We start from the raw sequence: 72,089 nt of genomic DNA, 5'->3' as shown, positions 1-72,089 counted from the left end.
TCCAGTTTCCTCTCTCAAATCCATTCTCTAGACCACAGACAGTGTTATCCTTCTAAACAAAATCTGATCAGGGTTAGCATTAGAGTGAGAGTTAGGGTTAATGTTTGGACTAGGGTTTAACAATCTTCAGTGGATTCTCACTGCTGCTAAGACAAATTCCTTAAGATGCCTTTCAAGGCCCTCCCTGATTGTCCTCTGGATAACCTGGAATATCCTTCTATGAACTCAACCCCTACCTCACCCATCTCCCTTCCTTTGGCTACGTGGCACCCATTGTTTATGGACTGAATGTTTGTGTTTCCCGCCCCCCACCCCCAGCCCTGCAAAAAAATTCAAACGTTGAAACCCTAATCCCCAGTGTGATGGTATTTGGAGGTGAGACTTTGTGGTGGTAATTCGGTTTAGATGAGGTCATGAGGGTGAGGCTTTCATGAGGGGATTAGTGTCCTTTTAAGAAGAGGAAGAGAGACCAGAGCTCTCTCTTTCTTTCTCTTCCATGTGAGGACACAGCAAGAAGGCAGCCATCTGTGAGCCAGAAGAGGGTTCTCATCAGGAACCAAATCTGCAGAAACCTTGACTTCGGACTTCCTAGCCTCCTGAACTGTAAGAAATAAATGTCTTTTTTTTAAGTCCCCAGTCACGGTATTTTGTTATGGCAGCCCAAGCTGACCAAGACACCATTCTAGTTCTGAGTCTGTCATTTCCTCAGAGTTCTTCCCTGTGTCCCATGGCCAGGTCAGGGTCCCTGTCATGTACTCCCATAGCACCCCACATATTTCCTGTCAGAGGATTCATTAGTTTATTATGCAGACATGCTTAATGCCTGTCTTTTCTGCTGGTCTATAAGATTATGAAGCAGGAACTCTCTCACCTTAGATTATCAATGCCTGTCACAGTGCCTGAGACAGAGTAGGCATAAAATTAGTATTTAATAAATGAATAAATAACTCGATTGAACCATGGTGCTATATTTTATATATTCCTGTTTATTTCATGCAGTGCCAACCTAACAAACTCTAACCCATCAGGACTCATCATCTCCTCTTGGGGATTCACCTTAATATTCTCAAGCAAAGTTAGATACCTCATTTCTGTTTTCCCACAAAAAGATCTCTATCACATTGTTTTGTTTCTCTCTCACACATCCCCGCTAAATTATGAGCAACTTGAAGGCAATTTTCTTCTTAAGCATCCTTCTCTTCTCAGTGCCTCTGATTCAATACATGTTTGCTGAATGAATGGACAAATGATTCCCTTGAGAAGGAGGTAGGTCAAGTAATATTTCTTCCAATGTTGAGGATGGAGCTATCCTAACTATTAAGTGATGCCAGTTCTTCATTACCATATTTGGAAGGTATTGTAAACATGTACAAAACAACATTCTATCTTTTAAAAGATATGTAGAAAATAAGGGGGTAAATATGGTAATTTTACATTAGGAAAACACCTTCAGTTACTTGTGACACCACTCTGCCAATTCCTTATTGGTCACTACAGTGCATCTTTTGGCCCACTCTTTACTTCCAAAAGCAACTTAAGTAGTGGAGATTCCTTAATGTTCTTTGGGAAATTTGTCTAAAACATTAAAGGCCATTCGATTTTAAGTTGTGTCATGAGTTTCCACTATTCTTTCTCAATTATTTTTCTATTTGTAATCCTTCAACTTATCACTATCATTCTCTGACTTTACTTTCTACAAATATTTTGGAGATGAAGTCGACAGAAAGAAAAGATTAAAGTTCCGAGAATTGATGAACTGTACTATTTCAGACCTTTGCCACTGACTGGTCACAAGACATTGATGGAACCACTTTAGGTCTCTGGAATAACTCCATTACGCCTTACATGAAGTGCAGCAATTAGGACTATAAAAATAGAGCAAATGGTCTCTTCAATCCCTTCTTTCTCCCTGCTCCTGCCATGGGCTTTCATAGCCACTGAGGCTTTTTCTGGACAGTTTCTTCAGTTTGAAGAACATTTTGTATTATTTGAGACAATTATAGATGGCTCACATTGATTTGCCATATTTTTTACTAGTCTTTCTCATGACTGCGCGCTTCCTTTTAAAAAAAATTATTGAGGTGAAATTCACATAACATAAAATTAACCATCTTAAAGTATAAAATACAGTTAGTACATCCACAGTGTTATGCAATTATAACTACTATATAGTTCCAGAACATTTTCATCATCATCAAAGGAAACCCCATACCCATTAAGAAGTCATTCTCCATTGCCACCACTAGTATGTTTTCTGTCTCTATAGATTTACCTATTCTGGATATCTCAAATAAATGTGATCATACATTATACAACCTTTGATGTCTGGCTTCCTTCACTTAGCATAATATTTTTGATGTTCATCTGTGTTAAAGCATGTATCATTACTTCGTTCTTTCTATGGCTGAACAAAATTCCATTGTATGGATACACCACATTTTGTTAATCCACTCATCTGTCGATGGACATTTGGTTGTTCCCACCTTTTGGCTATTGTGAACAGTGCTGCTATGAACATGTTAGCTTCTTAAAAACTGGAATTATTTACCTTGATACCCTTAGTGCCTGGGAAATTGGTTAATCAAAAGTCTGTTGAGTGTACTGATATAAGCTAATGTTTTAATGAGTATACAGAGACAAGCTCACACACACACACACAAATTCTGCTTCTCCTATCTTCCTCATCTCAAGTAATGATACCAACATCCACTTAGCAGCCCAAGGCAGAAACTTCTCCCCCACTTTCTATATTTAATTAATCACCAAGTCCTAAGAATTCTAAGTCTTAAATATCTCTCAAATCTGCCCTCTTCTCTCTAACTATCTTTACTGCTTCAGCCTTAGGTTAGGTCCTCATCATTCCGGCACTATTACAATGCCTTTCTAAGTGACTGCCCAGCCTCCAGGCTCTTTCCTCACTGCTTGGTCAGCCTACTAAAACATAAATCAGATGGCATCAGTCTCCTGCTTAAAACCCTCCATGGAGCAGTTCTCCATGGACTATACATTAAAAGAAGACTCCTTAAGATAGCACAAGATGCCCTTCCTAATTTCTCTTTACTTTATCGATAGCCTTATTATTTTCCCACTGCTCTTTAACTATACCCTAACTTCTAACTCTGAATATGTATTTTCCCTCCCCAAACATTTTCCCTCTTCTTTCATGCCTCCATTCACTCAACAAATGTTAAATGAGTACCAACTCTGCCTCAAACTATGCTAGGTTCTGTTGACACAGGGGTGAATAAGACAGGCTAGGTTCCAGGTCTCATGGGACCTACCTTATAGAGCAGAGGCCATGTTGACATTTGAGGTGGATGATCACATGTTATGGAATCTTTCCTGTGTACTGTAGGATATTTAGCAGCGTCCCTGGCCTCTATCCACTAGACAGCAGTAGCACACGACACACCTTGTTGATAATAATTGTTATAACATTAATTATTTTTGAGTACAAATTATGATAAATGTCACCTGCCTCTACACATGTGGTACCATCTCCCTAGAAAGGGTTTTCTTTTCTTTTCTGCCTGATGAATTTCCTCCAAGAGTCAATTTCAACATTCCCTTTCCCTGCTCAACCTTCCCAAGTAGAATCAGTTACTTCTTGCTCTTTGATCCTCCTTATGGACTCCCTTAAACCTTGTTAATACATTGTACACTGAATAAGTGCAAAATATCTTTGTTCTAATGAGATAATGCCTTACTTTCTCCAGTTAGGTAAAGTAATCCCTCCCCATTAGTGAACTGCCCCTACTTCAAATTTTAGTAAACAAGGGATTTCAGTATATGCAGATTTAGTTTTGTGTACTTTTTTTTAGTTCCAGTATATAAGAATTATGAGTCACTCCTGTTGGGGATAATTAGAAGAAGAAGAAATTGGGTGTTGGGAATAAAAAAGTAAAGTAAAGCAGATGGCATGGCAGTAACAGAGGTTTTTGCCTTGAGGCTTTAGGAAGTAAGGGAATCTGAGGAGACATAAACCAGGACCTTAAAATGGTACTCCTGCAGCTGCAAGGAAGGAGGAAAGTGATATTTGTGTGAGAGGGGCCTGATGGCATGTGCTTTAGAGAGTTATCTCTGGGACTGAGGATGCAGGAGTCAACAATTCGAATCACAATATCTGAAAGGCACTGCACATTTGGATGGAGAAAGAGATACAGAGATACAGAGATACAGATAATATTCACATGCATATTATCTTCAGCAAAGCAAAGCAAATTTATGGGCATTTCATTGAAATGGCAGGGGAGAAAGACCCTGAGAAATTCCTACTGAGCAAGATATGGTAAATGGAAAGCAATTGTACCATAACCATTATTAGTAATTTAAGACATGAAAAATGTCACTGATACTCTCTTCATTTAGCATGCTGTCTTGATGCTCTAGAGATGACACAAAGATTTATAAGGGCCTGCCTTTAGCCCCTCTATAACCTTATTTTCTCCCTAAAATCTTAAGTACCTCAAACTGAAATATCTCCGTCCCCTCACAACTGGGGAGGATCTACTGCATTTGTGATGTCTCCTGAGATGGTAATCTATATCTTATCCCTCTATGCCTGCATCTGCACCTGGCACAATTGGAACTCCATCACTGATTGCTGAGGATGCAATCCAAAACAAGATGTGGCTAGAGGAACTGGTAAAACCCATCGTCTTGCAGATGGAGATTCTGAGAGAAAAGTGAAGATTGGGAACAGGTGCAACAGCAATGGAATCAGCTGCGGGCAATAGCTGGAAGTCAGAAGCAGGGAAAGCACAGAGATAACTAGTATGTGCTGGGCCAAGCCAGGAGTGTCATCAGTGAGGTCCTGCAAGAAGGAATGCAGGTGTCGCAACAGGTGCTGGAATACAGATCCCTGAGGAAGCAGATACAGGCAGGTAGGTCTGCAACAGTAGCAGACATGAATGTGGAGACATGGTGCTGAAGTCTAGGGGCAGGACTCCAGTCGCCAGGGTGTCAGAAAAGGTTGGGTTGCCAAGATCGTATCTCAGGTCCAGTTTCCAACATTGTATCTTGCATAGACATTAGGTTTGTTGAGTGAATGAATGCATAAATGAGTGAATACAGTGAATAAAGCCAATTAGAGAGGAAACAAGCACATTATCAAAAGAGGAACTCAGGTGCAAGAAGACAAGATAAAGACATATGTTGTAAGAATGGGCTTAACATGTAGACTGGGTTTCGGATATATGAAGCCCAGATAAAAGAAGAGTGCCACAGAGTCAAATCCAATGAATGGTAGTTAGAAAATGCTAGAACTGGAGTTTCTTCAATTCATCATGTACGAGGACAGGGCCTATTTCCAGGCAGGACCGGGTTTGCAGTTGTGCCTAAGTGGCTACAGTTGTAACATAAGGAGCCTGTCAGAAAACCCAGTAGGGACTCACAGGCAAAAACAATGACTTCCGTGATTGTTTTAGAGCAGCATATTGCACATTCTGAAGTTCTGAACAGGAAGATCTATCCTCTTACTTACTCTCTTGGGTGCTTCAGAAGGAAAATCCATTTTTTAAGGCTGTGAAGTGCCATATTAATTCAAGTATCAAAACGTGATATGGGAACTACAGGAAATAGGAGCATATATGTCTGTGATGTCAATATAGAAATAAAATGTTTCAAAACATCACCTGGACTTTTGGGAGCATTTTCTAGAATGAGTAATGGATTTGCAGTAAACCATGAATCTTTTCTGCCTCACCTGAACTATTTAATTACCCAGGGAATTACACTCCAGGTCCACAGAGCAATGAATTCCAAGCTACTGAAACAGGGAGAAGTTAATTGGTCCAGAGGGGAACTGATGCTACAAACCAGACTTCATTAGCACCAAGTTCTAACCATTAGGCCAATCACACTCAGCTTTCTTGAAGAGTTAAGGTATATCCTTCAACACACATTTTTCCACTGTAAATGTTATGTTACCCTAATAGCCTTAAATAAAGTCTGGATCAGCAACAACAACAAAAAAAAAAGGATAAAAACAGTCTTCCTTTGATGTTAAAAAATACTGTGAGTAAAGAACAATTAATAGCCTTTCAGAATGTTCAGCTACCCATACTCTTGAACCAAGGAGAATCAAGAAAAGACATATTAAGTCAACAGATGTATTAGAGAGCAAAAATGCATGTGGAGGAGGCTCTTTGGAGTGAAGGAGAATAAAGGAATTAACATTTTCTTAACTGGACTTTCCCACTTTTCTATCCTGTTATGCTCACAGCTATTCTCCATGATACTAGATTTAGATCTATCTAATTCAAGTTTAACCTAACAGTCACAATCCTCAATACTAAATCACCTGGAGGGTTATTAAAACACAGATTGCTGCTAACCCACAGCCAGAGTTTCTGATTTAGTAGGTCTGAGATGGGGCATGCAATTTTTCTCTCTAACAAGTTCTAAGGTGATGCTAGTATTATTGGTCCAGGGACTACACTTTGAGAACTACTGATCTGGAGAATACCTTTAACTTTGTTGAGCCTCAATTTATCCTCTGTAAAATCATAACTAATCTTCAGATTGTTGTAAAGGTTAAATATTGCAAAATATTCCAGACAAATGCTAGATATTATTTTAATTTAAAGAAAAGAGCAGGAGACTGGGAATCAGGTGACCCCTGGTTACGGGTCTACCATAAGCTACCAGTCACATAACCTCTCTAGGCATGTCTTCTCATTTATAAAATGTATTATTTCATGCAACTAAAACTTATTGAATACCTGATATGTAACTGACATCTGCCAGACATTAGAAATATGGTAGGAAAACAAATCCTGATTCCACACACTATAATTACGATTATGATTTGAATGATATCTAAATTATCTTCCAACTCTAAAACTGTGTGGCTTTATCATTAATAAAATTAGCTTTTTCCTATTCTTCAATCACTTCGTCCTTCATAAATTTGACTTAATAAAATAAAATCTTTATGAGATATCAAGGAATAATTAGGTGTTATTATCAGGTGAGTTGGCTAAAATATATTCACGTATTATTCAAGTAAATTTCATATGTTGATTGCCACTCTTACCTATTAACAAAAATAAATTTTTAAGGGTGTGGGTTAAATGGTAAACCATCAGTGAAGAAAACAACCAGAATTTACATTTAGTTCCATATTCTCCACTTATGTCATGCAAATCAGTTCTCATTTGTTGAGTAAATATTTGTTGAGCATCTCTTATTCAGCAGGCACTGTACTAGGATCTAGAGTTGGAAGTGTGAATAAAATAGGCATTGTCTCTGTCATTAAAGACCTCACATTTAAATGAAGCCGGTCAATGAACAACTAGCTCCTTTAATTAATTAATCAGTTATCATGGTGATAGATACTAGATATTAGAAGTACAAGGCATTTGAAAATGTACAATAGGCAACAAATCCATGCCCAAGAATGGGCTTGACCCATTCTAGCATATCTGGGAAGCCTCAGACAAGTTACTTCATCTCTCTAAGCCTCAGTGTTTTTACTTGTAAACTTGGGAATAATAAAACATACCCCACCAAGATTTAGATAATGATTTTTGGAGGTTTGAGATAATTTATGTAAAATTCCTAGCACAGTACTTAACACACTATATAATAGGTAGTTACGATGTCACATGAACTAACTGGAAGATTATCTATGCAAGTAGAGAATTCTAAAGGTCAAAATCAAATTTAAACTCTAAAGAGTTTGTCAGTAATACCATTCACTTAATTTGCTAGTTATTTTTAAAAGATGAAATATAAATTATATAAATTCTAAATATGGTATCATATATAATTAACTCTTTATAATTCTTTTTCTATATGTAATATATCTCAATTCAACTTAATGGGTGAATCAATCAATTACCAACACCCAGAATCTTCAGTTGCAACTGAAGCAGAAGTCTCCTTATTTCTTTCAGCCACCTGAAAAGAATTGAAAAATATAAGTCTGGAAACCAAGCCAACCAAAGTCCTAAGAACCCAGAGTGGACTTTTGGAATGCATTAGCATTCTGGTGCTCTTCAATTTAAGGATGGATTTGGAACTAGCTGAAGAAATGTAATCAGCATCTTCTCAAAGAAAAAGGTGGACTTAAAAGCGGAAATTTGTGTGCCCTAATATATCCCTCTGAATTACAGGGCTTGGAATAGTCAGTAACAAGATATCACAAAACACCTATATCCATACAACCTGTACACTCTAGAATACTCAAGAGTTGTGCTTAAGTAAAGAAGTGGTTGTCTATTTCATATTTCTAGACATGAAAAATGGGGCACTGAATCCCAGAGGAATCTCCCAGATTAACTGGGATTCAAAAACCATGAAATAAATTGACTCTGTCTACACATTTTAAAGGGATCTCCTGAAAATAAATTGATCATTCACTACCAAGTTTTAAAAAAAATATCTGCAAGCACTTAAGTGCTCCTTGCTTCAGTAATAAAAAGCAAATGAGGAGAAATATAATGTAGGAAACCTAAAGAAGGAGAAGAACATTTCAATGGAAGGCTTTAAAATGGGGTTTGTATCAAGATTAAACATCTGCTTTGGATGGTCTCATTCTAACACACACAATTCTCTTCCATATTAATCCTAACATCACCCTTAAACTATATCCCAGCTTTCTCCCGACTCCTGTTACACTCCTGATGTAACTTAAATTCTACTCTAGATGTGTTTATTTCCTCACTCTTCCACTTTCTCTCAGTAGGATTTCATTCCATTGAAACCACCCTCACCAAGGTCACCAGTGATCTCCAATTTGCTAATTTACGTCATCTTTTTAGCCTTACTTGACCTCTCTTGCTCTCGTCCCCCAAACAACCTGTTTCCTTGCCTTCTGTGATGGGAACACTATGGTTTTCCTCCATCCCACGTGGCTGTTCCTTCTCAGTCACCTTTATGGATTCTCCTCTTCTACTGTCCACTGCTTACATGCTGGAGCTCTTCAGGCTTTTGTCCTAGGTTTTATTATTGTCAACTTCTTCCATTTACATGTACAACGTGGGGGATTTCATCCACTCCCATGACATCAGTACTCTGCTGACTCCCTTATTGATAAATCTAGGCCCAGTACACATTTTGGACTTTAGGCCTAAATATCTAATCATCTATGAGACCTACCCACTTGGATGGTCCACAATCACCTAAAACTGAACATGCCCAGATTTGACTTCTTTATCCTCCCCTCCCTCACCCCAAGTCTTCCCCTCCTCATATGTTTCCCTGCTTGATGGACGATACCTCCAGGCAGCCATTTGCTCAGCCAAGAAACCTCCTGATGCTCCCTGAGTCCTTCTCCCTCACTCTCCACAACCAAACGTCTGTCTTTTTCTTCTACTCCCAAAATATTTACAAAGTCTGCCAACTTCTCTCCAACTCTACCAGCACTACCCTAGGCCACCATCGTTTTCCTTCAGAATTACTTCTGCAGCCTCCTAACTGGTTTCTTTGTCTCCACTGTGTTCTCCTTCTAATCATTTCCCTACACTGCAGCCACAGTCATCTTTTTTGAAAGCACTCTCTCATTACACAAGTTTTCTGCTTAAAATCATCCAAACACTCCCCATAACATAGTCAAGAAAACACAAACACCAGAATACAGCTGAAAGGGTGCTTTTTGATCTGGTTCCTGCTAAATCCACCAATCTCATCTCCAGCTCCTTCCTCTGCTCTCCCCACTTCCCTCCACAGACCCACCATGCTGAAACGCTTCCATTCCTCAGAACTTCCAAGTTTTCTAATGCCTCTGTGCCTGGATCTCTCCCTCATCTCTTCTAATCCTATTCATGTTTAAGGCTTGCGCTTCTTGCATCCTCCAGGAAGCCCTCTTTGATTCCACCCACCTAAATCTAGATTAGGTGTCCATCTAATCGTCCCACAAACACATAAGCACCCTGTGCTCCCCCATCGCAGTACTCCCCCCACTCTTAATCTCCAACAGACTATATGGCCCCCGAGGGCAATAACCATGTTATATACCCACCAATTAGCACAATGCCTGGTACAACACTAAATAGTACTTGAGTGAATATTCATCTGGTCTTATTTAAATAATCAGCGAGAACCGAATGACCCAAAAGATGTGATGTAGGGCAGGAATCTCCATGTCTTCCAAACAAATATCACAGACAGAAGTCAGCCTTCAAACCTTCTCAGCTACCACCTTAATTATCAGCTAATACCTTCTTAGCAAAAAACCAACTCAACTAGAACTAGAATAAGATAGTGTAGTATTCGTGCTTTCCACAGACTGGATCCTCAAAAATGTTTGAAAGGAGATGTCAGTTTGATGCTTGATCAAAGAAAAGAAAGGAATAAAAGCATAAGACAGCATAGTCTTATCAGGCTGCCCCGCATTTTTTTAATCAGTGGGACTCTCGACCCTCCTCTTGCCAAACTTTAGGGTGTGGCCCAGTTTGTAATCTGTGGGTTATAGGGAGCTAAAGAGATCATCTTTTTCAGCAGAGAATGATTTAGGAATAGGAACCCAGGTGTTAACTGTGTAACAGCACAATGTAGAGGTCTTTGATGTCTACCTCCCTTTTTCCTTCACTCCTCCACTCTCAGCCTCTACCTCACTTTACTCCCTTACTCTGCTTTCCTCCTGCTCAGTCTCCAATTGCCCCCCACCCAGTCACCTAGGCTTCCCCTAAACTCACATACATCATCACAGCCATTGCCAGGACACTCAGTTTAGGCTTTGAGTCAGCTCTCTTCCCAGCCCCACCCCTATCCACTCACAAAGCTTCTCGCTTTGTTTGGAGGCACAAAATATTTAACAGAGACCTAAATGTAAGCATTACAGAACTCCTCCAATAACACAAACACTTAATTAACTATCCTCTCCAATAACTGATGAGTAAGAGAAAGAGAAGGGCAAAATAATGTGTAAAAACTGCTGGAACAAAATTTGTCTCCCGCTTAAAAAAGAAAAACTCCCCTTCAGTTTTTTCCATTTTCATTGTTTCCTCTAGATCCAGGGCCTCCCACCAAACGCTCACGACTGCCTGCTTCAAACCCTGCCACATCAGCAGGGAGGGAGCCCGGCAGCGTTTGGTATTTGCATCAGTTTCCAGGAATGCTTTTCCAGTTACCAGTTTACTCTGCAGAGATATGTTTCCTTTAGTTTATAAATGTGTGCTTGAATTTCTCGAATTCTCAAAACCTTGCTGAGCATTTTGTTACGCTAAAAGGGAAATTATAATCACATTTCAAAAAAATGTACTACAATTTCAAAAAGTCTTCTCAAGTTATCTCCCAAGTCAGTGCTCTTAATTAGAATAAAAGAAGAGGTTTTTTTTTTTTTTAATAGTTTTTGGTTGTTCTCTTTTATTTCCATTAACTTTGTTGTTTGTTTGTTTATAAGCTTAGAGTAAGCAACCAGTTTAAGAATATTCAATCCCTTTGGTTTACAGCAGCTGCTGATAGAGTTAGGCAGAAATTCTTCCTTAAAGTACGGCGGGGGGTGGGGGGGAAAGGAGGAGCGGAGAGATGCGGCAAAGAAAGGAAAAAAGATTAGCAAGGAACTACAGCCCACTCATTTCTGTTTGGTGGAGACAGAATTGACTTAAAGATGCCCCTTTTGCGCTGACTTCTGGGAGAGAATGGCTGCCTCACCGGGGGTGCTGAGCAAGCAGAGGCACAGCCCGGACCAATGGCCTTTCCTCTGGACCTGGAATGCCATCTCAGAAGGGTTGGGGAAAGGGCCATCCACTGAAGCTGACTGCACTCAGTATTCTAGATTCTCAAGAGTTCTGGCCTCTCATTTCCAATGCTTCAGGGTCCTCTTCTCTCCCTGGTGCGGAGCAGAGGGTGGGAAGGGTCCTCAAGGGGAGAAGGAGCTCTCTCCCTAACGTGGGTGTTGGGGAGAGAGCTAACACCCACGTTGGTGGGAGCTCCGCTTGAGGTGTTACCAGAGAAGCCAGCCTGTATCCCAAACTCAAATTAGAAGTCCCTCTAGATGGCCTAGGCGTTTTCTCCAAGGTGTGGAGATTAGCTGGGAGGTGCTTGGGCGTTTCCCGTGAGCGTGGGGTCGGTGAATGGGCAGAAAGGACAAAAGGGATGGCGGGCGGCGCCTCACTGGGGGCTTATCTGAGTCTAGGCTCAGGCTGTAGCTGGTAAATCCAGACAAGGAGTCTGTGGAGAAGAGGAGGGGGAGACTGGAAACCCGAAGGGGAGGGGGTGGACTTTTCCACCGCAACCTCAGAAAGAGACTGCGAAGTAAGAAAGGAGTCCGTGTTGGTCAGTTGCAGTCACTTCGCAGGGCCAGATGATCCCCAAAGCCTCGGTTTAGAATCAGCCTCAACAGAGGGAAGCAAGGAGGTCGCATGATTTCTCCCGTGGCTCGGTCTAGTCTGGTGTGCGCAAAGCATATCCTCCCTGGTGCTGGATGCCACGCTGACCCTAGCCCGTTTCCCTCCCAACCCTCCCAACGGTGGGCGTCCTCGGACTCCAAGTAAACCCTCCACCGACTGAACCCCCCTCTCACCCTTTCCCGGAGCCAGAAGAGAGAGAGCGCGTTACTGCTGAAAAAGTGGGCGCACAGACGCCCCAGAGAGGGAGAAAAGCTGGGCGGGGGTGGGGGCGGGGTGGAGGGGGCGGAGGGAGGGCGGCCTCGGGCTGCGCCACGCAGTCGGATCCTGCTCGCTGGTCCCCTGCCCCCTCCGCGCCCGCCGGCCCTCCACCCTGCCGGTGGCCCGCGGGGCACCAGGTAGGCAGAGCTGGACAGCTCCTGCTTTGATCTCTGGGCTCCAGTCCCTTCTACAGCTGCCCGGCTGCCCGGAGATCTGCGAACTCTGCCCACGTCGGTGTCAGCAGAGCTCTCCGACGTGTACAGAAGTGTTTCCAAACTTGGAAAGGGAGGGGGAGTGCCGGGGGAGATGGGGAGGGCGGAGGTATGCAGACAGCGAGTCAGAGTTTCCCCTTGAAAGCCTCAAAAGTGTCCACGTCCTCAAAAAGGATGGAACCAATTTAAGAAGCCAGCCCCGTGGCCACGTCCCTCCCCCCTCCGCTCCCTCCTCTGCGCCCCCGCAGTCTCCTCCCAGCTGTGGCTGCCTGGGCCCCCAGCCCCAGCCCTCCCATTGGTGGAAGCGCTTTTGGAAGCACCCTCGGGCCAGAGAAACTTTGGCCGTATAAATAGGGCAGATCCGGGCTTTATTATTTTAGCACCAAGGCGGCAGGAGGTTTCGGCGAAGTTGGAGGTACTCGCCACGACTGTATGCCTGCGCCCGCCAGGTGATACCTCCGCCGGTGACCCAGGGGCTCTGCGACACAAGGAGTCTGCATGTCTAGGTGGTAGACATGCTCAGCTTTGTGGATACGCGGACTCTGTTGCTGCTTGCAGTAACTTCGTGCCTAGCAACATGCCAATGTAAGTGCCTTCAGCTTGTTTCGGGCAGTCTGGGAAAGAGGTTAGATGGGTGGGCACCTGGTCTGAAAAGGAAAACCTAACGAAGTTCTAGGTACAGCTTGGAGGGAAGGCTCTCTGGCATGTGGAGAAACGCTGGCATTTATGAGAAACATGGAAAATACTTTAGAAATGAAAACAAAAAGGCTCGACTCTCGCCAGAAGTTAGGGAACTTTTCTCTCAACTCAGAGTGAACCTGTTAACTTGATCTGGATCCTGCAGTTAGTGAAGCTCAAAGGGAGCAGAAATCCTTTTCCTTAAAGATGAGATATTAACAGACATGATGAAGGAAGGCAAAGGCCTCCGCCTAAAAGGCCCCAAAACTGCACTGATGCCCACCTTGTGAAACTTGAGGCCTGGTTTAGAAAGCCCTTAATTTAGTAATAAAAAAAACTCACCCCCTAAAGGCTTTTCTCTTCTGGGTGTTTTAAGACTGGTCCGGATGATGATGATGATGATGATGATGATGATGATGATGATGATGACCATCAGGCGCCCTCTGGAGGGAGGACAATGAGAGCACAGGGGTCCAGGGCTTAAGGTTAATGGAATCCCCATTTAAAGACTCCACAGGTTTATACAGAGAATGATCTGCATTTCTCATTGAAGCCAATCCCAATAGCTAGTCAGTGTATCCTGGGAAGAAAAATGGATACATTCTGAAAAGTAAAATTAGCTTCTCATTTCATTACCTGGTCATGGAAATGGTAACATTATTTAGCTAAAATCTGCCCTGCCTTTTGTTGAGCCAGAGTTATCTCTTTAATATGTTCCCAAAGACAGGCATTCTGAACATAGCAAGTCGGGAAATATCAACACTGATCTGAGATTCAGGAGACCCGGTTTTTCCCATGACTCTGCCAATAATTTATCATGTGACCTTGGGCAAGTCAAACCGAGCCTTTTCTAAAATGCAGGATAGAAATTGGATGGACTCCAAGGCTGCTTTCCAGCTGTAGGTTTTATGACCAGATTTCCATGTCAAGATAGAATGAAGAAAATCAGTCTGGTTTTGCCTTGAAAATGGCTGACTAATTACCAAAGATACTGACTTGATGGGGTAAGAGGGGGATCTGGCCACACCCAACACTCTAAAAGTTTGCTCCACCCACATGCCACGGTGTCTACCACTGCAACATTACTGATGCATTTGTGTGTGTATGTGTGTTTTCTCCCTTCATCCACTTTTAGTATACACACTGTGAATGCTAAGGAATAGTTGCATTGAACAAATTCACATTACCAAGTTCATTTTTTTTTATGAGATCTGAGAGTGGCAGGGGGAAAGAGCTGTCTCCTAGAGAAAAGATGAAAATAGACCTAGGGAAGTTTGGAGGTACAAAGGGCAATTCACCTTCTGATCAACATCCAACTACAGTCTGAATAAAAGTTACCGAACACACATTCTTCAAAGTGGCTCAGTCTGAATAATTAAAAGGCAAATTTCCAAAATCATAAGAACTTCCATTAATCAAGTCCAGGCATAATTATTCTTCCTACTGATGAACACAATGAAGTAAACATATCATTTTCCTAATTTAAAAGTAATTCTCATAAATTGCCCTTAAATGTCAGTGCTGGATGTGGTCCACCCTCCTGAACTGTGACTGTTGCAGCAGCTGTTCCCACTCCAAATGACACACGTCTTGGCCACCTAATTAAAGCAATTTTTAGGGGTGATTCATTTTGTTGCCAGCTTGGCCTTATATCCTGTGTTAACCTATAATTTTTATACCGTAGGAGAGGAATTCAGTCTTTAAGGGCTTATAGCAACTATGGCAAAGGGGGAGGATATTCCTTTAGTGTATTTTTCCCATTATTTTTCTAGATCTTTAATCCACAGTTTTTCCATTTATACAGAGCAGTTCTTCCTCGGGGACAAAAGTGATACACATTGGTAAAATGACCTTACCTAACTTAAGTGAACCTATTTAAAGCAAAATTTCAGATGTCCAAATGAATCCATTTTCATGGTGACTTATTTGCAAATTAGACCTTTTGAAAAAGGACATTAAGAATGGTACAAACTCTGTAACGTTAATGTTTTAGAAAAAAACTTTAGGTAACGTACTTTCCTAAATTTCCCCCTTTTAAAATTTTTAAGTATCAAAAATTGTCTAAACTAATACAAATTATTTCCTCATCAATATACTGGTTTTGCTCATATTCAGTGATTCACCTGTGCAATATAGCATCTTAATTACTAAACATTAGAAGTATCCTTTAGACACATTAATATTTCACAACATTTATAAAGTAGTAAATAATTAACAATTTAATTCAAAATATATTTACATATTAATATTGAAAACAAATCATCCTGCTGATCCCTGCCATAATTTTGACATGCATAATTTCTAAGTCATTAGACTATTCTTAATAAAAAATACAATTTGTCTTTTAATTAGGTAAGTCAATTTTATAGACTAATATACCCATTTGTTAATCACTGCTAGTGATCAATGAAATAATACTAATAATTATTTCTTTCTTTCCCCTTTCCTCTATAGCTTTACAAGAGGTGAGTAAAATTATTTTTAGAATTTGTTATTTTAGACTTTGATTGCCTTGGCCACAGTAACGTCTTCTCTGGGGAAGGAAAAGGAGGCTGTATTGATATTGACCAACCCAAATTTCCAAAATAATCATCAGGAGTTATGGTAGTCAAACCTTTCTGGCTGCCTTAGAAAGTACCCACCCCAATTTCCGAAATGGGCGGGGCTACTGAATAAGACCACCCTAAAACGAACACCCATAAGAAAAGAGAGTAAATTATCCAGTGGAAGTTTGGGTTTTAGCATCAGCTGCTACGAACTAGAAGACTTCACCAAGCTAGAGAATTTTATCACTCCCTTGGAATCATTTGCAAGATTATTATGAACAAATTCTTAGTTCATGAATTGAATTTGAGGCATAATTACAGATAAGTATATATCTGGCTTCTATACATATTTTATTTTATTTATTGGTAAAATTTAAAATTGTGCTTTAAAATATTAAGATAATAGTAATGCATAATATGTATAATCTGTAGGTATGTTTGTACACTACATGGAAATGGGAGCCATTTTAAAATTTATATAATCTTCCTCATAATAATCCTTTACTTATTCTTTTCTAGGCAACTGCAAAAAAGGTAAGAATCCAATACTTCTCCATAGTACCTGAAATGATCAGAGATAACTTACAATTTAACTAAATTTATGGTACACTACAGAAGGAAAATACTTTGTCAAGATTTTGCCCACATGAATATGCATTAGCTAAACCATAAAATAAAATAGCTTTGATGTGTAAGATAACAAAGCTTTAGTATCTTCCAGAGTCATCTCTAATTATACCTATATTATACAACTGGTGATTTACATACTAAAGGAAAAGAAAAGACTTGTTTTTGTTCTGGAGATGGAATGAGTATTATGTTAGTTATAGGTGATAAACAAAAGTTTATTTTAAAGGGCTTTGACTATATAAATATGCTGTTATCGATGTTACAAAATGATAATTTTATCCACAGAAATCATCTTTTTAAAAATAGTGGTCATAATATTGGCCTAATACTGGAGACTATAGCCTCCAATCTCCCAGTTTAAAAAAATTACATGTAATTATAATAAAAACAAAATACTTTTGTCTATTGTATTGTGCCATTTTTATAGCTACTATCTAATAACATTATGGTTAGATCAGCCTTACCGACTAATTATTATCAAGAATGTTTTGCTCATTCACTGGAAATTACCTAGACATTTATTATTGTGCTGTTTCTACCTTCCTCGTAGGGCCCAACTGGAGATAGAGGACCACGTGGAGAAAGGGTGTGTAATTTTTGAACTATTAAAGGGCTTTGGCCCATATTTTAATAACTACATATTAGAAACTACAGGAGACTGACAATTTATAAGGATATTATGTATCCAGATAATTGCCTACCTTTTAAGCAAATAATGCCTTACAGAAAGTGAATAAGCATTATTATATATAATCAGTATTCTTTTTAGGTCAAGATTATCCTTTAAGAAAGTAGAACTATTACAGACAGCCATATTCTTTGCATGGTCTATCTTTCTTTGTTTTTAGTTGACCTGTCCAACACATACATAATGGAAATATATCTACCTACCACCACATGGCCCTTCTCTTTTTAACATGTTTTGTTTGCTTTTCAAGTAAGATCTCTTATTTAGGCTGGGAATAATAGTTAAACAGCAGCCAACAACATGTTTCTGTCTAAATTAATAAATGTACAAGTTAGGCTTGCATTTTATTCATCGTATTCTTAGATCTCCTTGCTATGCTTATGTGGCATGTATAACTACATGGTTTCATTATATGACACTTTCATCAATATATAAATACCTATACCTTGTATCCATCGAGAAGTGCAGACTTAAATGTATTCCACTCAAGCAATCTATTAGAGGTAGGGTTATGTCAGTAAGTTACTTTAACAACATAAATAGTGTTAATGGTAGGAAATCTGCAGGATTTTCTACCCTGTGATAAAATAACTATTAATTATTATATCAATCTGCTTTCCACACATAACATACCAAAACAATTGAGTAAGTTCATCAGTCAGAAACTGACAATCAATATACACAGTACATCACTGTGCACTGTTAACCATATGAATTTATAGCTATAAATTTTAGCTATAATTTTTATCTTCATTTGAATACTGGAGCTCCATTATGAATTAATATCCAATGGCTGACATAGTCCTCTTCCAAGAGGAACTATCCTGTCTTGTGTCTTCTTCAGACACCAGCTACTAAAAACCTCCTTCTAAAATAGACCCATGTCAACAGTGGCAAATATGGCATTTTAAATTTCCACACCACTTGTACATTCTGACCAACTGATCTTACCACATGTAATCTGAGGTCTCCTTTAGGTTTCTGCGGAGTCTGTCTAACCCTGACTTAATTCTCTTTTTACATAACAGGGTCCGCCAGGCCCACCAGGCAGAGACGGTGATGATGGTATCCCAGGCCCTCCTGGTCCACCTGGTCCTCCTGGTCCCCCTGGTCTTGGTGGGGTAAGGTGTCTTAAGTATCGTTAACTTTTAGCTAACTTCAGTTTCTTACACCTGTATTGGAAGAAGATTCATTGTGGAATTTATTTTTAGTAGTTTTAAGGGAGAGTCTGCTATTTGGATATTAGTATAGTATTTTATTTCATTTCTTTGGTTTCTTCATTCAAGATTCTGCTTTGCCCGATCTCTTTGTGAGCCCTTGTCAATTACAGGACAGGTCTTTGTGTTCGCTGAAGGTAGCTGCAGCCCTCGTGACCATTATTTAATTTGGGAATTTAATATCTTTTATCAGTAGGGCACAAATAAGAGGTGTTGCATTATTAAAAAGTTTGATTAGATTGAATTATAAATGAAATCCCTGATCTTAAGCAATTTCACAAACATCCTACTCTTTTTATTCTCCTTGGCTTGAAGTCTACTGAACCAACATTCAAAGCAGTTTTTGGTTTAATTTGCTTGAAACTAATTTGAGAAAAGTACATTTCTCTTTTTCATTAATATCTTCTTTTAGCTTTATGCTTTAACAATGGTATGAGCGCCAAATGGCCTCACTGCAGGAAGGAAAACATATTTGCTTAATTGGTTAGCACTATGAATCAGAAGCCTGATTCTAGTACCCAACTGTATGCCAGTAAAATAAGACCTTTCTCCCCCAAAGATCTTATTATGATTGCTTATCTACTGAGTGCATTAAAAAGCACCTTTCTTAATAGGTCTACCACTGTAAGAGAGATCATTAACAGTAAAGCTATTACTGTGAACTATTTTTTAAAAGTTTAATCTTCCAAGGGGCATTTTAATTTAATTTTCCTCTAAACTTTAAAACTCTTTATATCCTTTTTGAAACTACAGCAAGAAAAAGGTCTCTTAGTCATTTTGTGTAGTCATGGAGGAGCAGGGCAACAGGTAGAAATATAAAGTTGTTCTCTTGGTTTCTGCTTAATTTATCAGGGGCCCTCACTGACTTTTAAAGTTTAGAAAGCTGTCTTCCTCAGTGTACAGGTAGTGGGTGGGGATTTGAGTGAGAGGGATAACAGGGCAGGAAAAGGTTTAAAAATAAGGTAGGGAAGCTCCCTATTTCAAACTAGGTGTGGACTAAATTTTAAACTTGTATCTCTCCTGAATTTTTAGGAATTTAGCTCAGTATGGAAGTTTAAACTAATAATTATGTCAGAAATACTGCTTCCTTTTAAACAACAACAGAAAAATCTTTAGAAGTAGAATGAGAAAATGAACTACATGCCAACAGTTATTTTTATATATATATATATATTTTTTTTTTTTTTCCCCATCTAGAACTTTGCTGCTCAGTATGATGGAAAAGGAGTCGGAATTGGCCCTGGACCAATGGTATGCTTATCTCTTTTTATCTAGCCAAAAAATTACTGAATAGAGAATTTACTTTATGTTAAATTTCATATTGCCATTTATTTAGCTACCTAGTTTAATACTCAATACTCAGATCAGATAAAAGCAGCAGCTCTCTTTGTATTCAAATCTATAAAAATCTAAGCCTAGGTTAGGGGGTTCGATTTTTTTCTACGAACATGCCTCCTTAGGATAGATCAGATATTTATATCCAAGAAATAATCTCTGGACATAGTAATCATAATTTAGGTAAACCAACTTAATTCAGAAAAGTAATCACTCTGATTAATTTTTTTATGCCCTTTAACATTGCCTAGAATTTGAAGCAACCCACAGAGATGCAGAACTATTAAGTTCTATGAACTTGCTGGAAAGGATCAGCAAGTTCTAGTGTAGCCTGTTCATTTTCTAGGTAGAGAGTTTAAGCCCTTTCCCAAGGTCATATATGTGGTTAATGACAGAATGCCAGGCAAGATGTCTGATAGTCAACATCATGGCTCATGTATCCAGTACTTGAATAAAACATTACTTTATTTAACAAGTATTTACCAAGTTGGTCTTCGATAAGACCCAAACTATATTATGCATTTGGGATATAGCAGTGAATATGACAGATTCCCACCCTCCCTCAAGGAATTAACAACATAGGAAATGTTTCTTTTTATCCGTCTTGATAAAAAATTCTTTTTTAAAGTCTAATTATAAATCAGTATAGGAGAGAATATGACTATGATGATGATGGTCTATCTTTAACAAGTAAACCTTCTAACAAGCATTAGTGAGATATGTTAGGGGAAAAAAAAACTGATATGAGCATGCAAAATATATACTAGTATGTAAAAAATAGAGGGGAAAATTGCTGGAAATAAAAATGTTAAGTTGATTAAACACTGCAGTTTAGTACATACCCACACATAATTTAGTGATTTTTAATTAATTGTTTGCAAACAAAGGTATTTATCTGCCCAAGTTAAGATAGTCTTTAAAATATAAATTTTACCTGGACAATGCATTCAGTGCTCTGTCTTCAAAAGATGTTCTGCTGGAGCTAATGGTCCGCAATAAGCTAATACACTGTAAGGGCAAGACAATATTTTCTGTAAATTAAAACTCTCACTTGAGAAGTAATATGCCGTTAATTGATGATTTCCAATTTCCTGATTTTGCATGGTAATTTAAAACATTCATATCTGAAATGAAGAAGTAGAGATTTTCTTTTGGCTTTGTTTATATTGGATATTTGAAATTAGCCATTTCAGCTAATGCTGGACATTAGTCAGTTTTAAAGCAGTACCTATATCTCAAGAAGAAGCTAAAAAGAAAAAAAAGTAAAGCATTAATTAAAAAAAAAAAAGCCTACATAAGCCTGGAAAATTAATATGGATTTCAGATTCCCCTGACTTTGGAACATCTCTCTGGGGGGCATAAAGCAGAGTGTTTTACTTTTAAATATCAGTGAAATATACTTTAAGCTTGCACATTCACACACATTCACAGACATATGTAATCAACAGATATGTTTCACAAATAGGAGAGACAGGCAGCAATAAAGCATTAAAATAAATTTCCATGTTGGAAAATCAATAATTATAAAACCCCACAGGGTTCTTCTCTGAATTAATGAATAATCATCGTCCATCTCACAGCCTCCACAAAATAAACTACCTTTTATGTCAATGAAATTGTTGCACATACATGGAAAAATGAATAAATATAATTAAAAATTCATGGTGTCAAGGAAAAAAATTTTTTTTTTAACTTTGGGTTTATTTATTTATTTATTTATTTATTTATGGCTGTGTTGGGTCTTCGTCTCTGTGCGAGGGCTTTCTCTAGTTGCGGCAAGTGGGGGTCACTCTTCATCACGGTGCGCGGGCCTCTCACTGTCGCGGCCTCTCTTGTTGCGGAGCACAGGCTCCAGACGCGCAGGCTCAGTAGTTGTGGCGCACGAGCCTAGTTGCTCCGCGGCATGTGGGATCTTCCCAGACCAGGGCTCGAACCAGTGTCCCCTGCATTAGCAGGCAGATTCTCAACCACTGCGCCACCAGGGAAGCCCAAGGAAAATTATTTTTAATGTACACCTAAAAATATTATTTTGATTGAAAAGTGACAGTTTAACTTTGAAGCAATTTCTAAAACCAAATAAATAACTCATAATTAAGATGATGAGCTTTTTAATAAAATCCATATTATTTCACTCTAGGCATTAATACAGTGGGGCAGACTTGACTGCAGAGTCCCCATGCTTGATGTGTCATGAACAAACTACCTGAGACTTGTCTGTGCAATATATTCAGCATTAGAGGAATGGCCCCTACAGAAGAGTTTGCACAGGCCTTGCAAAGGGGAGTCACAATGTGTATTTAGCTCCCAAACTAGTAACACTCTGTTTTACTCTGTGTGCTACAGAATGAAGAACAAAGGGGAAAACAATCTGCTGTCATTTGGGCCATATTTTCAATAATAGTAGCATATAATAGATTCTTCCAGTAGGATGTTTCAATAATATTTTATTTTTCCTTCACCCCTTACTATATCCACTTTTGTTTGACATTTTCATCAGTCACCAATAGCCCTTAAAGGAGCTATAAGGTTATAACAAACCTCCCTCTAATCATTAAGAAAGACTTTTGATCCTTTTCAATTTATGCCCCTTGTGGCAATAAAAATATCAATTTCTTAGCTGAGTATGATATGAGGAGATGACATATGATAAGGAAATCCAAATGGAAATGCTTCGTCAGCTGCATGAACGGCAGTTGTATATTCTGTACTGTGCAAAGACTGAGTCACTTCATTGCATTAGAGCAATCTCAATATGCCCAGTTGTGCACAACTTTAAGGAACCTCTGGCCACCTCATCTAACTGAGTTCTGATTTGGATTAGGAGGGGCAAAGGTGAAAGCAAAGGCAGAGAAACAGTGGAGGAAACTTGGGTCCTTAAATGCTTCCTTGAGAGGAACAAAAACTGTGAAATGAGACCAGGACAATTCTGTTCATTTGTCCATCACAAAACGTCTATGGCACTACTAAGCTAGTCCTGTCTAACCCAACCCTAAGCCATGACGACTTGTCAGTGCTAACTATATCTGTCCTCTTTACAGGGTTTGATGGGACCTAGAGGCCCTCCTGGTGCATCTGGAGCCCCTGTAAGTACCGAAAGCTTGTAATCTCTCTTATGTAAAAAGAGAATTAAATAAAGGCTTGGAACGTGACATACTGTTTTTTCTTAGGGCCCTCAAGGTTTCCAAGGACTGCCTGGTGAGCCTGGTGAGCCTGGTCAAACTGTGAGTACTTTTCCCCCTTTGTGATAAATATTTTTTTCAAGAAGTTTCTTAATATAGCATTAACAAAACAATGGGTCTCCCATTTTCCTAGGGTCCTGCAGGTTCTCGTGGTCCACCTGGCCCTCCTGGCAAGGCTGGTGAGGATGTAAGTATTTACTCTTAAGCATTTCCAAATGCCATTTAAATACTCCTGCCTCAACAGAATTTCTAGATTCAAATTAAGTATTCTGCCAAAAGCTGAATATGCCTGACATAATTTTCCCCATATGGATAATAACATTTTAATGAAATAATGATTAATTTTCTTGTATTTAAGGAAATATAATTGTTAATTAAATATATATTTGGATCCACATTTTTATATGATGCCTTTTTTCCCTGTTGTAAAAACCAAGATGCCCCGACTTTCATCTGACAGTTTACCAAGAAAGGGTTTACCCTATGATGCTTTCATGTTTTAGGGTCACCCTGGAAAACCTGGACGACCTGGTGAGAGAGGAGTTGTTGGGCCACAGGTGAGATTTTTTTACAACAGTATATAGTCCAAACATCAGAGGTATCATATATAAGATAGTTGCTAAAACTAGAGTCAGACTAAGTGGCAACATAGATGTCATACTTATAACACTCACTGAAGGCATCTGACAAATAAAGGAGCCTAGTTAAGAATGCATACAGGTTTTATTAATGCAAATAATGTAATATTAATGATGGTGAGCATCCTTTAAACAACTAAATCGTGTGTTCTACAAGTACCATAGTATTAGTTACTCAAATTAGAGCAACTTATTTGCTGCTCTGTGCTTACACATATACTAGTCTTTGATTCCAAGCTTGGACTTTGATGAGAAGAAACACTTTGGAGGGAAGAAATCATCGTCTTTTTATTCCGTGTTTCTTTTTAAGGGTGCTCGTGGTTTCCCTGGAACTCCTGGACTCCCTGGCTTCAAGGGCATTAGGGTGAGCACATTCTTTACCCACAGAAGAGAAAATGTTGATTACTTTTAGTAAAAACCTCAACTATATTTAAACTCCTGGATGACACATATTTGCTTCCAAATTCCTGGAATTTGCCGGAGTGGAGAGAGAGTTAAAGGGTAAGGTGGCCGGAAAGTAAAGTGGGGTGTAGTTTTTTTTTTTTTTTTAGTCTGTTCATAGCTTCCAAGAAAGGAGGATCCCTTCAGGGAAAATGGTATAAAATGGGTATAACTTAAGAGGTATTTAAAACCCTCTGAAGATCATAAAATTATTAATGATGGAAAGTACATGAGAGAGAATCTAGTTCTTTATCCTTCCCTTTCAAGTGTAGGGAGGTTTAGTGACTTACCTAGGGCAACAGAGGGAGTTTGTTGGGAGCTGGGGCAATGGGACTCCATTCTACAGAAGCAGTCACAAGATTCATGCAGGAGATATTAACTGCAAAGATACAAGATGTTTGAGTTGACCAAACACTGTAATGGAATAGCATTTTAATAGTAAGGATTTGCCTTTCAGGGTCACAACGGTCTGGATGGATTGAAGGGACAGCCTGGTACTCCAGGTGTGAAGGTAAATACTAAATCAGAAGCACTGTTTTTAAGACAATTGATTGTAATTTCCCATCGCCATCAGAAAGTATATTTTTACTGAAGGCTAATCATATTCTGAAGCATATCTTATTTCCTCTTCAATACTTTAAATCCCTCAGTGGTGAGGACTATGGGATTCTGTAACAAAAGGCCAATTATTAATAATATTTATTTAATTCAATATCTATTAAGCAATTGAGATTAAAAAAATGTCAATAGTGTCTTCCTCCATTTCCTTTCCTCCTATAATTTTAGTCGATCTCTGCAGCCAAAATAAAAGTAAATAAACATATAATCAGATATTAGAACACTATGTTATTTTAAATAGTAAATTCTCCTTTGCCATGCACTAATTAGATGGGTACATTCATGTCACAATATACTTTTCAACCTCTTTCCTGTGATTTATCTGTGCACACTCAAAAAAATTTTAATTAGGTAATTAAAGTCTCAGAAGTGTGTTATCTCTTGGCCGGGCTCTTCTCTGACAGCGTTTTCAACTATAAAATGTACTCTCTCCTATTAAGGAGATAATGTGATATTAAAGTGAATACCAACGTAATCACAAATTAATGAGTAAGGAATACTAGTGGGACCAGAAAGGAACATGAATATGGAGAATCCGTTCTAACTTTCCAGCTGCCACACCAATGGATAAGGTCAAACTCATTCTCCCTGGAGCCTAATATAAGAGCTCAGACTACTGATCACAGCATCATAAAGTGTTAGGGCTGCAAGGAGCTTTGGAGACCCTCTCATTTTGCAGATGAGGGAAACTGAGGCTTAGAGAGAGTGAGTGACTTGCCCAAAGTCACACATCTAGAAGTTAGAAGGGCACAGGCTAGAATTCCTGACTCCCACTCTAGTGCTTACTCACAAAGAATACACTTCAGATAGAATCCTAGAAATGAAGGGTCCTTAAATGGTCTCGAAAACCAGGTTTCTTCTATATCTAAATTAGATTATCTTGAAGGAAAGTTCCTTTTCATGTGCCATTGTATTAAATTACCACCAGCACCAGCATCACTACCACCACTACCCCCACCAACATGGTTTTTACTCAAGATAAGAATGTAGATTGGAAGTAAATAAGACAGTTTTATGAAATATTATGAAGCTTTAATTTTTCATGCATATTTTATAAAAATAAAAATATTGAGTGTTCAAAATAACTTTAAAGAGGATAAATATGGTTATGTTGAAAGCAATTTATCCTATCATCTCTTTTTATGTTATCATTGCTAATATATAAGCCTAGTCTAAATGATATCCAAAATCTAAGGGGAAAATTAGGGAAAGGGTAAATAACACTCGACCACATCTCCCTGATTCTGTGATATTTGGTATTATCTAAATAAAAACCCATATTTTATAAATTTTTTAAATGTATGTGATTGGCATAATTGAGAAACAATCTATGTAAGAAATGTTACAAAATATATGAATGGTTGAAATTGAAGTAATAGTGTAAAAATTACCAAATCAGAAGAAAATAATTGATATATATAATGAACAAAAACTCAATCCTTCTTTTCCATGTAGGGTGAACCTGGTGCCGCTGGTGAAAATGGAATTCCAGGTCAAATGGTAAGTATTGATTACTTTATTGTAAATCAAAAATGTGTACACTCTTTGCAAGCTGGAACTTCTTTAATGTTTTTGCTAATTACCATTTCCCTTGGCATTGTATTCTTTGATATTTTTCTAATGGCCTTCTGCATAGTTAATTGAAATCCATTACCTTTTAGCTGGAATTAGAACAAGACCTATTTATTTCTAGTGGATTCTTGCGCATGTTGGAAATTGGAAAAAGGAAATGATGCCTGTAACTTTTTCTTAAATTAGCATTCTGGATTTCAATGGAAATATTTCTGCTTCTAGGGAGCTCGTGGGCTTCCTGGTGAGAGAGGACGTGTCGGTGCCCCTGGCCCAGCTGTGAGTGCTTCCATGTTTGTTCATTTTTATTCTTTTTTAAAATCTTCTAATAGGTGCCATTTAACTTTCCACTTGACTTTTTTCTTTATTTTCTTCATAGGGTGCCCGTGGAAGTGATGGAAGTGTGGGTCCTGTGGGTCCTGCTGTAAGTGGTGACACTGAGGAATTTGGAAGGGACTGAGAGTGTGGGATGGGAGCTATCTTCTTTATTAATTCCCTATGAAATAACACCATTTTAGACACCTTACCAAATGTTCTAAGAGGTCATTTAAAGGTTCTATTTATAAGAACTACTATCCCTGAGGTTTGTAATTGATATATAAAGTAAAATCTACCTCACCTGGGATACCTGGAATGTCTTCCCTTCGATAACATACCAATGACAACAGATTAGCTGTCAGTTTTCTCTTTGCCAACATTAAGTAAGATCAAGCCACTCTAAGCCACTTCAATCTTCTGTTGTTGTTTTGTTAATTTACTGAGAGGAAACTTCTTACCACCTTCCCCTTTGATTTCAGGGTCCTCTTGGCTCTGCTGGCCCTCCAGGCTTCCCAGGTGCTCCTGGCCCCAAGGTAAAAATGCTGGTGACCATTGTCATTACCTTGATAAACATTTTGTTGTGATGTGAAAGATAGGGACTGTGTTTGCATATAGATAATTACAGAACAGGTAGCTTAATTAGTCCCTCCTTCAAAATGGATACAGAATCACCAGTTTTCTCAGATACAGAATGACCAGTTTTCTCACTCTAAACTTGAAATAGATGATCTCTCTGTACCTGAGCACTATGAGCATAGATAGAGATGGCAACATGGAAACTGATGCCCTGGGGTTCCTCTGGGATACTCCCAAACTAGTTGGGACTGACTGGCTGAGAACCAGAGTCTCTACCAAGAGAGACAGAGGTAGGTGAAGATAGCAATGGTAGCCAAGATGGCAGAACCAGGCCAGGAAGATAGGAACACAAACCCCAATCTGTGGGACCAGATCAGATAAGGGAAATTATTGCAATTCTGAAGAAATTTCATAAAACTTGGTGACCTAAAAACAGAGATATGCTATTTCATTATTTGCTGACTAATGCCTCGATGTCATTCCTGTTTTTAGGGTGAACTTGGACCTGTCGGTAACCCTGGTCCTCCTGGTCCCGCGGGTTCCCGTGGTGAAGTGGGTCTTCCAGGTGTTTCTGGCCCTGTTGGACCTCCTGTAAGTAGCCACTGTCATTAACTTCATTGAGTAGAAGGAAGAAAACAAAAAGAATGAAGGTGGGGTCAAAGAAGAACAGAAATACTCCTATGAACCATATCTTTCTCCCTTCCTTTTCGTCACAGGGCAACCCTGGAGCCAATGGCCTTCCTGGTGCTAAGGGTGCTGCTGTGAGTATATGGCTAAAACGTGCTGCTGTGGTTTTAAAGGTATTTTAATGGATGCTGTCTCTCCTGCCAGTTGTCTCATGAGGGACCGTGCTGCGTTTCTTTCCCAGGGCCTTCCCGGTGTTGCTGGGGCTCCTGGCCTCCCTGGACCCCGGGGTATTCCTGGCCCTGTTGGTGCTGCTGGTGCTACTGGTGCCAGAGGACTTGTTGTAAGTGGTCATGGCTGATGCTTTCATCATTCTGAAATACCAGCTTTACCATCATTTCATCCCCATCTAGACTTCGTCTTGTCGTCTTATCATCCTTATTTCTTCCTTAGCGTTTTCAGTGTGTATTTCTTCTGTAAGTTCATGCACACGTATGTATACTCTCTCCCTCACACACACACACACACACACACAGACACACCCCTCCTGCTATCCTAGAACATTACCCAAAGGTCAGTGAGGCACACTTCTATTCTATCAGTCTTGTCCTTTCAACCAAGACCATTCCCCTGTAGGTCGTTTAAATATGAACCAAGCATATTTCTTAGAGAACTAAAGCTCTCTTTATTTTGATTCGTAAATAGCCCCTGATGTTTGTCTTCCAGAGAGTTGTGACAAATGTTTGTCATTTGACCACTGTTTTGTATTGGACCCTAGGGTGAGCCTGGTCCAGCTGGTTCCAAAGGAGAGAGTGGCAACAAGGGCGAGCCCGTAAGTAGTTCTATAATCACAATATTATGGAGTTACTACTTTTTCAATCCAAAAAGTAATACTTTCACTTTTCTTAAGTTATTACTTTTTTTTTCTAGCTAGATATGAACACAAATTTTACTTTTCCTGTGTCCCCTTCTTTTGTTTTTTCATTAAATAGGGTGCTGCTGGGCCCACGGGTCCTCCTGGTCCCAGTGGCGAAGAAGGAAAGAGAGGCACCACTGGTGAAATTGGATCCACTGGCCCCCCAGGACCTCCTGGGCTGAGGGTAGGTTCCAAATGCTCTTGACACCCAGACATACCAGAGGCACCCATTCATTGGGAATTGGTCAGAATTACTGAGTGCATTTTCTAGATGAAGGAAACATCTGCTTTCCATCTGCTTTATTAAATCACTGACTCTCAACTTGATATGTTATAAAATTGGTCTGGAAACAATGTTGACCTACTTTTGCAGAATGTTTCCTCCACACAGTCCTTTGGGGTTGGGATGAAGTTTTTTGGCTTGGTTTGTAATTGTATCTCCCCCTTAAGGTCATCAAGATTTCTTGCATGCATGCCATGTTTCAATAAATTCTGCCCTACCTGATATAAGGATTCTCTCCAATTCTTTTCTATTTCATGTACTTTGTTACAGGGAAATCCTGGTTCTCGTGGTCTTCCTGGAGCTGACGGCAGAGCTGGTGTCATGGTAAGTTGTCTACTACTCACATCCTGGGAAGGAACTTGATGCTTCTGGCCGTGGGTATGTCACTGGAGTTAACAACCTCCCCTCCCTTTTCTTTTTAATAGGGCCCTCCTGGTAGTCGTGGTGGAACTGGCCCTGCTGGTATGCGAGGTCCCAGTGGAGATTCTGGTCGCCCTGGAGAGCCTGGCCTCATGGGACCCCGAGTAAGTTTCAGATTGATTTTGAGCAAGTCACACCTAGCACTGTTTCCTTTTCTAAAGGGATGATTAATATTTGAAGACAACAATAAAAAAAACAAAAGTTAATTTGTTAGTAGACTTGCTGATGGTTCCCTTTTTAATTTAACTTTATCAAAGCCCAGTAGATATTTTGATGAATTTAGTTAGTTCATACATTTCCTATTTATTACTTGATACAATGGCTGTGAGGTTTTTGGAAGAATAGATTTATTTTAATATATCCAAATTGGGTTGGTTCTCCTATCAGCATGAATCTTTTATCTCAATTTGTGAGTTTTATATAAGGTGTTCATGAAATATATTAGGACTATACATTATCAGTTTATTAGATTCATAAGTGAATCATTTTTCCAGCGATCACAAAGTGCTGTAATGTATTCAGCATCACACTAGCTATGGAGAAATGACCTTTAGATCTGTAGACACTCTAATCCATAGCAATAGAGTAATTTTTTGCCTCCATTATCTCTTACGGATGAGTATCAACTGTCATTGTACCATAAACAAGTAATAAAGACACCAAATATAGCAATTTAAAAAATCCACTTTGAAAATTACTTACTAAAAGTATTTGTTTTTCTATTCTAAGGTAAAAAACATATACATTTTGCACATATAGTATGTTGCTCAACAGTTTCTTGAGATATCTTTAAATGGATCAGTTGCACTAAAATTCAGTAAAAGGAAAGGCATTAAAAATAGAAAGAAGAAAGTTTTCAGAGCTCTTTCATACCTCCCAGCTAGTGGCTAATACCCCTAATGTTTTGCCCTAGTCAACAAACAAAAAGTGGGGGGAAAGTGCTTTTGTGAGATTTCAATTAATTGGAGCCTTGAGTATATGTGTTAAAGTGCCAATAGGAAAGCATCCTCATTTATTTTATAGGGTTTTCCTGGTTCCCCTGGAAATGTTGGCCCAGCTGGTAAAGAAGGTCCAATGGTAAGTATCGCTTATATTTTCAAGGACACTTATTGCACCCTTATCAAGTGTTTCCTGTAGCTTATTTATATGTGAACACATTGAAAATAAATATTAGCCACATACATATCTGAGAATGAAAAGTAATAGATTGTAATTACAGAGTCCAAATGAACACAGGAGCAAAAGGAGAGAAGGAAAAAGAAAAACATGGCAGGGAATATTGAAGAGGGTGACAAGGGTATGAAAAGAGAGGAGAAAGAGGGAATTGTGTACATATGAGATTGACTTGGATGTGCATGTACTGACATCCTATTTAGAAAAGGAAAGTGGATTCATAATTTATTGACACTTTATACAGGAAGCTCTATACAATCAGAAGATGATTCTGTTTCATCCTGTGGCAACATCACAAGCTTGAGGTTGTGAGGCCCTGTTGATGCTGAGTAAACTTTAAATAAACTCTGGTTTCAGGGCCTCCCTGGTATTGATGGCAGGCCTGGAGCAATTGGCCCGGCTGGAGCAAGAGGAGAGCCTGGCAACATCGGATTCCCTGGACCCAAAGGCCCCACTGTAAGAATCACCACGACCTCTTCTCCCTTGGCACTTTTTTGCCACATTTCACCAAAACTCTTATTATTTCTCTCCTGCCTCAGTCCACTGTACCTCAAGGGGGTTCCTTTCAACACAAGAAAACTGCAAGCCACTTACCACAACAAAAGTTGACCTCCAGTGTATCATTGTGCTCCTGCTGAAAATCCACATCTTGAGTCATATGCTCCTGCAGACATTAAGTGTACTTTATTGTATCTGGAGCTGCATGATGATGGATCATGCCTTAAATAACAGAATTCAAGGACTAGGAATCTAAAAAAAGAAAAAAGGCAAGAAATTCACATTTCAAAATTGTCATGGTTAATTTGACATTAAATATTTTTTTTTTTAATGTTCATTATAGGGTGATCCTGGCAAAAATGGTGAAAAAGGTCATGCGGGTCTTGCCGGTCCTCGGGTAGGTACTAACTTCTCTGCGGCTCTATCCACATAGTATTCACGTAGGATACACATCTTTTGAGGCCACCTGATATCATTCCATCACTTTCTTTCTAAGATGGCATCCCCAAGCTTCCTTTTACCATCACAAAATGTCTTTTCTCTTTAACCACACTTATAAGGCAGTGAGCTATGACGAATCAGAATGTATATTAAGTCAAAAATACTTATGGATGCATTTGGTTTTTATTTAATTCATTTTGTGATTAAAAGGCTATGAATATGCTAGTAGCATTCTGACTTTCATAAATTGCCCTTCATCCATGGACTTCCTATGAGCCATATCACAAGTTAGTAGGTAGTATTTGGGCCTTGGCCACAATGTGTTTAATTCATGCTGAAATAACAAGGTTTGTTGTGAGGAAGTAATACATGAGGGAGGCTTTGGGGTATCTTAAATTGTCTGACTCACAGGCAACTAACTCTGAGCCTTTCTGTTGAACATTTTAGGGTGCTGCAGGTCCTGAAGGAAACAATGGTGCTCAGGGACCTCCTGGACTACAGGTGAGTATTTCTCTCACTCTTGCTCTATTTTGCACTAAAATGAATCTAGTCCCACAAAAATGGCCATCTCTTTTTTTTCCAGTCTAAAAGTTATGTAGCTAGATAGCAATGGTGGCATGTATCTCTATGTATGTAATCTTTCCTATCACTTTCAGGGTGTCTCAGGTGGAAAAGGTGAACAGGGTCCCGCTGGTCCTCCAGGTTTCCAGGTAAGTCAGCTGAAACATACAGACTACTGCTTTTGGTCAGACTCTCCAGCTGTAAATCACTATAACACTCTCCCCGCCACACAGAACATGGTTTCAGAACTGAAGCAAAGAAGCGTACATTTTTTTCAAGGCAAACTTTTCTGTAATCCTTTAATAACACATAATAGTTAGTGATCATGTTGATATTAGCTATTTCCCCAAAAAACCAATTATTAGAAAATCCCCCAAATATAGCCATAAAGATTGAGGTTTGTCTTTTTTTCATCTAGGGTCTGCCTGGCCCTGCAGGTACAGCTGGTGAAGCTGGCAAAGCAGGAGAAAGGGTGAGTAAAACAAGTGATAGTAAATTCGCCTAAACTTGGGACTTTCCCTCTGTTTAATACCCTACTGCAGTGCAATTATAATATGCAAAAGGAAACTTCATATTTCATATGTTAATGATAGTGTTCTACATATGTTGGTACTGATGGAGAGAATGAGCCAAGTTACTCATTTTCATTCAAATTACTTTGTTTTGAGGATTGAATGAAACATCACATTATGGAAGTACAATATCATGAACATTCCATTTAATAGCCTTACTTTTTGTATTGTTCTTGGTAATGTTAAAATACAAATTATTTGCCTCTCCATAGTAAAAAAAATAAATGCACTGATTTTCCATCAAACTAGACCCTGAAAAATTGCTTTTAATGTTTTTCTTGGCATTCAGACATGACACTGCTATTCACAATCAGGGCATGAGTTCTGAGTCATTTTATCTGTAATTGTGATGAATGTGCCTCAATTCAGTTACATTCTGTGGCCTGCTCTCCTTTGTCAACAGTGGGGCACATTAAGGAGACAGCTGGTCAGTAATAAAGGAGATACACTTGGGTATACAATTAACTAGGTAATATGCAGAATATGATCATTTCTATTAAGAAAGCAGTCTGTTATATAACTAAAAATAGGCAATGTCTGATATTGTTCATCATCATTATTTATTATATTATCAAAGGAGATAGTCTTTTGTCACTTTTTAAAAAGCAATAAACCAAATAATGAGAGAGTAAAATTTTCTGATACCAGGTTCTAGGATAGATATATATTTAATATCAGTGGAATTCTCACTTTTTTTAAATCTTTCCGTACACCACCGAAAGCTCTCTTGTTCCTAATAGCCTGTGTACTTATACACTCACGTAGGTAGAGCCTATCTGGCTTTATTTCACTCTCAAAACTTTTCTAAATATCATAAACATAAGTGGATTTAGAGAACATACATAAGTTTCACACTTTATTTATTCTCATGTTTTGCCTAGGGTATCCCTGGTGAATTTGGTCTCCCTGGTCCTGCTGGTCCAAGAGTAAGTGTTACTTAACTTTCATAAACTTCTCGCAATGTTTTTAAAACAAATAGTGCCTTCTCCTAAAAACTATTGATGACCTTGTAACAGCAAATTCCTGACACTCTTCTGTAGTCAAACATAATCTGCAGAGAACATTCAATTTCTAAATTGATAGTAGACTTTTTATGCAATTGCTCATATTTCTTATTCAAAAACCACAGGATTATAAGAAACATAAATGAACTAATATATGTATTATATTCAGTGATTTATACAAACAAGTATGATATATTTATGACAGTGGCTCGACCTGAGCTAAGGAAAAGTAATATCTTACTAAGATTTAAAATCAAATTTTGCAACGTGTGTTGGTGTTCAAAGTCTAAAAGCTGAAATCATGAGCCTACTTTTATTTTAAATATTAAATAAATTGATGTCGTTTGTCTGTGGTCATTAGAATAACTGGAAAGATTAGTTGGCCCCTAAAGTATCTTGTTTTGTGGCTAGTTACCATATAGCTAGGATGCCCAAACAAATTTACTGTCATAGAACCATAGTATCATAGAACCAAATTATAACAAGGGCCTTTGAAACAGTTGCAATGTGAACTTACATGTTAAATATTCTGGACCATAGAATACTATGTTGTAGTGATATTTACATGCAAATTGGGAAATATTTAGATAGATAGACACACATACACACATTTTCATACATATATTCTCTGTTAACTATATTATAGCTGTTACATCACTATTGCATGCAATTGTATAAAGAGAGCATAGATACGAAATATCTAATCTTATTTACATCTGGCATTGCTATTCACTTAAAATGATGCTACTGTGCATAACTGGCATCTATTTTTACCTATGGACCTATCACAAAAAAAGGAAATGAATTCCAAAAGTTGAATATTATACTCCAAAAGCAACAAATTTTGGAGTTGTAGCCATAGAACATTAGAGCTGAATGAGACCTTAGAGATTATCTCATCCCATCCCTTTCATTTTACTAGTAGAGAAATTAAGGGAAAAATCATTATAATTTGCTAGTAAATGGCAGAACTAGGATTCAAAAGCTAAACAAGTGTGAACTCTAATGTGTAAAATGGTATCTCTGAAAATGATGAACAGTGTAACACTTCTTCTAATCCCCTTTTCACAGGGGGAGCGTGGTCCCCCAGGTGAAAGTGGTGCTGCTGGGCCTGCTGGGCCTATTGGAAACCGAGGTCCTTCTGGACCTGCAGGGCCTGATGGGAACAAGGTAAAACTTTGTTACATATTGCTGGTTTGGCCCAGTGTGCTCTAGAATAAGTAAATCCTGTACAGTAGTAAATGAATTGTTTCTCAGATTTTTTTTTTAATTTATTTCCAGTTCTGTGATGATTTCCACCTCAGTAAATAATAATCTGATTCCAACAGACCTGAATTATTCCAAAAGAGGCAAAACCCCAGTGTTCTACACACATAAATGAATTAGTATGGGTTTTCACTCTTTTCTCATCACACTATTTATACTTTTGTCTTAATCTAGAAACATCGTATACATTTGGACACTATTTTTAGAGAATGAACTTGTACCTTCCCAACATCCTACTTCATAAAGTAAAATTTCAAAAAGTAATCTCAATTTTAATAATAAGAGAATTTTATGATGATAAAAATTAACTGGACAGTACATTCATCCCAAAAACATAAGCCTGAAAACTTGTGTTTCAAAATAGAATCTGTGGTTTAGATCTTAAAATAGATGGAATTAGACATTTCTGAAAAACAGATTACTTCAACCACAATAAAGAGAAGGTAACTTATATTACTTCTGATTCTTACCTTTAAGGGGTAAAGATTTGCTATAAAAGGCTGTTTTGGTATATGGAAGGATATTGGAAAAAATAAAAATAAGGTAAGTGGGAGAGAGGAAGTAAGAAAGGAAATATTGGTTCTGTGAGAAAGTACTTTCAAAGGGTTTTATCTCAGGAGCGAGTCAACAGGTTTTAAGTATGTGGAATTGTAAGGTTTTATAGAAAAATGGAAGCTATAGTCCACACTCTTTAAGAAGATTAGAATGTAAACATCTCCCCAGTTGATGAGATCTCTTTCCACATTTCCTGTCTGAGCTAAGAGACTTAACCTTGAAAAATGTTTGTGGGCATTTTTCACTCTCTGCCTTCCATTGTCGTACCCTCTTCTCTCCCATGCCTGACTTCCTTAAGAGGACCGGGAGCAGGTCATAGAAAAATCACAGGCACCCATCCTACTACCCTCTTCTCTTTAGTCACCGTGTCATTAACAGCATCTCCCTGGGTTATATTCTCCCTCCTTTCAGTAGGCCTCCTTTGTGTCTCTAAGCAGGCGAGCATGCTATCCATGAAATGTTTAAATTGGAATGCTTCAAGAGTTTGGCTCTTCATTTTCTTCTTGTACCACAGAAATAACTGATTTCATGTGTGTTTGATTCAAGGGCGAACCTGGTGTGGCTGGTGCCCCAGGCACTGCTGGTCCATCTGGTCCTAGTGGACTCCCAGGAGAAAGGGGTGCTGCTGGCATACCTGGAGGCAAGGGAGAAAAGGTAGCCTCTCAGTGTTTGACCTCAATACATATTGTTGATGAACTCTCACAAAGAAGGCTGTGCAAGGTCAACCTTTTTTTTTTTTTTTTTTTTTTTTTTTTACAGTTCTTGGCAGGTGGTCTGGTAGCATTTTGATATCTATCTATATACATGTCCCTCTGCCACCTAGCACCTACGCATTTCTAAACTCACTAATCTGGCAAAATTCCTTGCTACCATGGAATTTCACGCAAACAGATGGTGTTGAGTAATACATGAGGCTCATTTTAATGCCACTAACAATAATGCCTCAGCCTGCCCTAATTAATGGGAAGAAGCTATACTGAACAGCTGTCAACCGTGCTGCTGCATTAGTTATGCCATAAGAGTGATCAGGCACTGAAGCCCATTGTGATGTTGCCTTATAATTCTGTCCACATGAATTTGTACCTTGCTTGATTACACTTCAGGAGGGTGTATGGAAATTAGAAAAGAATATTTAACACTAATCTGGAAAGGGCCTTGAATTATTTTTTCCTTATTTTTTTCCTCATTCAATATTTTATAGAATGGTAGGGAATCAAAACATTACTAAAGATCTTAAATGAATAAAAGTATTATAGCATCTTCTGTAAAAAAAAAAAAACTGCGGATTAATTTTGATTCAAAAATTTGGCCGGAAGACAAAAAGTTGCTCTTGCTTTTTACTTTCAGGGTGAAACTGGTCTCAGAGGTGATGCTGGTAGCCACGGCAGAGATGGTGCTCGTGTGAGTAGAATTCTGTTGGTGCTCAGATTGTTTTGTTCTGTTTTGTTTTGTTCTGTTTTGTTTTGTTTTACATTTCACTCAATTTGAGTTGAGAAGCTTTCCAAAACTGAACTGACAAAAGGGGGCTTCAAGTTTTGTAAAAGAGTATTCCATTCCTTCCTGGATCTATGACTAATAATATCATTTTACATGTTCCAAAAGAAAAATTCAAATGAGGACTTATCCCCTTGCAAATCATAGCCTGAATTTTCTACCTTCCTTAGTGTTAACTATACCAAGTACAAACTACAATCCAAAATCTCTAGGTTTAATAGAACATTAAATGATTGTTTAAGTTATCATAGGGTCTAAAAAAAAACAATAATTCTTACATTTTAGGAAGCCAGTACCTCTAATAAGGTCCTATTTATTCAAATGTATACCCTAAGAATTTATCACTCAAAGAGCAGCCCCAAAGATTAACTGTTAATGCCTTGGAGATGCCAATGATAATCCCATAAAGGTATAATAATCCTACCTAGAGTGTTGATATCATGGCTGTTCCAGGCCATAAGCCACTTGGGCTCTTCTCACCTCTCCCTCAGGGCTGATAACTCCCTGTGGCACATTCATCATATCCTTTCTCTGACTCACACAGTCCTCACAGTTCTTAGCAAGGCTAGTCATTTGCTACTCTCCAGGGAATTTTACAAGAGCAGAGACTTCAGATCTCCCCAGTTCCTAACCTGCCCGTGACTTAGTTCCATAACCTTCACCACTAGGGTACTCTCCTCCTGAGAGTGCCTTCTAATAGTCTTGATAATTAGAACTGAAATGCTTCAAAGGCTTTCTTGATGTCCACCCAGAGTGTCCAGTAAAAGTGTTCAGTCACTGTATAAGCACAGCAAGGGGAAACAGCAAGGGTCACTTTTGACGGTATGGGGGTGTTATTAACAAGACTTGTTTTCTTTTTGGTACTAGGGTGCTCCTGGTGCTGTAGGTGCCCCTGGTCCTGCTGGAGCCAATGGGGACCGGGTAAGCATGCATTTTCACTGAGTTACAGCTCTCTGAGCCAATGGCGGTATCTAAAATTCCCTGCCACCCTGGCCCCAAAGGGCCCTGGCAATTCATTTGTATGGCTTGGTATAAAGCCCATTTATTTAAAAACTTATCCATTAGTATGGGGCAGCAAGAAACAAACGCTGTGTGTTTAAAGTTCTCTTTCCCTTCCTATACACGTGCCAGGTATCTGATCTATACTTCAATCCCTATCATTTGTTTTAAAGTCTTTTAAAGTCTTTCGGGGTTGCCCATTAACAATATCCTAATGCACTGAGCCTTCTTGAAGCCTTCATTGTAAAAAAAAAAAAAAAATCAATAATATACATAGTGTGCCCATTTCACATCGAACAGTCCACTTAAAATAGACCTTATTTATTGTATTGCACAAATTGCAGCAAATAGATCAGCCCTGTGTCCATCTAAAAATTAAAATGTCCTCCTCCTGGTATTGTGGGCACTGATTTATAGTGTTTTGGCAAGTGTATGACCAATACCACTTCACCCTCCAAAATTAATACAATATTATGCAGAGTAAGAATCCATTTCACTTTTCTCTGTGAGATGTGAATTAGTTATCTCTTTGGATGCAACTGCAAACTCTGACAAGAGCCCACTGTCTATGCCTGTTCCCTCTCCCTCCTAACCTCTTGGAGCATTTGTGTGAGGAACACTGACACACTCATGTTTGGCCCCCTTATAGGGTGAAGCTGGCCCTGCCGGTTCCGCCGGTGCTGCTGGTTCTCGTGGTATCCCTGTAAGTAAACACCTGGGTCGTCTTAGACACTCATAACTTCTAGACACTGATGAATCGAAGATTGCTAAGACATTTTAAAATCCCTTTTCCCACCTAGGGTGAGCGTGGTGAGGTTGGTCCCGCTGGCCCCAATGGATTTGCTGGTCCTGCTGTGAGTATCATGTAACGAAGGTTAATCTGAAAACATTCCAAGTTAGCAAGTAGAGTAAGTTGGAACACCTGAACTGTAACTGTTCCTTTCCAACAGGGTGCTGCTGGTCAACCTGGTGCTAAAGGAGAGAGAGGAACAAAAGGACCCAAGGGTGAAAATGGCCCTGCTGGTCCCACAGGCCCCGTTGGAGCTGCTGGCCCAGCTGTAAGTTGAATTCACTGATGGTCAACACAGCCTGTGCAGTTACCCATGAAATCTTATAACTCAACATAAATCAATCAAGTGCCTGCTATACATCAGGGAGCATACCAGATAGAAGACAATTTTAAAATAAGAGTTAACATTTGCATACGACTTTACACATTATAATAGTTTCATAAATATTGTTTTATCTCACTTCTTTTATTACCCATAAAGGTGGTAATACTGAAGTAAGGACATTTATTTTATATAACACAGATAATCGTTTTACATTTCTAGATTTGATTCTAATAGACATGGGAATGATCCATTTGAAGAAAAGAGTAACATTTATAAAGATTGTTTTCTGATTTGACCATCTTTTTTTGTTTCCGTTTAGGGTCCAAATGGTCCCCCTGGTCCTGCTGGAAGTCGTGGTGATGGAGGCCCCCCTGTGAGTATTTACAGTGTATTCTGATAATTTTTCTTTCTTCAGAATCTATTAGGGACAACTTGAAAGTTTGGAAATTTTTGGTAATTTGGACTATAATGAGAGTCTTGAGAGTCAAGCTAACTATTTAAAGAAATTCTGGTAATGAAGTTAAGATCAGATTCATGGAACGTTAACTTAATCCCAGCTGAAACTCAGTGCACTGTATGTTGCTACCACTTCACTTGAGGTAGTGATAACCAAAGTTAACCCCAAGTAGTTTAATTGTGAACTGGGTAAAATATTTCTTTGGTACCTTTTATCCTTTTGTTGATGCCCCCCTTCTTCTGCCTGATTAGGTCCCTTCCCTTGGTGTCCAGTGCTATCACACTGACTTCCTAGAGACCCAAAGCTCCCCAGGAATCAACTCCACTGACTTCTTCCTCCTCTCATTGGACAGCAATTAATACCCTTGGTCTTTTATTATACCTTCTTCTGTAAACAAAATTACTTACTCAGTGTCCATTCCCTTAGCACCCAGCCAGGTGGTTAAGAGTTATTAATATATACAGATCATATATAGTAATAGTATAGTGTCTTGTCTTCTTGCTTTTACAACCATCAGGCAATATGTTAGCATTTCAGAAAAGAACTATCAGAACCTTAATGCAAAATATAGGCATTGCAACTGGGGGCATGCTGGTCAGGAAGATGTGTAGAGATGGAGGGTCTTCGGGGTCCTGGTTAAATAATACCCTACCTGAGGCTGTCACTGCCTACTCTTTGGTCCATCCTTGGTCACATGTACTGAGGATTTTCCAAGGGAGAAATTTCCATCTTACCCAAATTCCTGGAGTTGGTGCTGACTGTGGAATTTTAATGTGCTTGGTTCTTAGGGTGTTACTGGTTTCCCTGGTGCTGCAGGACGGACTGGTCCTCCTGGACCCTCTGTAAGTAAATCACTTCAAAATGTGTCTTCATTTATTTACTCTAGCCAAAATCCCTAGCCTCTAGTAGGAAACTGGTAAGAAACTCCCTATGAAAAACATGCTACTAATATTTTGCTATTACTTTCCTAATCTGAAATCAGTTTTTCTGAATCATTAAGGCAAAATCATCAGAAATTATATTAGAAATATCAGTTTAAGAGGCTTTTATTCATGTGAACATAAGTCCCCTTGTCCCCTTTTAGGGGCATGGTCTCTTTGTTAAAAATAAAAAGCAGAACAGTCTTAGTCACATATCAGATATTTCTATATCTAATTACCCTTTATGGCCAACATTCTGCCTCCATTGTTAAAGTATAATTGTTCCTGAATTTAAAGGTGGTTTGGCCTCTAATTTAATTCTGATTCAGACTCTCCTGTCAGGACTCAAGAGAATTTAATTAATTACAAAGGATTAAGTCTTCTGGTTAAGGTTTCAGGGAGAAAAAATAGCGAAGATGTTGATTTCTTGGAATCCTTTCACAGGTTCATAACAGAAAAATCTTCATTCCCTGTAGGCATTTAATTAAACCTAGTTGAGAGCATATGTGATTCCTCAATTATGAGCAAAATGCCTGTATTGGCTTTCTTCAAAAAGAAACAAGCAGAGTCCTCCAAAACCCAAATCCCCATTCATTTACAGCTAGCTCTTATAACTCGACATAGTTCTGATTCCAGTATGCCAGGTGGCTGGTGGCACAGCATTGCTTTTCCTCACAGACATTTGCCATAGCTTCTGCCTCGGTTGTTCACTTTATTACAGCCCCAGGAGAGGAAGATGAAAGCTGCTTCTTTCTACAAGAAAGATTGTTAAAACTTCTAAACATTTCTCCAAAATGACCAGGATATTATTTTGTTGCTTCAAGTTGTTTGCATCTTAATATTTAGAACCTCAGCTTCTCTCTCCCGTTCCGTGATGATTAACAGAAAGTAAATGACCTCATGTATTTGCTCACAGGGTATCACTGGCCCCCCTGGTCCCACTGGTCCTGCTGGTAAAGAAGGACTTCGTGGGCCTCGTGGTGACCAAGGTCCAGTTGGTCGAACTGGAGAAACAGGTGCTTCTGGCCCTCCTGGCTTTGCTGGTGAGAAGGGTCCCTCTGGAGAGCCTGGTACTGCTGTAAGTTATTTCAAACTCCTCTTTCTTAATACCTTGTGTTGAATTAATATAAATCCCTTATACAAATCTTCAGGTGGCATATATTTGTTGATGAGTATTGCGGGCTCTCAAGTAGAGCTCAGGTGAACCAGGAAATCTATCCAACAGATATTGAGGTGTCATGGCTTCAGCAGATGCTCAGAAGGCACTAGATGGAGATGACAATAAGTGAGGGAACTCACTGTTTTATCAATACAGCCCTTTAAGCTGTTGTGAGGGTACCTCACTGGTACTGGGATTAGAACAGCATCCCATTGCTGTGGTCACTCTACTGTAAATTAATCAGTATCAGTAAGCTACCAATTTTTTAAACATGCAATGTGCAGTATTATTGCTACTCTGAAATGTGACTTTACTAGACCTGGTGCAGTTAGAGGCCAAGGTCAAAATTTGCTTCCCAGCATAAATTCTATAAGAACTCTATTCCCTCACTCCAAGATGGCTTCATTAATCCCAAACACATATTTTTAAATGTTGTTCCATTGGTCTCAAGGAGGAACCAGGTACAAAGAAATAAACATGCCAAGATGTAAACTCATTGTCTTCACTAGAGAAAAGATAGCCAAAGATATGTTCTACTAATAGGAGGTCATTAGCCTTTCTCTAAACTGAGGATAAACTCATTCTCAGAAGCCTCAAGCCAACCTGTGTTATCTCCTAGGGTCTTACAGTAATACTCAGTATTTTTACTGTTGTTTAGGGATCTCCTGGCACCCCAGGTCCTCAAGGTCTTCTTGGTGCTCCTGGTTTTCTGGGTCTCCCAGGCTCTAGAGGTGAACGTGGTCTACCAGGTGTTGCTGGATCTGTGGTGAGTGTTTGACACCATTCTTATTCTCATTAACATAAGAAAAGATTTAAAAGCTGCCACTTCAACTGTGACAGATTGATCACTGAATAACTCCACTTAAGATTTTTTATTCATGGCATTTTCTTTGTACAGATCACATGTCACTTATCTAAGAAGCTTTAATACCACCTTACTTAGACACATGCTATAAAGACACAGCTTAACATTATGCAGAACAATTTTTGTTCTTTTTACATGCTTAAAAACGATATAAGCTCTAATTGCATTTACTCCTCTGCAGTATGAAATGCTAGCATCATTTATCCTGTAGGAAGAATGAAACTCTAGAAGTTCTGAATCATTCCATTAAACCTAATACATGACAGCAACTAGGAACCATCTAATCTCCATAAACTCTCTCAACTTTATGAATTCATTTTATTTGGAAAATCAGATGAAACTAGACTCACCTTGTACAGAGCAACATTCCAAAAGTACATAAAGCTGACCATCTAAGTGTGTAGGAGGAGGGCAAAGATGACACTAATGACACTTCTTACCATTATGTGGCCCACTCACTTTCAATCTACCTTCTCGCTTAAAACTGGAATCCCCTGGCTAACATTGTTTTGGGAGAATGAGAGTGGCACTCAATCCAATGAGAGGAATGTTGTCTTCTCTGCCTCTTTAGGGTGAACCTGGCCCTCTCGGCATTTCAGGCCCAACTGGGGCCCGTGGTCCCCCTGGTGCTGTGGGTAATCCTGGCGTCAATGGTGCTCCTGGTGAAGCTGGTCGTGATGTGAGTCCAACATTTGGTTTGTAAAATATAACCTAGCAGTACTTCCTTGTGTGTAACTTTGTATCCTGAGCTGAGGTCTACATGTACTCACCACTCCCAGTATTGACAATCCTAAAAATAACTTCGGCTGGGGAATGAGTCTTTAAGTAGCATACTTCAAGTTGGCCAAAATATTTAAAAAAACCAATTCTATAAAAATCTAGGTTGGCAAGTTCTTGTTCCTATTTTTAACAGCCTGAAAGGGGGTTCTCCATTGGGCACTGGGAGTAATGAAGGCAGACAGCTGAACTGTAGGGGCCAGTGGGCTACAGAGCCTCCCTAAGCACCTTAATTGGCATGGTGTCTTCACAGGGCAACCCTGGGAATGATGGTCCCCCAGGCCGCGATGGTCAAGCTGGACACAAGGTCAGTACACCTCATCGTTGTTCTCTAACTTAAAAGGGACTAAACTACAGGCCAGATTGATGCTAAGCTTCATTTCTGCCTTTGGCAGGGAGAGCGTGGTTACCCTGGTAACGCTGGTCCCACTGGTACTGTGGGTGCACCTGGTCCTCAAGGCCCTGTGGGTCCCACTGGCAAACATGGAAACCGCGGTGAATCTGTAAGTTTATAAACACCAGTCCCTTAATGCTGTCATCCTCAGCAGGGTTTACCTCTGACCTCCCCACGCTTGGGAACTGTGGTGGCCTAGGGAGGAGGATCTTGGGCTTGGCTGATAAATTGTGTTTTTCTTTTCTAATTCACAGGGTCCTTCTGGTCCCACTGGTCTGGCCGGTGCTGTTGGTCCAAGAGGTCCCAGTGTATGTACATGGTGAAAATTTCTGTACAGCAGTTAGGGAGCATCAGTCCACACTGTCCATTAAGAAGATAAATAATACATAGACTGGATTTTATATATATTTTTAAATTTAGTCCATGTGGAGAGTTGCTACAAATACCTTTTAATCTCTTATATTTCAAATCTATTCTTATTTGTATTAAATTATCACAACGCTTAGCCACTTTACAGACAGCTCAACTAAAGCAGATTAAGAGTTGGGAGTAGCACCCACACGGCTTTTAGACCTTTGCATGTCTTGAATTATCTTTGTAAACAGATTGAACAATATTTGTGGAGAAGTGAGTGTCATCTTTTAAAGGTAAATGTCCTATCTGTCCTTCTTTTTCTTTATAGGGCCCACAAGGTATTCGAGGTGATAAGGGAGAGCCTGGTGATAAGGGGCCCAGAGGTCTTCCTGGCTTAAAGGGACACAATGGATTGCAGGGTCTTCCTGGTTTTGCTGTAAGTACAATGTGGACATCCAGCATGTACACAGATCTTAAAGTCCTTCAACTCAGAATGAACTTCCTCACAATTTCACTGGTATTGTTCTAAAATGTCCTACATCATATTCACTTCCCGTTCTCTAACTCCGTAGCTCAGAGGTAATGCTATTTCATCCCAACATGAAAAGGTGAGGGTTAGGGGAGATAGAAATATACATATATTAAAATCTCCTGGCAACAATGTCCTTCATCCCCACTTAAAATAAATATAATTAGAGGAATGACTAATATTGCACTTCTGAAATGGCTTGTAGAAAAAAATAATTGAATAGACATAATGAAAGAAAAGAGCCCCATTTTACATTTTCAATTTTCTCAATCCAGAGTCCATTGAAACTAAAGTTTTCCATTCAGTTTTTTGAAATCTATGTATCGACACATGTTCTGAAAGTGTGATTTTCCTATTCTCTCTTTAAAGGGTCATCATGGCGATCAAGGTGCTCCTGGCACTGTGGGTCCTGCTGGTCCTAGGGTAGGTCAACTAAGAGACGTTTATCTCTGAAAGAAGCCTATGGCAGGCAGTGAGCCCCAGACCTCTTCTCCCTTGTGGGGTTTTCGCTGGCTCACACAGACTTGGTGTCCTTCTTCCCTAGGGCCCTGCTGGTCCTTCTGGCCCTTCTGGCAAGGATGGTCGCACTGGACATCCTGGTGCAGTCGGACCTGCTGGCATTCGTGGCTCTCAGGGTAGCCAAGGTCCTGCTGTAAGTATGATTTAGGGAAATAATAAAGGGCATCACTGACCTAAGGGAATATCTTCTTTAGACTAAACCAAGACAATTACAACAACACATTAAAGTAATCCCCCACTTCTGTATGTTTTCTAAAATATATAAAAATTGTATGTAATGAGCTCTATAAGCCCATCCCTGCAAGTATGCCTGGGAGCAAGTTGTTATTTACATGAACTTGATTCTTTTTTACTTATTAGAACATGCTTTTGTGTGAATCTCGACGGAAAACCTGCTCTCATTCTCTCTCACTGTAACCAAATACAAAGCCTCCTCTTTCTTATTTACACTTTGCAGGGCCCTCCTGGTCCTCCTGGCCCTCCTGGCCCTCCTGGCCAAAGTGGTGGTGGTTATGACTTCGGTTTTGAAGGAGACTTCTACAGGGCTGACCAGCCTCGCTCACCACCGTCTCTCAGACCCAAGGATTATGAAGTTGATGCTACTCTGAAATCTCTCAACAACCAGATTGAGACTCTTCTTACTCCAGAAGGCTCTAAGAAGAACCCAGCTCGCACATGCCGTGACTTGAGACTCAGCCACCCAGAATGGAGCAGTGGTAGGTTGAGATGTCCAACCAGAATGACCCTTCTCACAAGTTAGGCTTTTCAACATCAGTTCCCACTGATATTTAGAGTAAAAAGGTATTTGGGTAAAAACTGCATTATGTGAAATCATACCCACTTAATAAAACATTTTCTTCTCCCAACCAGCACCCATTTTCAAGATTGTCTTGATACCTGTTTTTGCCCTTTTCATGGTAATATGTACCCTGATTTGATTTTCATGGAGAGGAGAGGAGGAACTGTCTAATTTAGAAAATAGCCACCCTCTTCCTGTTAATGTGGAGTAGACAATATAACAGTACAATCAAAAATGTTACTTATGCGAATCAGAATCTTTGACTAGTAATTGTTAGAACCTATGTGCCACTCAATGAGAGGTTTTATGATCTGGGTCTTGTTTTTTTTTAAAGGTTACTACTGGATTGACCCTAACCAAGGATGTACTATGGATGCTATCAAAGTATACTGTGATTTCTCTACTGGCGAAACCTGCATCCGGGCTCAGCCTGAAAACATCCCAGTCAAGAACTGGTACAGAAGTTCCAAGGCCAAGAAGCACGTCTGGGTAGGAGAAACTATCAATGGTGGTACCCAGGTAAGGAATCCTACAAACATTCCTTCTCCTACTAAATAATATCTTGTCAGGATTATTTGTTTTTTAATTATCTATATTTTAGCCCTTTACCAAAATGGGCTTTTTAAAAGAACCTGCTGTGTTCTTGGGTTTGGTTATATCCTAGATTGCACGTTAAAGATGGATTGATTAGACATAGCCATACAATTCAAAAGTAATTATTCAAATGTGACTTAATTGATAATCACTGGAGAAACTGACTAATGTCATTTAGTGTGAAGGAGTACTGGCCAGCATGTAGTCCAGTACTCATGCCACATGTATTTTCAAGATATGAGCTTTTCTGAATTTCTAATTAAAAGTTTTCATCAACTTTATTGGTGGGAATTACAGAAAACTAAAGGGGTCTGAATCTCTATAGCCTTGCTCTTATTTTAAAAAAGAAACATATGTGTGTGTGTGTGTGTGTGTGTGTGTGTGTGTGTGTGTGTGTGTGTATTTGTATATATATATATCTGGGCTTTATCTGAAACAGGTCCCTTTTTGAGATGACTTGCCTCAGCCTGGTAGTTCTTATGTTCCTTCTAGGTAGCTTATATTTCAAAGACAAGTGAATTGAGTTTCCTTTAAAAGTACAAGTTCAGGTCTGAGTCAATTATTCCTCTCTATACCAGACTGTTTTTTTAAATTTGACTCTTAGTATCTGAGTCCTTCTTCATTTAACTGGAATGCCCATCTTATTCTCTGTAGTTTGAATATAATGTTGAAGGAGTAACCACCAAGGAAATGGCTACCCAACTTGCCTTCATGCGCCTGCTGGCCAACCATGCCTCTCAAAACATCACCTACCATTGCAAGAACAGCATTGCATACATGGATGAGGAGACTGGCAACCTGAAAAAGGCTGTCATTCTGCAAGGATCCAATGATGTTGAACTTGTTGCCGAGGGCAACAGCAGATTCACTTACACTGTTCTTGTAGATGGCTGCTCTGTAAGTAATAGTGAAATATGGGAATAACATTTATTTGGGAAGTGGGATAGTGGAGCATAGACCATTAAATGAACAGATGAATGAGAGACCTAACTTATTTGATTTTTCTTTCATAAATGTATTTGTTTAAATTCAGATGGTAAATTCAGAATATTCTTATCAGATCTTGCCTTCTGAAATTTTCTGAAATACTGAAATATATACTCAGTTCCATGTATTAGTTATTTGTCTTTTAACATGAGTTTCTTAAATGACGATGTATACCCATAACTTAAAATTACTTGAGGTTAAAAGGGCCCAAACTGTAATTTATAGTTATATGTATTTTATTTTACTTATTAGTATGGCCTACATTTAATTTTTCTTTATGCTTTCTCTGTAATATACTATAAATTGAAGAAAATTTAAATTCACTAATAGTAGTACTACATAGCCACCCTACCACACACATCCTGAAAAGATAATGTAGAAATAAACCACTTGGAATATGCATTGGAATGTTTTTTTAATAAAATTAGACTGGTAGGAAACCTCTCCCTGTAAAGACAGCCCTGATGCTACCGTTTCAAAGATAAACTTGTTGATCTGAGACACACATCTTCAGAAGGACATAAGCCAAAAAGTGGTTATTATAATATCTACTATATAATATTATATAACATATAATTATATATAAATATTATCTAATATATAATTATATATAAATATATGTTCTATATAATTATATATTATATAATACAATTGTATGCAATATATAATTATATATTATACAAGATGATTAGGTTCTGTAATAGTGCTGCTTTATATATATTTTTCTTCTCTTTTTAAACAGAAAAAGATAAATGAATGGAGAAAGACAATCATTGAATATAAAACAAATAAGCCATCTCGCCTGCCCATCCTTGATATTGCACCTTTGGACATCGGTGGCGCTGACCAAGAAATCAGATTGAACATTGGCCCAGTCTGTTTCAAATAAATGAACTCAACCTAAATTAAAGAAAAAGGAAATCTGAAAAATTTCTCTCTTGGCCATTTCTTTTTCTTCTTTCTTAACTGAAAGCTGAATCCTTCCATTTCTTCTGCACATCTACTTGCTTAAATTGTGGGCAAAAGAGAAGAAGAAGGATTGATCAGAGCATTGTGCAATACGATTTAATTAATTCCCTTTCCCTTTCCCCCTCTCCAAAAGATTTGGAATTTTTTTTTCAACACTCTTAAACTTGTTGTGGAAAATGTCAACCTTTGTAAGAAAACCAAAATAAAAATTGAAAAATAAAAACCATGAACATTTGCACCACTTGTGGCTTTTGAATATCTTCCACAGAGGGAAGTTTAAAACCCAAACTTCCAAAGGTGTAAACTACCTCAAAACACTTTCCTGTGAGTGTGATCCACACCATTAGGTGCTGACCTAGACAGAGTTGAGCTGAGGTATCTGTTTTTTGTTCAGAATACAAAGGTGCTAACTAATAGTATTTCAGATACTTGAAGAATGTTGATGGTGCTAGGAGAATTTGAGAAGAAATACTCCTGTGTTGAGTTGTATTGTGTATTTTTTTTCATTTGATTTAACATCAGTACTTTACATCTTATTCCCGAATAAAAGTAAGTGGATCGTTTGCCCAACATTGTCCTCTTCTTTAAATTCAGCATTTGTTCTTTGCCAGTCTCATTTTCATCCTCTCCCGTGGTTCCAAAGAAGCCTTGTTTCTCGGACAAGCAGAAAAATTAAATTGTACCTATTTTGTATATGTGAGATGTTTAAATAAATTGTGCAAAAAATGAAATAAAGCATGTTTGGTTTTCCAAAGAAAATACTGAGTAGAATTCCTTGCTTCAATGCTCTTTGCAGTATAAATATGGATTATAGCATCTCTAACCAGCCATTAGACCGAGTATTTCTCATTCGATAGGAACTATGCAAAAAGGGCAGTTTGGTATGGCAGAAAGAGGAGAGAACAAGGACCCTGGAGATCTGAGCTCCAATTCTGGCTCAGCTCCTTCTGGCTAAATGACCTTGAGCGCTTTACCTTTCTGAGTTTCAGTTTATCTATAACATGGGGAAGATTCCTTCTCTGAACTGTTAAACATTTGCCCTACTCAAAATACATAATACCTAAGCAACATGGCAATTGTTGACCTAAGTTTATTCTAAGTAGAGATCCATAGAACTTTTTGGTTCATTATCCATTAAGCACTTTGAAACAGTGGCTGAAAGTTGGTCTATGCACAATTAATACTATTAACTAAAACAGTTTCAAATATTCAGTAAAAATGCCATACACTTAAATCTGATGCAACTGAGTACAATGCTTGTTAAGAGGTAATGTGTGTGCTGTCAATCAGCACAGACAGTTGTGGATAATAGTACCATGAACACCTACCTGCCAAATCAAGTTCATTTTCCTCCCCTGCACCTTTCAATGACATCTTTAATACACTTAAACATAGTAATGTGTCAAGTAAAATGTTAAGATTCATTTAGAGCTTATTTCCTGTTGCAGAACATAATTGTGATTGTAATATTTGCCTCCTGTTATAAGTCATCTCGAGATTCAATTAGTTTTTAAAGCAAAAGACTGAACATGATAAAAATCTAAAATTAACTCTAAAAAGTTAGCAAGGTCTGCTAACCAAATGGTAACTTCAAATTATGGTCCTTCCACCACCTAAATCAGAACACTAGAATGCTTATTAAAATGCAGATTCCCAATCCTCATCCACCAAATTAAGATTTAGTAAGGAATCAGTATTCTTTTAAGCACCTCGAAAAATTCTGACATGCACCAATTGGGAAACCACTGGATAAGGTGATTTCAACAATCCTTTGTAGTTTTAACATTTTATGTCTGGCAAGAACGAATCAATATACCTAACCAAGCAACATAAAAAAAACTGAACCTCTGGGATCAGAGTACTAGTACTCCCCACAAATTACTAATTGAAACAGCCAAGACAAACTTACATAATAACCAGTTAGAAATCTCTGGATAAAGCATATGCTATGCCCTCAGGCTTGCAGTACAAGAACAAACCATAAAGTTGATAAAGTTGGTATAAGGAAGGGAGAAAGAGAAGAAGCAAGAAAACCAACATTTACTGAGTACCAACTACGAGCCAAAACTATGCTACATGTTAGTAATGACTTTTGTCAAACTGTATCCAAATAGGCAGATTTCCTAAGCAAGCAGTCACTTAATAATCATTTAATCATCCTTATGAGACTAGTATAGGAAAATAGTTAAATAATGGTATATCTGATAGATAACAATAAGGAAATAAATGATAGAATATCTAATAAATACTAATGAGGAAAAAATAATGATATATCTAACAGATAATAATAGGAAAATGGTGAAATAAATTTTTGTATCTCAATAACATTTACGAGGATAATTAAACAAAAGAAAAAATGTAATAGAATGTTACAATCTTTAAAATATAATATTCAAGCACACTGTCATTAAAAATATTTTAAATGCATGTAAAAATACTAAGAGTAGGTACATTTATGTAGTAATGATAGAAATGATTTTTATGTCTAAATTATCCAAATCTGCTATAATGTAGTTATATTACTTTTATCATTTACAACAAATTTACTCTTAAAATATCATGAAAAGAAATAAGCAGTCACAAGTGAAAACAATCCTGCTTGAGGAGTGACCAACTCCAGGAGAAGGGTGGTCACCCTCCCGCCCACCCACTTTCTGAAAGAGAAGGAAAATCCTAACCTAAGAGTCATCATTCACCATGTCCCAGCCACTCTGGGGGACACTGGGGAGGGGCGCACAAAGCCATACCAGGCAGCAGCATCCTCAGGGATCTCGCAGTTCAATTGCAGAGAGAGAATAAAATAATGTGTGAACACAATTTTAAACGAAGTGTCCTCTGAGGATAGCAGAGGACACTATTAATTAATGAGATGGAATCCCAGGAAATTGACCTTAGCCTCATGCAGTAACAGTGATATTTGGATTGAGCTGGCCAGCTCTTGCCAGAGATCTCATATCAACTTCTAGCCTTCTGTCTGGCTAAATGTTTCTTTTCCAGAAGCCACATATTAGAACAGTCTGGTACTTACCAAGACAGGAGGTCCACTGTTAGTGTTTCCAGGGCCTGGGCAAATGTACTGAAGGCTTGACCTTTGAACAGCAGGTCCCCTCTTCAGAGGCTAATCACCAGACTCAAGGGAACCTCCTCACAACATCTCCCGGCCCTTGGTCATGTGAAGGCCAGCCGCCTCTAATTTGTGTTAGTGTGAGAGGGAAGAAGATTGCACATGAGAGAGTTGAAGGAGCTAGGTAGCCAAGATGAGGGGAAGAGATATTAATGAAGTCTGGTAAAAAAATGAAGTCTGGTCATTTAAAATTCTAAAGTCAATACAGCTAACGCACTGGCAAAGAGCAAAGACACCTGAGCAATGCTGAACACGTTTATTATCTTTAATGCCAAAAGACTTTTTTATGCTATTCCACTTAATATCAATGAAAAGGAAGTTCAGAAATTGGATTATATATACGAAAAGTTGGAAATGTGATTTTGGGTCAGAACAACAATCCATCTAGATAAGTACTTTGCCTTTGACAGTGGCACCAGGGGAAATTTGGGAGAAACAGTGGTTGGCACTTCCCATGAAGCCAGCCTCAAAACTCCCATTTAATAACCCATTGTAAATCTTTTTTGTACACAGATGTATCTAAACCCTTCCAGAGCCCTCTATCTGTTTTGAAATATGTTGGTATTACAGTACCAACAGGAGAGAGCTAATGCTGAATTGTTAGCTCAGCTTCCTGGCCCTCTGATCAAGTAGCTAAATATGTTTTCTATCCCTGTGCCTGGATCAGCCAGGGATTCAACAACTCAGTGGCCTGGGGGAGCACCAGTAACTGCAACAATGGGGCCACAGACAGCCCATAATGATTGACTTATCCCTGCAGTTCAGTGAAATGAGCATATAATTTGTGGTCGGCAGCCAAGGTTATGCACACCAGCTCCACCACCGACTAGCCATGGGCCCTTGGGAAAGTCTTAAGTTTTCTGAGAATTTGGTTAACATACCTGCTCTCAGAGATTTCCATCAGCATACCTACTGTGCCTATCTCACAGAACCACTGGGAGGACTAAGTGGGGCATATGTGAAAGTGCTTAATGAAGTGTAGGCAAATGTTACCTGTCATCATTAGGTCCAAAACTTCCAGTCACTTGTAATCTCCTCTTGATTTAAGTTCCTATCCCTGGCCCTCCAGTTTAGGGAGAGGAGAGACTAGAATTTAAATTTAATTAGCACCATTCTTGAATTGGTAGTCTATCAATTTTGAGTTGTGCCTCCCTATAAGTAAACATGTGAGCTCTTACAACTAATTTTGTTAATCTATTTATATATAAATGTTATATGTGTACTGTTGTACTAATATATTATGTGCAATATAAAACCTACATGGAAAAAAATGTTAAAAGACAGAAAATAAATACAAATAGAAAATTCCACACTCCATTGGATCATTTGGCACACACCTTGGCATGTATCACCTACCCACCCCCATTTCAGAGACTATTGCTCTAAACAAGGACTCATGGTGGGCTCCAGGGGAGAACAGAACATCAGTGAACTCCTGAAATAGAGTGTTAAATTGTGTGTGTGTGTGCATATTTATTGGAAAAGGGTCCACAACTTTCTTCAGCTAAGCCAAGGGGTACATGACCAAAAAAGATGTTATAAACCAATAACCAAAAGAAGTACTACTCACTTCATTAAACTTGGACTTTTCTGAACTAGACTTTCATATCTCATCTTGGGTCTCATACTCAACACGCTGCTTCTCCTATCCTAAGACCCAAGAGAATGAACCAACAATGGCCCAAATTAAAATAGAGGTTTGTCATTCATTCTTTCACTTCCCTGCTATAGACCTCTATCCTATGTTTTAACAAGTCTTCGCACATGCTTTATGACCCAGCCTTATACTCTGCAACATCAAAATGCACCTGTCCACGGAAACGCTTCAAATGAGAACAAAGTCAATAATGGAGATCAATTACTGAGTTATTCCTTTTAGGTAAAATATGTATATGTAAGTTATATATTTTTTTTTGAAAAAAGAAGTTTTAACCTAAAAGGGATTAAAAATCTGGGCACTATTAGAGGTTGTAAGGACAGTAATAGGAACATGTTTTTCAGGGACCCTCAAATCACCTCTTAGAACCAAAATGTCTCCTCTTCATCTGGCTGCTCCCAAGCAGAGCTATTATTCTGAGTGCAAGGTGTAAGAGTAATCTTGGCCAGAATTAGCAATCCTAATGGATTCTAGAAAGGTATCTTTAAAACTACATTTCACTACATATTTAAAGATGTACTTTATTACTAATCATAAACACTAAATGTACTTTTCTGCTAAAGTAAATATTTTTCTGCTGCAGCATTGCTGTTGGTGTCCACTGAATAATTAACCATAAACAGCATGGAAAAAAAACAGAAACGATTTTGTTTTTTTCATGGAATCTATTAATGCCAGGCAGGATAAGAACACTTACTCACAAACCACTGTGCTGAGTGGATGGCCCTTCTCTCCCTACTGGATGTCACTTCAAGTTCACTGCTCCCCCTGCTGACTGGATAATAGAACACCCCAGTCTTTTAACACGGCCACATGCACAACATCAGAGAATGAAAACTCGGATTTAGGAGGAGAAAATAGAACAGTTTCCTGTGCTTATTTCCTGTCTGCCCCAGACACACAGCCTTCTCTCCAGATGGTGCAGAGATAGTGTCCATAGCGGTCTACCTTATGTCCTCAATGTTCCCTTTTTTTTTACTTACCCTCTCTAATCTATCCTTAATATCTCTCCCATAGAGCTAATAAATGGAAGTCCCAAGGAGAAAAACATAAAGCTCAAAAGGAGAATGGCCTTTTGGGTGAGCAGTGCTGTCCAATGCTGCAAATGTTGCCCCCAAATACCGTGAGTAATCCTTCAGGATTTAAGCAAGAGGTTTTAAGGATTATATGGAACAGAGAGAAGAGGATGTGACAGAAAGAACAGGAGCTTAGTAAGCCAAGCTATCTGGATTTAAATCCTGTCTCCACCATTTCATCATCCATAAAATGGTGATAACAATGGCACTACCCATCGGACTGTTAGGATTGGAAACAGGAATGCATAGCAGCTTGTGAGGTTGGTGTAAAGAAAGTACCCAGCACCACTGTTACCATTATCCCTACAAGGCTGGATCTTCATGAAAGCCCTTTTTTTTCCTTTTTTTTGAATTTTTGAATTTTATTTTATTTATTTTTTTATACAGCAGGTTCTTATTAGTTATCCATTTTATACATATTAGTGTATACATGTCAATCCCAATCTCCCAATTCATCACACCACCACCAGCCCCCACCACTTTCTCTCCTTGGTGTCCATACATTTGTTCTCTACATCTGTGTCTCAATTTCTGCCCTGCAAACTGGTTCATCTGTACCATTTTCCTAGGTTCCACATATATGCGTTAATATATGATATTTGTTTTTCTCTTTCTGACTTACTTCACTCTATATGACAGTCACTAAATCCATCCACGTCTCTACAAATGACCCAATTTCGCTCCTTTTTAAGGCTGAGTAATATTCCATTGTATATTTGTACCACATCTTCTTTATCCATTCGTCTGTCGATGGGCATTTAGGTTGCTTCCATATCCTGGCTATTGTAAATAGTGCTGCAATGAACATTGGGGTGCATGTGTCTTTCTGAATTATGGTTTTCTCAGGGTATATGTCCAGTAGTGGGATTGCTGGGTCATATGGTAATTCTATTTTTAGTTTTTTAAGGAACCTCCATACTGTTCTCCATAGTGGCTGTATCAATTTACATTCCCACCAACAGCACAAGAGGGTTCCCTTTTCTCCACACCCTCTCCAGCATTTGTTGTTTGTAGATTTTCTGATGATGCCCATTCTAACTGATGTGAGGTGATACCTCATTGTAGTTTTGATTTGCATTTCTCTAATAATTAGTGATGTTGAGCAGCTTTTCATGTGCTTCTTGGCCATCTGTATGTCTTCTTTAGAGAAATGTCTATTTAGGTCTTCTGCCCATTTTTGGATTGGGTTGTTTCTTTAATATTGAGCTGCATGAGCTGTTTATATATTTTGGAGATTAATCCTTTGTCCATTGATTCATTTGCAAATATTTTCTCCCTTTCTGAGGGTTGTCTTTTCGTCTTGTTTGTAGTTTCCTTTGCTGTGCAAAAGCTTTTAAGTTTAATTAGGTCCCATTTGTTTATTTTTGTTTTTATTTCCATTACTCTAGGAGGTGGATCAAAAAAGATCTTGCTGTGATTTATGTCATAGAGTGTTCTTCCTATGTTTTCCTCCAAGAGTTTTGTAGTGTCCGGCCTTACATTTAGGTCTCTAATCCATTTTGAGTTTATTTTTGTGTATGGTGTTAGGGAGTGTTCTAATTTCACTCTTTTACATGTAGCTGTCCAGTTTTCCCAGCACCACTTATTGAAGAGACTGTCTTTTCTCCATTGTATATCCTTGCCTCCTTGGTCACAGATTAGTTGACCACAGGTGCGTGGGTTTATCTCTGGGCTTTCTATCCTGTTCCATTGATCTATATTTCTATTTTTGTGCCAGTACCATATTGTCTTGATTACTGTAGCTTTGTAGTATAGTCTGAAGTCAGGGAGTCTGATTCCTCCAGCTCCGTTTTTTTCCCTCAAGATCACTTGGGTTATTCAGGGTCTTTTGCGTCTCCATACAAATTTTAAGATTTTTTGTTCTAATTCTGTAAAAACTGCCATTGGTAATTTGATAGGGATTGCATTGAATCTGTAGATTGCTTTGGGTAGTAGAGTCATTTTCACAATATTGATTCTTCCACTGCAAGAACATGGTATATCTCTCCATCTGTTTGTATCATCTTTAATTTCTTTCATCAGTGTCTTATAGTTTTCTGAGTACAGGTCTTTTGTCTCCCTAGGTAGGTTTATTCCTAGGTATTTTATTCTTTTTGTTGCAATGGTAAATGGGAGTGTTTCCTTAATTTCTCTTCCAGATTTTTCATCATTAGTGTATAGGAATGCAAGAGATTTCTGTGCATTAATTTTGTATCCTGCAACTTTACCAAATTCATTGATTAGTTCTAGTAGTTCTCTGGTGGCATCTTTAGGATTCTCTATGTATAGTATCATGTCATCTGCAAACAGTGACACTTTTACTTCTTCTTTTCCAATTTGTATTCCTTTTATTTCTTTTTCTTCTCTGATTGCCATGGCTAGGACTTCCAAAACTATGTTGAATAATAGTGGTGAGAGTGGACATCCTTGTCTTGTTCCTGATCTTAGAGGAAATGCTTTCAGTTTTGCACCACTGAGAATGATGTTTGCTGTTGGTCTTTCGTATATGGCCTCTATTATGTTGAGGTAGGTTCCCTCTATGCCCACTTTCTAGAGAGTTTTTACCATAAATGGGTGTTGAATTTTGTCAAAAGCGTTTTCTGCATCTATTGAGATGATCATATGGTTTTTCTTCTTCAATTTGTTAATATGGTGTATCACATTGATTGATTTGCATATATTGAAGAATCCTTGAATCCCTGGGATAACTCCCACTTGATCATGGTGTTTGATCCTTTTAATGTGTTCTTGGATTCTGTTTGCTAGCATTTTGTCGAGGATTTTTGCATCTATATTCATCAGTGATATTGGTCTGTAATTTTCTTTTTTTGTAGTATCTTTGTCTGGTTTTGGTATCAGGGTGATGGTGGCCTCATAGAATGAGTTTGGGAGTGTTCCTTCCTCTGCAATTTTTTGGAAGATTTTGAGAAGGATGGGTGTTTTCTGCAGTGTCTGTTGTAACTTCTCCTTTTTTATTTCTAATTTTATTGAGTTGAGTCCTCTCCCTCTTTTTCTTGATGAGTCTGGCTAATGGTTTATCAATTTTGTTTATCTTCTCAAAGAACAAGCTTTTAGTTTTATTGATCTTTGCTATTGTTGTCTTTGTTTCTGTTTCATTTATTTCTGCTCTGATCTTTATGATTCCTTTCCTTCTACTAACTTTGGGTTTTGTTTGTTCTTCTTTCTCTAGTTACTTTAGGTGTAAGGTTAGATTGTTTATTTGAGCTGTTTGTTGTTTCTTGAGGTAGGATTGTATTGCTATAAACTTCCCTCTTAGAACTGCTTTTGCTGTATCCCATAGGTTTTGGATCGTCGTGTTTTCATTTTCATTTGTCTCTAGGTATTTTCTGATTTCCTCTTTGATTTCTTCAGTGATCTCTTGGTTATTTAGTAACATATTGTTTCGTCTCCATGTGTTTGCGTTTCTTATGTTTTTTTCCCTGTAATTGATTTCTAATCTCATAGCATTGTGGTCAGAAAAGATGTTTGATATGATTTCAATTTTCTTAAATTTACTGAGGCTTGATTTGTGACCCAAGATGTGATCTATCCTGGAGAATGTTCCGTGCGCACTTGAGAAGAAAGTGTAATCTGCTGTTTTTGGATGGAATGACCTATAAATATCAATTAAATCTACCTGGTCTATTGTGTCATTTAAAGCTTGTGTTTCCTTATTAACTTTCTGTTTGGATGATCTGTCCATTGGTGTTAGTGAGGTGTTAACGTCCCCCACTATTATTGTGTTACTGTCGATGTCCTCTTTTATAGCTGTTAGCAGTTGCCTTATGTTTTGAGGTCCTCCTATGTTGGCTGCACATATATTTATAATTTTTGTATCTTCTTCCTGGATTGATCTCTTGATCATTATGTATTGTCCTTCCTTATCTCTTGTAATATTCTTTATTTTAAAGTCTATTTTATCTGATATGAGTATTGCTACTCCAGCTTTCTTTTGATTTCCATTTGCATGGAATATCTTTTTCCATTCCCTCACTTTCAGTCTGTATGTGTCCCTAGGTCTGAAGTCGGTCTCTTGTAGACAGCATATATATGGGTCTTGTTTTTGTATCCATTCAGCAAGCCTGTGTCTTCTGGTTGGAGCATTTAATCCATTCACGTTTAAGGTAATTATTGATATGTATGTTCCTATTACCATTTTCTTAATTGTTCTGGGTTTGTTTTTGTAGATCCTTTTCTTCTCTTGTGTTTCCCACTTAGAGAAGTTCCTTTAGCATTTACTGTAGAGCTAGTTTGGTGGTGCTGAATTCTCTTAGCTTTTGCTTGTCTGTAAAGCTTTTGATTTCTCCATCGAATCTGAATGAGATCCTTGCCTGGTAGAGTAATCTTGGTTGCAGGTTCTTCCCTTTCATCACTTTAAATATGTCATGCCACTCCCTTCTGGCTTGTAGAGTTTCTGCTGAGAAATCAGTTGTTAACCTTATGGGAGTTTCCTTGTATGTTATTTGTCGTTTTTCCCTTGCTGCTTTCAATAATTTTTCTTTGTCTTTAATTTTTGCCAATTTGATTACTATGTGTCTCGGCGTGTTTCTCCTTGGGTTTATCCCGTATGGGACTCTGCGCTTCCTGGGCTTGGGTGGCTATTTCCTTTCCCATATTAGGGAAGTTTTCGACTATAATCTCTTCAAATATTTTCTCGGATCCTTTCTCTCTCTCTTCTCCTTCTGGGACCCCTATAATGCGAATGTTGTTGCGTTTAATGTTGTCCCAGAGGTCTCATAGGCTGTCTTCATTTCTTTTCATTCTTCTTTCTTTATTCTGTTCCGCACCAGTGAATTCCACCATTCTGTCTTCCAGGTCACTTATCCGTTCTTCTGCCTCAATTATTCTGCTACTGATTCCTTCTAGTGTAGTTTTCATTTCAGTTATTGTATTGTTCATCTCTGTTTGTTTGTTCTTTAATTCTTCTAGGTCTTTGTTAAACATTTCTTGCATCTTCTCGATCTTTGCCTCCATTCTTTTTCCGAGGTCCTGGATCACCTTCACTATCATTATTCTGAATTCTTTTTCTGGAAGGTTGCCTATCTCCACTTCATTTAGTCGTTTTTCTGGGGTTTTATCTTGTTCCCTCATCTGGTACATAGCCCTCTGCTTTTTCATCTTGTCTATCTTTCTGTGAACGTGGTTTTTGTTCCACAGGCTGCAGGACTGTAGTTCTTCTTGCTTCTGCTGTCTGCCCTCTGGTGGATGAGGCTATCTAAGAGGCTTGTGCAAGTTTCCTGATGGGAGGGACTGGTGGTGGGTAGAGCTGGCTGTTGCTCTTGTGGGCAGAGCTCAGTAAAACTTTAATCCCCTTCTCTGCTGATGGGTGGGGTTGGGTTCCCTCCCTGTTGGTTGTTTGGCCTGAGGCGACCCAACACTGGAACCTACCTGGGCTCTTTGGTGGGGCTAATGGTGAACTCCGGGAGGGCTCACGCCAAGGAGTACTTCCCAGAACTTCTGCTGCCAGTGTCCTTGTCCTCACAGTGAGACACAGCCAGCCCCCACCTCTGCAGGACACTCTCCAACACTAGCAGGTAGGTCTGGTTCAGTCTCCTATGGGGTCACTGCTCCTTCCCCTGGGTCCTGAGGCACACACTACTTTGTGTGTGCCCTCCAAGTGTGGAGTCTCTGTTTCCCCCAGTCCTGTCGAAGTCCTGCAGTCAAATCCTGCTAGCCTTCAACGTCTGATTCTCTAGGAATTCCTCCTCCCGTTGCCAGACCCCCAGGTTGGGAAGCCTGACGTGGGGCTCAGAACCTTCACTCCAGTGGGTGGACTTCTGTGGTATAAGTGTTCTCCAGTTTGTGAGTCACCCACCCAGCATTTATGGGATTTGATTTGATTGTGATTGCACCCCTCCTACCATCTCACTGTGGCTTCTCCTTTGTCTTTGGATGTGGGGTATCTTTTTTGGTGAGTTCCAGTGTCTTCCTGTTGATGATTGTTCAGCAGTTCATTGTGATTCTGGTGCTCTCGCAAGAGGGAGTGAATGCACCTCCTTCTACTCCACCATCTTGAACCAAATCCTTCCCTGAAAACCTTTAACTACATTGCTAAGAAAAGTAATCACCTTTCTACAGGTACTATCTTCTCTGACAGCAGTGGCCTAAAACGGCAACACGTCTACAATTCAACTACTACACTTCTATTTTTTCTACCACAAATAGATTCCAGCAAACTTCCAAACCCTCACAATTTTTGGTGAATACTTCTCCACAATCCAATTTTTTAAAGTACTTTTATTAAAAGCTTGAAAATCTTTTCAATTTTTTACAACAACAAAAAAACAATAATAATTTCACCCTGACAGCTAAAAAAAGAAAAAAAGTAAAATTTCTGACAAATAGAACAAATTTGTATTTAACTGGTCTCTGCCCTATGCCATTAGGTTCTTCCAATTTTTGAGAGAATGTTTCTGAGCATAGAAATGGCCCTTTTGCTCACTCGGAAGCCAGCTTTTCTACACAAATCGGCTATAACTCGTACATGTTGAATTATCCAAACTTCTGACACTTAATTTTCACAATTCGATTTTCTAAAACTTTGTCTCTGGCAGTGGAAATCCTAACTCAAGAGTTATCAGCACAAGAGATGATCATAATTATTAAATTCATGTCCTCAGGGAAATTTCTTGGCCTATATAAATTTACTCAAGGGCTTTAAACATCATTAAATCACCTATTATTGCCAGTGCTTTGAATGTCTATATGAGTAATATTATAAGTGGATCCACTTCAAAGAAACATAGAAGAAGCTTTGATTATAGTTATTTCCAACATGGTTTTTCTATCACTGATTATAGGCCTCCTTTCCTTTCTAATACAGAAGTCTAAAATAATTTCAAAAACTTTATCGATGTAACTAAAGTTTCCATCTACTACTTTGCTCATCATGATATGTTCCTAATCAAAAAAAGGTAAAAAGACCTTCTTCAGATAACATCTAGAAAATTGTCCATTTAACCATTTTTCTGGATTATTCACAACAGATATTTACTTTTAGTTATTGCTGGGCATGCTATTAAAATATAGTGAACTTATGGTCAATTTGAAGTGCCATATGTTTTCTTAGATTTTCTTCAACTAAAATATTACAATAAACACTCACCTTGCCATCATAAATTATAAAAAAGAGCCGTGCTTTTCTTCTCTCAAGCTTGGGAAGGCTATCTATCAAACAGAGTACAAAGTCCACTAAATCCTTTGAACCTTTGAAGAGAAAAAGACAAATCAATGCCAAAAATGATGTGCCTTCTCACCAATACACAAATTAAACTGTGTATTTTTTAAGATTTATAGGGTAACTGAGCTCTTTTTATTATCATTTCTGCTAGGTATCTGTCAAGTGAGTCTAATTCAGTAAAATAAATTGATACGTTGGGAAAAATCTCTAGTCTCCATTCTAGGTTGGGGAAAAAAACATGCAGACAGTTTAGTCACCCTTTACCACTTGTATTATGATTTAATTGGTCTGAAATATTGTTTTAAAACTCCCTTGGTGATTGTAATATGCAGCCAGTCATGAGAAAAATTGTACTAGACTAAAGCCACAGTAAAATCACTGGTAAAGTTGGAAGTATGTGAATATGTGCCTTTTTCTAGGAAGAAAGTGTGCAATACTTCTCAAAGTTTTTCCAAACCACACATAATATCTACCTAATCAGAATTGCTGGGGGTGGAGCCAAGGCATCTGGTATTTTCAATGAGTAGTGAGGTGATTCTCATGTACTCTCAAAGTTTGGGCACCATTGGCTTATTGCTGTCATCATATTATTGACATATTCTTGGATGATTCTGTGCCCCTCTCCCCAAAATTATTAGGACCACAGCTCTAAAATCATGGGCTCTCTAAGCTGCTTTAAATGAGAACATGTAATGGCTCATTGAACACATGAGCAGTTAATTTGGGAACAGTTGCAGCATTATAAATGTGCTTACTTATTGTAAACCCAATTAATCCAGTCAGGAGGAATGTTAATTATAAAGGAGTTTGGAAATTAGCATGAGTACCTGACTAAATGCCTATATTTTGACCTATTATATTGTCTGTCTGGTAATATATTTTAAAAATAATTCCATAGGAGGTCTCATGTATATATGTGCATATATCCCACATTCCAGGACTGATTTTGTAATCTTGGAAATACCCTAATTATGAAAATCCACAGCTTTAGAGGTGTTTACTCTGGTATTTCAAATAGCATTATTGAAATCTACACCAGAGGATATGTTAATTAGCATAAAGGATGTTAAAAATAAATTTTCATTGTTGACAAAATGGTCTTGAAGATATTTTGACTAGCTAATAAATATTTAATATTAACAAAATTTGGGCTAAGCCTTACTCTGCTTATAACATAACACTTAATAGCAAGATTGTCAAGAAAAGACAAATAGTCCAATCTATTTTCAACCACCAGAGGCTACCTATATTTACCCCAAACTCTTGAATCACTAAACTGGCTTAGATCAGTTCACATAATGACTCCCCCCACAAAACTGAGAAATGGCAGAAGATGGCCAAGAAAATGACACATAAAGCAAAACTGTATTTAATTGATTAAAAAAATAGAATAATGCACAAAACAATAACTGTATTTCTCTAGGAGCAGTGGAATATCAATCAAAACAAATCCAGATACAGCAGAAAGCAATTGGAAGGCTTCCAAAGCTGCCAAGAAACTCTCTCCTAATTTGGGAACAGCCAAGATTTACTAGGTCTGTGTGCTTTTATGGCCCCTCCCCCTTGGACATAATTTAAAAGATAGAGGCAGAGCCTTAGCCAAGGTGGGCCATTCCACTCCTCTCCTCTGAGAATTTAAAACTTGGAGTGGAGAATGACAGAGACTGACAGCCACTGAAGTTGAGGCATGCTAATGACAATACTCTAGAGACAACTATGAACTTCTGCTGATGAGGTCCCAGAACTGTACTAGTTTGGGGTTGTTCTTTGAATTATGAAATAATCCAGTATCCTTCCACAAACTTTCTTTTTTGCTTAAGTTAGAGAAAATTGGTTTCTGTTATGTAAAACAAACAAACAAAAAAAACAGTTTTGATTAATACACCTAGTAAAAAGAATACGGTAAAAATGGGGGAATATGGGACAATCTTACTTATTCTAAGTAGATACTTAGAGTTAATAGAAATAAGAACCAAACATTTGAATGGTTTTAGAAAGTATCCAGAGAAAAAACATTGTTGGAATACAATTCTCTAAGGGTTTATGGTGTTTCTGCAAAATGTCTTGCAAGCAAAAGCACTGACTATCTTTGTTTTGGACTATCTTTTCAAGGATGTTTATATAGTGATAGTGAACAGCCTTGGAAGACAGAGGTAGTGTCCCCCTCCAGAGTGGAGGGCAAGTTACTATCCAGTATAATAAAGATGTTTCCCTACAGGGCAAATGTCAGGCAGGTTTGCTTAAAAGATTTGGGTTCCCTATGCTTGGTGTTCCTCAGTTGTGACACATTCATCGAGTTGCCCTGCATGCCCCTATGGGACTTGGGGGCAAGAGGACCAGAAGTAAACATAAAAATCATGTTGCTTGCCTTGCCATGAGTAAAAAAGTCCTTTGTCTCTGACCCAGAAGTCACACGTCTTCTGCCAGCATCTATTAAACCGTGGCAGGCTCACATCGTAGCCTTAAAGGAGAGAAAATTTCAGACCCTTCACAATTCTTGACAAACATTTCAAAGAAGAATTCATATCATAATGAAGGTGCATCAGTTCTGTATTCCCGTATTTCAAGTTGCCTAGCAACTAGTTGGTCACCATTGATCTGACAATCTGCAGTAATGAAAGACCATGCTATGTAGAAAAGTGTGATTGAACTATATGCTTCTAGATGACAGAGATTGTCTGATTCATCTCTGTATCTCCTTTACCACCTAGCCCAATACCTAATATAGACTGCATGCTCAATGATTTTATGTTGAACAAATTGTTAAATGAAAGAATTATTGACTATTAAAATAACTCTGCTGGGATATGTATAGAGTTGTAGTAAATACGATAGTTTGAAATCTGTATCATAGGTACTTTTCCTCAGAATCATTCTGTTTCTTCAGGTTCACTTAAATGTAAATAATAGAGGTCCACTCAAGGAAGTTTAAGAGACAGGGTGATGCATAGAGGAATAAGAGCAGGAAAGGTAAACAGCTCTGCTGAAACTGGAGCTGGAATGTGGCTGTTTAAGGTAGCTTTAGAGATCTCAGGAGCAGGAATTTGTGACTCTTTTCTCTACAGCTCCACCACTGATCTGGCTCATTCATATTCTGCATGTTTGTCCTTTCAGATCTGCTATTAATTGGCAATCTTTTTTTTTTAACCTTGCTATTCTAATTCCCTAGGGAGACATTCCAGTGCAGTTCATATATCCCTTGGCAGTCTATTAACTCGTGACCTTTGAGTAGACATCCCATCAACTATGATCGTTAAAGTCATGTGGTATAACAGGTGACCGCCTAGGCACCAGAAGCCATGGGTGGGGCAATTTTTAAAGGGGGTAAGTGCATGAAAGGCCATTCTACTTGAATGTATGTTGCCTATCTATCCTTCTCACCCTCTTCCTATCACTTCTTTCTCTTGAAAAATATGTATCTTATTTCATGTGGTTTGAGTATTATTTTTAATACAAAGTGTTCTTACACATTAGTTTTTATTTAAAAATGCTTGCACCAAAAACCTTGTGGGAGAGGGGACAAAGAATGTGAGTTAAAAAATAAAAGACTAAAAGGTCATTAAACATGCAAAAAGACTGTTCAATTCCTCTAGCAATTAAAGAAATACAAAGTAAAACCTCACCTGGTCTATGGCTAGGCTTCTTTTGAAAATAATAATGTTTTAGCCAAAAGATCAGCCTCATATATAGTTGACATGATATATACAGTGATATATATAGTGACATGATATGACTATGACATATATAGTCTCATATATAAATTGGTACAAAATTTCTGGAGAGCAGTTTATCAGTATGTATCAAAAGCCTTAAAAATGTTTACACTTTTGACAAGTCATTATTCTACATCTAGGAATGTATCCTAGGAAATGAATCCTTGATTTTTCTAAAGATTTTAGGACAAGGAGAGTCTACATGAAGAGTTTCTCATAAAGCTGTGAGACCCTGGTTTTCTTTCTACTGTCCAAGTCAGAGCAACGCACAGCTATCCTTCAATGCAGCTGTTCAGAGCAACCTAAGCTTTGAAGGACAGCTATGCCAGTCTGAAGGACAAGCACATGAATCACAGAAGTCTTTGAGAAATGCCATGTCATTCTTCATCTGCAGAATGAAGCCAACAGAAAGAACTGGAACACTGCAGCTCTCAAAAAAGCCACAGCAAATACACTCTTTGAACTGGCTCACATGACTAAGCGCTAATCCAACCCTCTGAACAGGAGGTGTCATGGCAAGAAGTCTCCAAAAAATACCAAAGATTGTATTTAAAATGTATGTTTTATTGCCCCCTCTTCCATTGGAGGCAATCTCCAACTGGCTATTGTAAAGTCACATTCCCCTAGCTTCTAAATCTCACCAGCATGAAAGTGTTAAAAATGCCTGAAGGAAAGACACTACAACAGCAGTAGGTACATGTGCAAAAATAATGACTGACCATCACATCATATCTTGGGTGCAACAGTCATCATAGCCTTATTTACAGCAAAACATTGGAAAGTAATCAAATATCTAAAAAATAGTGGATTGGTTAAAGTAGATTTGGCACATCCATATAATGGATTGCATTGCAGTTATTTAAAATGTTCTCAAAGAATACTTAATGATATGAGGAAAAATTAATAACCATATACTAAAACAAGTATATTACAGTGAAGTTGCATCTCATACAGGAGATAGGTTTTAAATCAGCACATGATAAAAAAATCTCATGTGGTTAAGACTACCCTTGAAAATCTCCAGTTTGGACACCAAATACTATAACTTCAACACAGTTTTTCTTTTTAGTATCAGAATAGATAATTGTTTCTGTGTTTGAGCATCAAAGCAGTTGGCTTAAGTTTTGACCACACTGTAGGAAAATATATATTTTTACCATTAGAATCATAGTCAGTGTAGCAAGATGCACATACTATAAGAGACAGAGAAATTGAGAATGATTGAGGAAATAGCAAATTCCTATCCCCTATCTCATGCTTATTCCAGGGCATACACTCATGAACAAAATGAACAGGAAATTTTAAAAATCTATTTAAATTGTTCTCTCTCTCACACATGCAGACTAAAATTCACGTAAGTTAAACGTAGTGGGACTGCCCTGGTGGCACAGTGGTTAAGACTCCGCGCTCCCAATGTAGGCGGAGCCGGGTTCGATCCCTGGTCAGGGAACTAGACCCCACATGCATGTTGCAACTAAGAGTTCACATGCCACAACTAAGGAGCCCGCAAGCTGCAACTAAGGAGCTGGCGAGCTGCAACTAAGGAGCCCGCCTGCCGCAACTAAGACCTGGTGCAACCAAATAAATAAATAAATATTTTTTTAAAAAAGTAGTGACTATCTACATAAATCATTATATAAGTCCAAGTTTGTTTAAAATTTTTCATTTTATAAAGACATGCATAAAAAATCCAGAAAGGATATATGTAAACATCTTAATAGCCATCACCCTTAATAAGACATGAGTATTGTCAGGTTTCTTTCTCTTTCTGAATTTTTCAAAAAAATGTAAATGAACATTTAATATTTCCATTATCAGAAGAAAACTGATTATTTTTAAATGATACTCAAAAAACATAGATGATATCTTTAAAACTAAGCCTTATTTTATTACAAATGCTTAACAATATGTAGTTTTTGGTGTGCAATTTCTGTATCCAAAGAACAAGGATTTGGTTAAACAAACTACTGCTAAACATGACAGAAACACACGAACACATTTATAATTCAGGAATTTCAATCAACAGAATTCTATTAGTTCACCTCAGTAAAGCAGTGCTATTAGGGACTATTGAACAGAACTATACAACAGCCTCCTTATGTTGAACTGGACATTCAAACGTACCTGTCAAAAGAAAAGAAAGGTTCTATCTAGACATGGATTATATAAATATACATAGTCTACAGTAAATTACCTTAGGAGGTGCCTTCTGAGCTTCCATAAATTCCTACCCTTTATGCGCTTCCCTAAAATATCATTAAAATACCTATTACAGCAATACGTTCTCTCCTTCATTCATAAAAGATGCATAGATGCACTCATGTAATAAAGGAAATTTCTCACTGAAACACATATATCACTCTAGTAAGGCTGTTTCAGTGACTGAAAAAAATAAATGTCTCATATGAGAAGGATTTAAAAGACAGGTCAATTAAAATAGTTCTTTGATTACATAAAATTACTGGTGGTTGATCCATTGTGTCAGATGTGAAATGAGATCAAACTGTAAGAGTAAGTTTTAAATTCTCAACATTAAATTGAATTAATAAATTGAGCAAAGACATGGTTCAAGTAGGATTGAAAGGTTCTGCTAAAACCAGACTGTTTAGATACATTAGCAACACAGCTACAAAGACCGAATATCTTATCAGAAAGCAGTATAGGCTGTGGAAAATTAATAGAGAGTGCTAGACCCCATCTTGGTGTAAAATTACATGGAAGGGATTAGGAAGTGAGGGGAAGGTAATTAAGTAGAAAGAACAGCCGGAAAGAATTGAAAAGCGAAAGATCAGATGGTCTGAGTTTGAGCCCCTCACCATCTGTTGGCAATCATCAAAATTTATTTGATCTTATTGTGTATTTACTTTATAAAAGGGAAAAAAATAAAACTTCATTCTAATGAATGAATAGGTGAGATGCAAGGCGAATGCCTATTATAACAGAGCTCATTATTACGGCAAGCAAAATCATTACCATTGCAACATAACAAATACAATTAATGCAATTTAATTGTTCCATCTTTGTCCACATCCCTGACATCAGCATCATAAAAAGGTTCTTATGTTTTCCTGGCTTTCTGTGATTTAGTCAGAGGGCTTTGTCTGTAATTTTACTGTCATTGTTTATTGTATGTCTGACCATACAATTTGCTCTTGTAAAATTTCTGAGTGACTGCATGTATCCATTAGGAAAGTAGGTCAACCAGCCACTTAGTTTCCCCATCTAATCGACATCAGCACCTGTCATTTCAATATCAGTTAAGAATGTTACTATCTACCCAGTTATATAAAGAAGAAAACTCAGTTCTTTCCTCTGCTTTACCTCTGGCCCCCATATTCACTCAACAACCAAATCCTTCTAAATGTTTTTCCTACATGCTTTTTTACCTTTTAAACATTTTGGTGCTTCCTCCACTCTTCTTCACCTGTGCTGCAACCTTTCACTTCAGGCTTTCATGGTCTTTCACCTTAACTACTACCTGCCTTTTTTCCTGTCCCCCTCAAATCCATCTTCCATCACACAGAGAAAATACAAATCTGACCTTTCAATTCCCTGTTAAAAGATTTCTGTTTCCACAGTACTTACAGGATAAAGTCAAAAGGCATCTGTGTGGTCTCTGAAACCCTTAACCACGGTGTCCCCTGACAATTTTACTTCTCTAGCTCTTCTCTCCCATCTCACAGTTTATACCCTTCAGCAAAACCAGAGTGAGTAATTTATAAAGCAACTGCTAATAAATAATTAAGCAATTTTTATTATAATCAACTCATGACATGCCTCAGGGACGAGTATTTTCATTCATTCTTTAGGCCTGTGCCATGCATTACTATTTTAAAATTAGCTGCTAGGGTTTTAGAGTGAGAGCCTTGCAAGTAAGGCAGAACAGACTACATGGCCAGCTGTCACACAGGAGCATCTGTGCAAAAGGTCTCCGTACAGCTCAGCGAGACTAGCAGATACATCATCGTACCTCTGGACATATATTGGTATTGCCTTCCAGTCAGGTAGTGTGCAGCTACACAGGAGAGCTGTATATTTTCCTTTATTAAAAAATGATTGAGACAGTGTTTTCCTTTGTCTGTATCATCTTTCATGTACCTAGCAACACACTTTTAGGATGCCGGATATTTGAAAGCTTTATCGGAAAAGGATGGCTGCATCAAATCAAGGGTTTAATTTAGTTCTGAAGTTGCTTGAGGAAAATAAATTGATGTGACGTTTTTAATTTTAAAGTTACATTTGCATTGCGGATGGACTATTTAACAGTTCACATAATCAATAAAATTACTGCTGAAGCCAAGCTTGTGTTAATGAGATATTCTAATATCTGGGTAAGTGGTTTCCCTCTGAAAAGTCATATCATGTTTGCTTGTTTGTTTAAGTTTGTTAATCATAAGAAGCTACCTTCTTTTGATGAAATAATAGTTGAATGTTTCCACAAAGTAGTCAGCTCCTTGCACATGATGTTAATTTCCTTTTAGGGACTAACATATCTTGGTAAGTGGAAATATTCTACCCCCCTCCCCACACACTCCCACCTTAGAAAAGAATGTGCAGATCCAAATTTGTGCAAACTGGTTTAAAATGCTGATTCATTACTATGCCAAATGCCAGTGAAGAGAGATTTTTCAATGTCTTGGGTATTCTATACACCTATATAAATGGATGGAATAAACATTGAGCTAGTAAAATGTGAACACTCTGAATTTTTTAAATATTAAATTTTCTTTTTAGAAAGAAAAGATAAGAGTTGTATGTATTTTTTATTGTACAGCACAGTTTTTTACTATATATTTTTAACAGCTCTACTGAGGTAAAATCAATACAAAATAAACTGCACATACTTAAAGAAAACAAATCAATGTACATATTTGATATGTATGTATGTATAATACTTTACTGTTTCTAGTTTAAAAATTAGAAATGAATGAAGAAGGAAACTATCAGCTATATCCATTGTACTATAGATAATCACGATTAAAACTTTAGGACATGCCCTTCCAAGTTTTCAAAAATCTATTCATATACATGTATGAATAAAATAGATATAGGCTTCTACTTCGATCAATTTGGGAACAAACTACTTATACTGCACATAGTTTTTCATCTTTTTAACTAAAGTTTTCATGAATATTTTTCCACATCAATAAATATCTTCCTAAAGATTACACATATATGTGCATATATATATATGAAATGTACATTGTTGTTTATCAGTAGTAAAATTATTACAAAATGAATGATGAGGACAATAATCACCTTTAACTAGGAAATATAATCATAGCAATAACCATACAAATAATTGTATGGTTACACTCTCAAATAATTTTAATCTACATGTATGAATTATGAATATACATATGTACTTATAACATATTTTTATCTTTATTAAAATAGTAATAAAACTACATGTATTATTTTGTACCCTAATTTTAAAGGAATTTTAATATTTTATACATTTGCAATTTTTTTGTTTAAAAAAAATTTAAAAATACAGAAGTGAATGAAGAAGGAAATTATCACCAATAATTCTGGTAGTATAGATAATCACTATTAAAACTTTGGAATAACATCCTTCTGGAGAGATAGATATAGATAAAATTGTGTTATTACTTAAACCCTATTTGTAATCTAAATTCTATATGAGCATTTTTCCATGTTATTAAATATCCTTTTAAGGAATAATTTTTAATAGCAGAATAGTTTTATAATATGGAGTACTTTTGTCTGTATCATCTTTCATGTACCTAGCAACACACTTTTAACATGCCAGATATTTGAAAGCTTTATCAGAAAGGGAAACATTTATCAGAAAACACTGAGTACTACAACATTTTTTAAATCTTGGCCATTTTATAGCTAAATTTTTCAGTTTTAAAAACATGTATAGTTCTTTGATTAGTAATGAGGTTAATTTTCTTTTCAAATGCTCATAGGCCTTTTCTTTAAAGTCTTATTTATTTTGTCAGTTCTATACGCTATAAATATTTTTCCCAGTTTATCATTTGCTTTTCTGTATTTATACACAGACGTTTCCAATATTTTCCTTTATAATATTTTCTTTTGCTTTTTTGCTTAGCCTAAATATTAATTTATATGTTTTTAATTTAAAAATTTATTTCATTGTATATTTTTAATTTTTCACATCTGGAATGTATTTGGTAAATGATGTAAGGTAACCAAGCATCCTTGCACATGAATTTGAAATGGCATCTTCATCTCATAATAAATTCTTATGTATGCATTTGAATTTAAAATGTGTGCTAGTGGAGTGATGAAAGCTGCAGTTCAATCTCCAGGCTTTTGTTCCTTTTGTATCTTTTTAGTTAAATGTGGCATTGATTTAGGGTAGTACTTTTTTTTTTTAACACTCTATAAAGTGCTGTTATAAGACTTACATTTCGATTTATATACACACATAGAGTTATTTTTCCTCTTCAGATTTATATTTTCTTTTAAAGCAATACAAGCTTTCTGTAAAAAAAAAAATGTTACTAAATAAAAGTGTAAAGAAGCAACAAAAATTATTTTAATCCCTCTTAATCTTAGTACTCAACAGCAACCACTGATAACACTTAGGCATATTTAATTCTGAGATTTTTGTTTTCTCTTCTCCCCTTGGTAGGGGCTATGAGAGATGTAAATAAAGATTTTTAAATGGTTTCAAAATGATGATTTTTTAAAATTTTTCCAGTAGAGCTTTAAAGTGTTCCATAATAATAAAATTCTTTATTATTCTAGTAAAGTTTAAAATATATTTTTTTAAACCTAAAAATATAAATTCATACTCTAGAAAGAGAAAACAAATAAGTTTTCCTAAATTACTCATTAAAATGGAAATTCTCTACTTCACCAGCGGGTGGCAATCTCAACATATACACAGTTTAGTATTTTCAACAGAACTGTTTGATGCAAAG

General features: G+C 38.0%; 1 protein-coding gene across 1 annotated transcript; it reads left to right on the top strand.

Annotated features, from left to right (window-relative positions):
* The first annotated feature begins 13,081 nt into the window (after positions 1-13,081).
* On the top strand, positions 13,082-49,202 carry COL1A2 (collagen type I alpha 2 chain). The gene is made up of 52 exons (XM_061198560.1): positions 13,082-13,351; positions 15,899-15,909; positions 16,510-16,524; positions 17,171-17,206; positions 18,337-18,429; positions 19,723-19,776; positions 22,899-22,943; positions 23,028-23,081; positions 23,173-23,226; positions 23,543-23,596; positions 23,988-24,041; positions 24,576-24,629; positions 26,192-26,236; positions 26,531-26,584; positions 26,685-26,729; positions 27,103-27,156; positions 27,692-27,790; positions 27,916-27,960; positions 28,068-28,166; positions 28,602-28,655; positions 28,816-28,923; positions 29,293-29,346; positions 29,448-29,546; positions 30,466-30,519; positions 30,973-31,071; positions 31,457-31,510; positions 32,002-32,055; positions 32,211-32,264; positions 32,534-32,587; positions 33,569-33,613; positions 34,763-34,861; positions 36,059-36,166; positions 36,860-36,913; positions 37,874-37,927; positions 38,655-38,708; positions 38,806-38,859; positions 38,956-39,063; positions 39,440-39,493; positions 40,366-40,419; positions 41,414-41,575; positions 42,315-42,422; positions 43,093-43,200; positions 43,552-43,605; positions 43,694-43,801; positions 43,947-44,000; positions 44,375-44,482; positions 44,945-44,998; positions 45,120-45,227; positions 45,552-45,810; positions 46,228-46,412; positions 47,142-47,384; positions 48,217-49,202. The coding sequence occupies exons 1-52, from the start codon at positions 13,282-13,284 to the stop codon at positions 48,361-48,363; spliced, it is 4,101 nt and encodes a 1,366-aa protein (XP_061054543.1). The 5' UTR covers positions 13,082-13,281; the 3' UTR covers positions 48,364-49,202.
* The last annotated feature ends 22,887 nt before the right edge of the window (positions 49,203-72,089 follow it).

This window comes from Eubalaena glacialis, chromosome 8, assembly GCF_028564815.1.
Source record: "Eubalaena glacialis isolate mEubGla1 chromosome 8, mEubGla1.1.hap2.+ XY, whole genome shotgun sequence".
Classification (NCBI taxonomy): domain Eukaryota; kingdom Metazoa; phylum Chordata; class Mammalia; order Artiodactyla; family Balaenidae; genus Eubalaena; species Eubalaena glacialis.
This window is presented reverse-complemented; position numbering and strand designations above follow the sequence as displayed.

Excerpts from the sequence above, each read along its gene's own strand:
- COL1A2 (XM_061198560.1), top strand. The coding sequence starts at position 13,282 with ATGCTCAGCTTTGTGGATACGCGGACTCTGTTGCTGCTTGCAGTAACT. Across the intron at positions 23,082-23,172 it reads CTGGTGAGCCTGGTCAAACT|GGTCCTGCAGGTTCTCGTGG; the intron begins GTGAGTACTTTT and ends CCATTTTCCTAG. Across the intron at positions 39,494-40,365 it reads GTGGTGATGGAGGCCCCCCT|GGTGTTACTGGTTTCCCTGG; the intron begins GTGAGTATTTAC and ends CTTGGTTCTTAG.